Raw genomic sequence first — 72,089 nt, forward strand, 5'->3', positions numbered from 1 at the left:
ATATATATATATATATATATATATATATATATATACACGACAATGTGAATGAATCATATAAATATTATTTTGGATGAAATAAATAAGCACCAAGGATCACATGCCCTTTTTTAGTTTAAAACAAAGGCTAAAAAGATACAAAATTAGAGGAAATTAACACAAGTCAATATATTATATATTTTTATCTTAAAAGTAGTTCCTCAGATTACAAGATTTAGGCATTAAAAAATAATCCAATCATCAAATAATGAAGACACAAACTGTTCTTTGTGATGAGCTAACAAGAGATTAGTAGGATAGTTATCTATCATGTATCAATATACATACACAAATATATGACTCCTCTTATATTAAATTTACAAAAAGCAAGGTTACTTGGTGGGATTAGAAATCAAGATAGTGGCAAACTTTTAAAGATGAAGAACAAAATAAGGACTGGAAAGATCTGTGTGGCGCTAGCAATATTTTAGCCTTCCGTATTCCCACTATGGACACAGGAGTGTTTGTTTTCTGAGAATTTACTGAGCTCTACATGTGTGATTTACGTATGTTTCCATAAAAGTCTTGTTTTGATGAAATTGCTATAAAAGTGGCTTTCTTTGTGCTGCCTTCATCTCTTAATGCACTACGTTATTCTCTTAAACTTCACCGTCAAATGCCTGGGGAACATAATCTATGCTTCTTATTTCTCACTGTCTTTTTATTTATTTTTTATTTTTTCTCACTGTCTTTTTAAACTCTCTTATGCTCAACCCATTACTATTTGGCTTCTGCCCTATCAGTCTGAAAGTAGTTCCACCAAAGCCACCAGTGACCTCCTAATTGCCAATTGTCGTTTTCAGGCTTCACCCTACTTGGCCTCCCCAAGGCGATGACGCTGGTGACTTACCCTCCTTTGTGAGCCTCTCTTCCCTTGACCTCTCGCTTGTTCACTTTCTTTTTGGTCTGTTGCAATTTAGCCATCCTCTTTTCTATTATAGCCCTGAAAAACTTGTATTTTCTAGCTATACTATTTGGGTTGCTCCAAACCAAGAGTTTAAACCTTGGTAGAGACATGTTTTCTGTGCCTCAAAGGTATTTTTGTTAACAAATTGGTAATGATTTGCTATTGTATAGTATCAACAGATTTCACACACACACACACACACACACACCACAACATTATAGCCTACTTGGGTTCCCTACACATCTTGCCACCTTTACACATCTGTGATTTTGGAGCACAGTTTCTCAAACAGTGCAGATGTTCAGCTAGGAAAATAGTCAAATGCTTCTGTCAAACAGTAAGGCATCGATTGGTTAGGGTCTCAGAAAGAGCACTTAAAATAGCCAACATGATTCTGCTGCAAATTGTCTATGGAAAACAGTGTTTTAGGGGATTTCTTTAAATATTGTCCCAGTTTCTAGTGACTTTTGTATTACAGGTGATACACATAAAAATAATCATAATAATATATTCAGTCATCCCTTCCAGGAAGGCTGAGTTTTGCTATTCCAATCTGTGTAAAGTCCATAGTCTTAATCAGGTATGGACTATCAGGCTTCTGGATAGTGGTCCAATCCACTGTCTTGCCATGCAGAAAATAACATTCAATAGTTAAGCAGTAGAATTAGGCAGAGAGAAGTATGAAGACAAAGGGACAGAAGCTGAGGAAAGCCAGAAAACAGTAGGGATTTTTGGAAAAGGAATATGAAGAATAGGGTTGGTAGCAGCAATTTGAGGTTCATGAACAGTGCACATTTCAAAAGATGACTTATATTACAGATAGGTATTCCGTAACACTCCTGTATCTCTCTGGTTCATCTTGTGAAATATTGTATAAGGGACTAATATAGGGTAGTGCGACCATAAAATGAACTTCAGTCAACTTCATAGTTTGAAAATGGTCTTAATTCATTCCACAAATTGTTTAGATTAGGAATTATAATTTGTTGGTATCATCGATCTCTGTGCTATGATTCATCACTGGAATGTGCTCCATCCTACAGTAGAAAGAAAAGATAACAGGACTGAGAGCAAAAATGAGTGATTTTATAAATAGACCCTGGCTATTTATAAAATAAATATTCCTCAATAGTGAACCAACCAGAGGTCTATGGGCTAGGAATGAAAGGGTCAGAAAACTGGGGACTTTCGTGACACTTAAGAGCAAGTGGATAGGGATGAGAAACAAAGAAGACTAAAAAAGGAAATTTATGGCAAAACCATGGTATCTACACCCTTGAGTCATGGTCATTATCAATGTGATGAAAACACTCAGAATTGCCAAAAATTTATCTGTTAAAAATTCAATTAGTGCATGAAATAGTTCAGTCTAAATCAGCAACCATAGTAACAACCATGTACCCAGAGACACTGCATAATTTTGAAACATTTTACATACATCATAGTTTATCAAAACAACTCACAAGATAGAGTGGAAAGACACTATCACCTCCTTTTGATAGGTAAGAAGCAAGAGAATACTAGCCTAATCTGACAAATTAATAAGAGACAGAAACAGCATTAAAGCCCATGTATCTCCAAATTATTTTAAATATTTCCAATATTTTATAAAATTATGGAGTTACTGAGGAGGACTAGTCAATCTCACTAGTAAGTTACATTTGTTGTTTTCCAATTATAATTTCATTTAGCATGTATGTTTCCCATTAATGCTCACTAGAGAATGTCATTCAATATTATCAGTTTATTAAAAATGTTTCATCATTAGTTAAAAAAAGAACAGAAAAACTAGTACTTTTATCTCTGAATTTTGCATTCCTTATGTTTGTAGTATGAAATAAATTAAAAGTACTGATGAGAATTTTCATGTTTTATCTCTCTTTGTACTTTGGTAGGAATAGCAAAAGGTATGTATGATATATGCATGTGAATCTGCCTATGTGTGAATTCACATATGTGAATGGAACTCTAATTGTACCTATAAAACAATAATACTGAGAACTGATTTGCCATTTTTAAAATTTTTTTAACTTTTTTATGGAGTATTTTAAGGGCTCTTCATCAACTAGTTGCATAAAGGAGCTTTTATTCAGGGAGCAAGTCTCTAGGATAAACGCAGGAGCCAGACATTGTAGTGCATATCTCTATTTTCAACAACCCTGGAGCTTGAGGCAGAAATCCTGCTAGTTAGGGGCTAACCCCGGCAATTTAACAATTTAGTGATATTCTGTCTTGAAACATAGAATAGAATAGAATAGAACAGATCATTAAATGTGGGAGGTGAAGAAGTAGCTCAGTGAAGGCCCTAAGTTCACTCTCCAGTGCCAACGAAAAGGGGAAGAGGAATGAATGACAAAGTGAAATAAGTAAAAATGGCTTAGCACACTTTCACTTAATTTCTTATCTTTATTTTCCACAGAATATATTTCAGAGATATAAGGTTAAAAGAAGCAACAATTGTAATCTGAGATGAAATTTGTGTATGTGCCTGGGCCTGCCTACCTACGGAGCTGTATCCAAATGAGTAAAAAGTTCATAGCTGTTTACTCAGTTTTACCATCCACAAAGTGGGTAGAATAAGAAACTATCTATGCAAGTACTTAATAGATTACAGAAAACACTATGCAAATAATATGTTATATGTGAAATAAAGTATATAGAGTATAGAGTTGAGTCTATCATTTCCTTTTTGTTTTACTCAGGAAATTGTTTCATCTTTCTAAATATTAATTGTAAATTGTAGAAAACACAGGATATCAGACATTGGCTCAATAAACTTGATCTCAGATCATGTGTATAATCTATATTTTGACTTATAAATGATAAATTTTAACCTAGAAAGCAAGTAACAATTTATAATGCCTCATCTTTGTTACAAATTAAACAACATATTCATTCATATCAAATTCTTATAGATTACTATCTGTGATCATAACATATTTTAAATTGCAAAGCGATATGTAAATAAATGTGCAATATCTGCTTAAAATATATAAAGTCTGTGTCTCATTGCTGAGACAAAATACTTGACCCTCAGAATTAGAGAAGGAAAGGTTTATTTAGCTCAAGTTCAGGGAGATTTCAGTCCACAACCAGCTGGCTCCAAGACAGGGTGGCACACACAGGGGCAGCCATTATGGCAGCAACAGGTCCCAAAAGCAACAAGAGGAAAAAGGGAAAAAAGGAAAGAGCACGCCTCCTGCCCTCACACTGTGTGCCAGCTACTCACCCTTGGGCGAGTGCAACACTCACACTACTAACTGCAGCTCTAGACAAGAAACGAATCACAAATTCAGCTGCCTTTAAAAGCCTCCCCACCGTGACCGCATGTGGCTTTGGGGTAACACAAATACAAACCATAACAGTTTGTAATAACTTTTCCAACAGGTTTTTTTTTCTTTAAATTGACTATCTCTAATTATATGTCAGATGTTCTTTTCAAACAGTAACATGTATTTCTTCTTGGTATATAAATACCACTATAATTAGATACATAGAGGTTCAGAAACCAGAACGTATTCTGATTTTACATCAACTTGTGACATGAAGGACAGCTCTGACACAAAGTATAATCAACTAAACTAGAATTGATAACTCAGTCACCAAGACTGATTTGCCTTATTTTTAAAAAGACAAGAAAATCACCTTTTCTCTAGCTTTACAAATGACATCCAGGTTCAGTGGTGGTAACTGCTGGTGCTGCCTTCCGGCATAGTGTGAATTACTCCTTAATGTAAAAGGGTTTCTTTCAACATTCCATACTCTGTGTTGCTGTCAGATATATGCACCAAATACATTTGTCCTTTAAAGAGCGTCATTGGCTCACCATCGTTTTTAGTATAAAACTTGTATTTCATATCAGGGCTCTGTCTGCCCCTCTACTTTTATCTTCTTTTGATAATTCACTCATTATTTCTTCAGTAATAAACATGCCACCACTTTTTTTCCTTTACACATACTTTTTCATCTACCAAGTCTCTTTCCTTGGACTTCAAAACTCCTGAAAGTCCTTCCCTACTTTTAAATTTTGAGTTAGCTTTATTCTTCAACATTCTCATACAACCATGTGCCAATTCCAATCATGTAGTTTATATTTTGCACCATACTTATTAGTGGGTTTATCTGATAGAACATAAATATCTTATGAGCAGACATTTGTTGTAATATTACAGTTTGAAGGGAGGGGAAGACAATGGACAAAAAAGAAAGAATCAAGATATTAGGTACAGGTACAAATTCCTTGCAATGACTGTGTTCATTATGTATATTAAAAAGTACCAATAAAATTAATTTAAAAGTATTATAGGAGGCACAGTAGCTGCTAAGTGAATGATTGAAAGCAGAGGCTATTAACTGAACCCAAGATTGCAATAAAGGTTTGGAATACACAGATACTAACCAGATGGATTAGCTAACTTTAGTTAACTATTTGGAGGCTTGGAGAACAAATATACTATTCCCTCTTAAGAAAATTGTTGGGAGAAACAACAGTGGGACTTCTTATTGTACCCTAATTGTACCCTTAGAGAGAGGTCAGGAGAGTTAGTCAAAGTTGTGTGTTTGTGGGGGAATGAGATAACTTTGGAGTAAGTTCCTTGACAGTCTTCCCTTTCAACACATATGTCAAATTCTCCTATTACTCTTCTTCCCCAAAGACCTTGGCTAGCCCATCCTGGAACTATGCTGAACACCAGGTGATTATGGTGAAGCCATGAAGAGATAAGCCCAGTTCAGGGACAGATATTCATTTTCTAAAGCTTCATCCATTTACACTTAGGATAATAGCATAGCCTGCCTCATGGAGAGATTGAAGGATTAGGGAGCTCAGGAGATCATAAACATAAAAGAACTTTAGCTCTTTGAGGATTCAATCTGAGACAGGGAGGAAAGTGCTTTGTACCTGTTCCTTCCTATTTGCCCTTCCTGCATCTCCAGCCCATGCTCCATATATATATATATATTCTTGAAGGACAAATGGTCCCAGTTCAAATGCTGGGACTTTCTGCTAAGGACTAACCTACAAATATTATAGTATATTTGTGCAGTTTATCTATACCAGTGACATTTCCCAAGCACCAACTGTACTAACTTTATAGGTATACAAGCCAGATAAGAGGATTCAGATGTTCATCTTAAGAAACATCTATTGGAGCAAGGCAGCTATGATAACCCTTAAAACCAAGGACATGAAAGCTGTCCCACTTTTGATGATCTGAATTTGGATTACCCATTCTGTGGACTTCTAGGAACACATTTGAGAAATCAAATTGCCTTCACAAAAGTGGCACTGGAAATATTACTGCAGAATAAATGCAAATAAAATTGGTAGAAGTTAGTTTATCAACTATCTAGAAACTTTTAACTCTCTTTTTTTCACACCATGCTTGTAAGTTTATATTTGATATCTGATTGTTAATGCCCATATTGTCATATGGTAGTAACATGAGGACAAGCATAATGTGACTCCAACTAAATGCATTTTTTAAAAAAAGAAGAAAAGCTAAGGAAAATTTCACTGATTTGCGGAACATGGGGAAAGATCAATTGCAATTAATTAACGTTGGTTTTGATTTTTGTTTTTAAGCACAAGAGATCAAACCTAGGGCTGCAAATACAATAGGCAAGCATCTTCCTATTGAGCTATATCCCTAGCCCACAGTAAAGATGAAGCTTAACAGTCTGATAAGTGTTTCCAAAAGGGTTTGTGTTGGGCTGGGGATTTAGCTCAGCGGCATAAGCAAGCAGGCAGTTGTGAGTTTGATCCCCGGTACTGACAAAAAGAAAAAAAAGATGTATGCTCCAAAAGGGTTTGTGGATATGATAAATATGAAGTTTTTTAGACTTAGAATCTCAGGAAATTAGCAAAACTAATTTAGAAATTGGAAAATAATTCTAGTTTTGATACAGAATTCTGAAGATTTTTCTTTTAGTTATATTCATTCATTTCTCATGAATTTTCTGAAATTAAAAAAAGAAACTATCTGATGTAACAATGAAGTTTAATGAACTACATTTTTGCTGGAGAAGATTTAACTTTTTATGAATCTAAAATACTTTTCCCAACATTTATGGTAATATATTAGGGTGTCTATACTTTGTCCTTTAACCAGAAGCTTATAGAATTTTTATTTTAATTATTTCAATGCAAATTAAATGCAAATTGTAGTGTTTTCAGCTGTATTCTTGGGCCATTACATTCATATTATGGTTAAAGATTTTTCCAATAAATCCTTTTAATGCAATTTCTGGATTTGGAGTTAGCATGGCCCTTCATTTCTGAAATTAAAGGATATATGTTAAATATATTAATATCATTTCCAAGCCAAAAAACTAGCAGTTAAATTGGAGCCTTTGTTTTTCCTACAAAGGAAAGTTTTACTCAAGATTCCATAGTTTGGCCTGAAAGATATTTAATTGTATCGATTTCTCTGATTATCTTGTTCCTAGAAATTTGCTTTTTTAATTTTAAAAAAGCAAAACAAGAAAAAACAGGTAGAAATGATACAGAATTTCAAAAAAAAGTAGGAAATTAACACTAGTTAATATATTGCATGTTGTTATCTTAGAAGTAGTTCACGTTACAAGATCTACATTAGGCACAAAAATAATCAATCAAGCAATGACAGCACAAACTGTTCTTTTTGATGAGGTTGATAGTATAGTTATCTTGCATACAAATACATACATACCTTTATATATGTTTACATACATTAAAAACACAAAGACATTTAAGTAACTTTGTAAAATATGTTTTATACTTCTTTATTCTTTTGTCAGTAATATATCTCTTTATTTTTCAGTGTGTTTCCAATATAATTATTTTACTATTTCAAAGAACTTGTTTGAACTTGAATTATTCTGGACCCAATAGTTGGCCCATTTTCAACTCTTTTGATATCTTGATTTAAAAACAAAGTGTCCCATGCTCTCTTTATTTTCTAGCAGAAAATGTATACTTACTTTTTATAACTGTTATTCTACTCTTGGTTTAAGCTATTTTGTTTTTAGTAATTTTACTAGTGTCTTTCTGCAGTGGTACAATTTTGCAGCAACTTCTCAAACGTGTTTCTAATTGGTAAGATGCAACACCTTTCCATTAAGTAGATATTTGCAATTCTGCATTCTGTATTCAAAAGCTCATTATTTTGCATTTACCTGTGGTGAACTATATTTGCCATGTGTTAGCACAGGCACTTAAATTTCCATAGTATTGTGTATGCCTTGTAATATTGCTTTTCTGTTCACTTAAAAATAACCTGTAAACAAGCAGGTTAACAGTGACCCCTGTTTTTTCCCCTTTGTTTATTTATTTAGCCAATGGGGATAAATTCTCAAGCAATTTAACAGGAAAAATTTAATATGGGATAGATTTGGTATTTTGAATCTTGGATTTTACATGTGTGCTATTATTTAGTTATACAATATGGTAAGACTCTCAGTAGCACAGAAGGTCTGAAAGGAGCTAGTAGGAGTTGTTCACAGAACCCTATCCATTAAACATGTAATTATTTATTCACTGCCTTCAATGTACAGGGAAAATATCTAGACACATTTCTGTGTATGGACTCAAGGCCTTTCCCATGACTTTAAACTGTGTTGATAAGTGTAACATGAAGGAAATTACGGAATCAAATTTGTTAATGGAATAAAATAGAATGAATGAAATCATATGTATGTACATAATTTACAGTATATATACTGTAATGTAATATATAAATACAGTATATATATAAATTATAATTACACTGATTTACATGCCAATAATATTTCTTAGCATAATGAGTCCAACAATAAACACTGGTAGAATAAATGCCAAGTTAAGTTTCTCAATTTCTTATGCCTAAGTAACATTGCAAAAAGTTTCCATTACAACTGATTTGGAAAACATTTATTGTACCTAAAGATTTAAGTACGAACACCAGAGAAAGTATCCACCTACATTAGGTATGCTGAATTTTGCAGCCAATCTCTGGAAACATACAATGAATGAGGCAAAAAAGAAAGAAAAAAGAAAAAATTATTGTGTCTAACAACTCATTGAGTTATGCTCTAGGAGACGGCAGTCCCCAGGAGTTGAGCTGGTTACTTCTAGACTCTCATTATCTCCAGAAGTAGGGAAATAGGAATTTTTAGTAAATCAAGCACATCTTTGTGTATTTGTGCACACAAAATCCCATATGGACAACAAATGTTTTAGCAATTTTAGTAACAAAATTCAAAATATTCTTTCTCCTTTTATCCCAGGAGAAAGTTAAGAAGATGAAGAATTCAAAGCTCCTTGCTATGAATGAGGTTTGGTACAATAGTCCCTGGATGATCGCTTGCAGAAGCGTTCTGAGGACAGGTAAGATATTCAAAAGAGGTAGCAGCCGACTTTTCATGAAAGACTGAGATAATCAGATGACAAATTTGGAGAGGAAAGAAGCCAGAGTAAAGGGACATATGTAGAAATTATAATTTTTTAAAATTGTGGCACTATCCAGACTTTATGGTTGTCCAGAATGTATTTTCTTATACTCATTTTAGAGCACTTCATGATGAGAGAATTTATATGCCAGTCTCCATCAGCTTCTTGTTGGTGAGTCATTTACCGGAGATACTCAACTTACAAAGAGAGAAGGTTTTTTGGCTTACGGTATCAAAGCTTCTAGCTCATAATCAGTTGGTGCTATTACTCTTAGGCCAGTGACAAGGAAAATTATCAGGGAAGAAACATAGGGAGGAGAAACTATTCATCTCATAAAGAAATAAAGAAAGAAAAAAAGCAAGAGGAAGGGGCTGGGGTCACAATCCCCTTCCAGGGCTTGACTTAACAAACTGAAGACTGCCTGCTTGGCCCCACCTCCTAATGTTTCTAGCACCTTCCAGTAGCCCCAAGCTGGAGACAAAGCCTTCACACAGGAGCCTTTGCAGGACATTATAGATTCAAACTCTAGTGGTACTTCACTCAAGGTTCTATGAGTACTCTCCACAACTTCATGATGCTGTTTTCACAAGGCGCGCATTTCATCCTAGGTATCATTTTGGAAAAGTTATTGCAACCCTTGTGTCTTAGGTTAAATACATATAAATAAGGAGAATACAATACCTACTTCATGGAGTTGACATATGTGAGGTAGAAAAGTACTCTGTAGCCTGAAAATTCAAACGCAAAAGTTACTTATGATTATACTGATAAGAGCTGATGAGATTTCTGTCATGTTGGACATTTTGTACCAGATAACAAAGTGAAAAATACACTATTCGATAAATACAATTTTATCTCACTATATGCCACTACTTTTTCATATAGTTTAAGTAGATCAAAGTGATTATAATGCAAAGAATTATGATCTGATATGAGCATGTACTAACTCATCAAGATAGTTATAATCATGTCCTGAAATTACATGCTAATAAAAATTTTAAAAATTAAAAAAATGACTATATTTAAGAAAAATGTTAAAGCACAGATGCTATGTCTATGTCAATATGGTCTAATGATTCACTTGTGCTCCCAAAATAAACATAACTAATTGAGAAAACTTTTTCTGCTTTGTCTGATTGGAGTTTCAGGATTCTCAGAATTCCAAGCAATCAAGCCAATATATAAAGGTTGGAATGAAATCTTGACTCAATTATAGCTAGAAGAGAGCAGAGGATGTTTTTCTTCCCTGCCAGCTACCATAGTAAATTACTCTTTTATTTCAGAGCAAGAAAAACTTCCACTTTAAACATTTAGGTATGAGAATATGAGATGTTTGAATTATGAAGTGAGTTCTTTTTTTGTAAACAGTTGTACATGAGACATATACCAAGACAAGCAGGATTGATTTTTTTTTTTGTTTTAGATTATTGATTGCTTAATTTCTTGCAGAATCCAACATAGTTTCATAATAATTTTGTTAGTTTTAAAATGTTAACTATGAAATGACTAGTGTTAAATTTAATCTATATAACCTCAAATAAAAATATCCCTAAGATAAGAACAATTTTGTGAACAGAGTTTAAAATATAGGCAAATACATTAAAATGCTATAATCATGTATACACATAGTTACTAAGTCATTGTCAGATATTATTTTCATGCTTCAGTTTGATGCTGCTTAATGCAGGATATGTTGAAAAGATATTATTTGGTCTTTTCAAAAGTACCCAATAAATAACCTTCTGCCATATTATATTTTTCTTTAGGATAAAAATGTAAGACCCTAATGAGTTTCTTCTAAATGTGTAGCAAAATATAGAAAAATCATTCTTTCAAGCGGGTAAGTACTTGATAGCAGATAGACTGCTTAAGTGGTGAGCCAGGGGAAATGACACTGTGTAGAGGAGTCATTTTAGCTTCATGCAAAGATTCTCCTATAGGGAGTCTAAAGCTCAAAAATGATAACACAAAATGGCTATTTTTACTCATTCTGGGTTGGAACTAATTTTTTGTAAGGCTAGCACAAATGTGCTTAGTAAGTAATGGGAAACAACGGCCGTCGACTTCAGTCTTTCTGAAACCTAGTGTTCTGAGATAACTCTCTGCCTGGTGGAGGAGTTATCACACACTGAGCTTTGCTTCCTGAAAGGTGATTATACTCACTGATCCAGGTGACAGAATCATTATACTTAAATGTAAGGAAAGTGTATTTTTATAAGATTAACATAAAACATATATATGCATCACACACACACACACACACACACACACACACACACACACACTTATTGCTATCTTATGCCTGGATATAGTCTTGTCAAGAAGCTATATTTGCATGACTATATGAGTGAGAGGGGCTGTTATGTGATTAAATATAGGATACAATACTGGATTCAGATACATTCTGTAATGAAGAACACCTTTGAGATTTCTCTTCATGTGTGATTCAGTAAATGGAAACACTTGCTTCAATGACCTAGGTACTTCAGTTTTACTCATGTAATATATGCAGCACAGATAGCTGGTGACCCAACCCAGCAAAGATGCCAGCTTCTCTTAGACTACACAATAGGATATAGACAGAAGACCAATAACCCTGCACATTCTGATGTCCTGGGGGGAAGATGTCAGATCAGATCAGATCAAAAGGCAACCTCATAGAAAGAGAAAAATCTTATTCTAACTTCTGTCAAGTGTTCATTAGTTCTTTAAATTTGTAACATATATATCTATACATCTATATCTTACATATGACTATTTCTTTAAGTTATACAAATAAGTAGAGTTGGACAGATTTGAAACAAAATTTGCATAGTTATTTTATGATTTGAGATGTATTTTTAAGCCTAGTTTACTCATCTCCTTGTAGTAGCAAAAAGGTTATTTGTAGTAGAACACTGTGTGTTAAACTTCCCAGTGCCAGACTCGTTGAAACAGACTTGCTCAACCAACACTTCTTCCATTTAGTAGACTATGTCATATCATATTTGTAGTTTAGCAAAAAAATATATCAGAAACTACCTCACTGGCATGGTGAAACACAAACAGACAATGCTTGCAATTATTACCTTTCTATATGATGCATTTTTGGAAAATGTGGATATGCAGAGCACTAGGACTAGCACTCATTTATCTTTAAAGTATTTTGAGAACTATGAATGAAGACATAAAAATAGAAAAATAATTCTGGCATTGTTAGTCTTCTGGATTCAAATGTCTTCCATACCAAGACATTTACAATCAGGGGGTTTGCCTTCAATTGATAAAAGGTAATCTTTATAACACTGACCAAGTATTGATACTGATATGTACTCAACCTAGAGTTTCAACAAACACCCAGCAGAAAGTTTAGTGTTCAAGGAAAAAGTAAGTTTCTAGGTGTCAGATTCTCCAGGCTGTTACTCCAAAGGAGGTCACTGCCCAGAGTAATGAGAACAGTTGGGAATCCCTCCCATTCTCTGTCGCCTGAAGGTCAATAGCCATCTGGTCTAACCCATGCTGGCTTTCCAATTGAGAGCAAAAACAGATTTTTCTCTCGTGTCCAAGAACAAAGACCATGACTGAATGGTCAAAAATGTGCTCAATACACTTGTCTTCATCATACAGCGTGTGTATCTCAATCTCCTGCAAATACAGGAAATTGGTAAAAGTTGCTTGCAATCAAAAGTCCAAAAAATATGGGAGAAAAAGAGAAAAGAAAAGCCATACACTTACAGTCTTTTGGATGAGACAATTAAAAAATGAAGATATTGTCTTTGAGTAATAAATCCAAGTGATATTTTTCAAATATAGAGGATAAATCCACCACTCAGTGAGCTGTAAACTCTTTTCAAGTCATATAACAAGTTATATGCATTAGCACTCTGCACTCTGAGCACTTTTTTCTATTTCTACAATGAAATCTGATATTCTGGACAGAGAAGTGACCAACACTTTAAAATTTTTACTATGAGTGTTTTATTTTCTTGGCAGACTGCAAGCTGGTCTAGCAGTCACCCATTTTTTCCCCTTACCTAGATATTGATTAACAAATATTATCTAGTGATACAACTGTCTAGTTTTCTTATAATGAAAATTATAAACATAAAAGTGCTGAACTTTGAAAAGACATTTTATCTGTGTTAAATAATTCAAACACATTACAGAAGTTCTAGCACTTGGTGAGATGTTAAAAATAAATATCCTAGTACAAAATATCTTGTTCTTTCCAATTTACTTGAAGGATATTAAATATGTTACAATTAATTTCATATGCTGTATTAAGGCATTCCATTTATATGCTCAGAACTACAGGAGTCTCCTTAACAGCTCTAAGTAATTCCATTTTGCAGTACAAGGAACATTGTTAATGTTCAAAGATTAGAAAATACACCCTCTTTGATCTTTGCTCTTTATTGAAAGACAGAATTGAGATAACAGAAAAGTATTTTTCTTCAAATACTTGATTTGAAGGAAGATATGATTAAATAGAATACTCGACTTAGTAAAGCAACAAAAGAACTGGCAATTCTTTTAAAGCTCTCGTCATTCCTGCATCTCAAAGATATTTGCCTTGGGATTTAGAAATTGAGACACCAGGTTTCTGACAATAGAACTGAATGATCACATTAGTATATTTTTATTTGTTTTGTTTTGTTTTGTTTTGTTTTGGTGATGCAAGTATTGAAACATGTGCCAGTTGGAGGCATACTTTTCACAGTGGAATTTTATACATCTTATTTTAACTGCATATACATTAAGCAACTATACAAATGATTGAAAATGGAAGAAATTATTGGATGCATACAAGTAATAAAACTATAGATGTAGAAAGAAAAAATGGCTTTCTTTGATACTTTCAGTTGTTTCTGAGTCTTTCTGTTTGCAATCATTCTCTGTAATCCTTGATTTATTCAAGGGTTTATTTATTCAGTCATTCACTCAGCAAATATTTATTATAGTCTGCTATTTCTAGATTTAATGGTAAACAATAGACTTTTGCTTGTGTGCACTGCCTCTTTAAACACAGATTATAGATTATTGCTAAAGGTTCATTGCTAGGCATTTGGAGTCGCTAGAAAAAGTCTTGACAAATTTAGTCCGTTAATAACTTCAAAATAAGCATTTGAAATTTCAAAATATAATCCTTTGTAAGCTTGTGAAACACAAACAGCAGATAATCTTGGCCTGTCTCTCATGAACATTTACATTTCACTAGATGATTTTGGGCCTCACTCTATACTCTTCTGGAATAGACCATATGCAAGAAAATTATAAAGAGTTCAAAAAAGACCAAATCTGCCAAAACTTTGACCTTTGGTTTGTAATCTCCAGAACTGTAAGAAAATAAATATTAATGGAAGTAACTCAGTGTGTATTTTCTCATGGCAACCATAGCAAAGTAATACAGATATTCTTCCTTTAACAGCCTGTCTGTTTAACTTCTCTTTGGACTTATGAGAAAGGCACAGTGTTCAGAATTATAATCTACTGCCTGGAGTCATGACCCTTTTGGAGGTAGAGCTGTGTACATTTTGTTTATAGAGCCTCCACACATTTTTTTTTGTACAATATATGTTGCTTATAGAGTACTGTTATTGTTAGTGATGGTACTGTACAATACTGTAGTTTTATGATCTGTTATACAGTGTAGAACTGTAAGAGTTACATCAAAGTTAATAAAACCAAAGTCATCAAGTTGGAGTTTCCTCTGACCATTGATTTCTATTAATACTGCGATGTACATACTATGTAATTCCTCATTTAGAGAATAATTCATTTAATGATATAATCATCATAATGCTATAGCATAATGGTGCTATAATCATCAACAACCATCATAATGGTTGTTGAATGAGGAATGTCTGTATGAGGAAGAATTAAAAAAAAAAAAAGAAAGAAAGAAAGAAACAGATCAACCCAGAGAGACAGGGGGGACCTGCCGCACTGAGTGAAGTGAAGGCCAGCATAGTGAACTCTACCTATCTATGCAAGTTTGGCACTTTGCTTAGGACTTGGTAGGGCCCTGTCTAGTATCCCCATAAATCTGGGGAGCTTTGGTAGGTCACTTATATCTGGGTTTGGCCCTATCCAGTGACTCTGAGTGGCAGGGGAACCTTCTGCACTGAGTGGAACGAGTGGAAGACCTGTATAGCAAAGTCCACCTAGCTGTGCAACCTTAGCACCTCACTCAGAACCTGTCAGGGGTCCAGCCAGCTACTGAAAGTGGCTGGGGAGCTTTGCTGCACCACATGGCATGAGCTGAAGTTACTAGGCCTTGGTATGCCACTCTACCAGGTAGGGTCCTACCCATTAGCCTCAAGCAGCCAGGGAGCATTGGAGTGCCACATGGGATGTACAGAAGGTCATCCCAGTGTACTCCTCCCACTTGAGGAGACTTTGAGTGCCACTAGGGACCTGGTAAGGCCTGCTTATGACTCTCATTCAACTGGGGAAACTCTTTGCAGTACAAACAGACATCCTCAACCCAGGAAGCAACTGAGACCTTGCATTCAGCCTTACGAGCAGAATGAAAGAAATTAACAAAAGGAAAAAGGAAAATGCAATCTCAAACTTCCTTGCCATCCCAAACAAGCAAAGGAGTATGTACAAAGAAAAAATTGTAAGCTGTACACCTGAAATTTGTGAAATGATAGCAACTGAAGTAAAGAAACAACTTTATGAAGTTGTAAAGGAACTCAGATCAGATAAAATTTCCCAGGTAAAAGAAGAAATGATAAGTGTAATAAAAGAAATGCTGAACACATCTAAAAAAGACAGAATAAAAAATTGATTAACACTGCAAAAAGATGGAAATCTTTAATGAACAATATAAGAAAGAAACAGAATGCATGAAACAGATTCAAAGAGATATCCAGCAAATCAAAAATTCCATCAAAAGTTGGAAAAACTGCATCAAAGAAAGTGAAGATAGACTTTTATACCTTGACGACAAGTTTGCAGCTAGTGAACAAGAAGGTAAGACATTTTAAAATAACAACAAATCAGGAAATAACAACTCAACAGGTGCAAAAGGATACAAAGAAAAACAATTTAAAATTGATAGGTGTAAAAAAAAAAAAGAAGGTGACAACACAAATTATATCAAGAATATTAACAAAGGTAATAGCCAAAGATGTCCCCAGCATGGGAAAGGAAACTGACATCCAGATAAGTGAAGCATATAGAACTCTAATTGGCCATAACCAAAGTAAATCTATACCCATACATATAATAATCAACATCCCAGAAATTCAACAAAAGAACAGAATATTAAAAGCTGTTAGAGGAAAGAGACAGATTACCCATAAAAGGAAGCCTATCAGGATCACAGCAGACTTCTCATCACAATGAAGTCAACAAGAGCATGAAGTGAAGTATTTCAAATCCTAATGGAAAATGATTTTCAAGCCAGATAGATGTACCCTGCAAAACTGTCCTTCAAAACTGATGGAGAAAAAAGATACTTCCACAGTAAAGAACAGCTGAAGAACTTCATGACTACCAAACCAACCCTGCAAAAATACTGAAAGACATTTTAGATAGACATAAAAGTAACTATGACTCCAAGAACACCAGCAGAAAAAAGCCACTAAGCAAAGCAAACAAACAGAGGGTAAAGGTAAAGTCCAATAGTAGAAAGATAACATAAAAAAAAAATAAGTCAAGATATATCAGTTACAACCATTAATGTAAATGGCCTTAATTTACCAATTAAAAGAAACAAACTGGCAGAATGGATCAAGAAACAACATCCCGCCATATACTGTGTAGTATAAACCCATCTAACTCAAAAGTAAATTCATAGACTGAAAGTCAAAAGATGGAAAACAATACTTTATGTAACAGGAACATCCCAACCCCCCCCCCCCAAAAAAAAAGCAGGGTAGCTATTCTGTTTGAAGAAAATGTTTACTTCAAATCAAGAATGATCAGAAAATATAAAGAAGGTCACTACATACTAGTTAGGGGAAAACCTTAAGGGGAAATGATAAGAATCCTAAACATATATGCACCAAATATGGGAGCACTCAGCTATTTAAAACAAACTAATAGAAATGAAAAATAAAATAAGTAATAACACAATATTATAACATTATAACATTATAATGGGATACATTAACACCTCTTTGACACAAAGAGACATCAGCTAGACACAAAGTCAGCAAAGAAATGACAGAACTGAATCAAACTTGTGAACAAATGTACCTAGTACACATACAAAGTGTTCCATCCAACAACATCAGAACATACATTCTTCTCAGCTGCATGCAGGACATTCTATAAAATAGACCATAAACTAAAGCATAGATTATGTTTAAGTAACTGCAAAAGACTCAAAATTATCCCATCCATATTATCTCATGAGTGGCATAAAAATAGAAATTAATGACGAAACTACAAAAAATCCATAAATGCATGGGAATTAAATAATATACTCTTGGGAAATCAATGGGTTTGAGAAGAATTTAAACAGTATCTACAAGCAAACAAAAATACAAATACAAGTTACCACAACCTGTGGAATGCAATGAAAGCAGTCCTCAGAGGGAAATTTATTGATGTGAATTCCCACATCAGGAAAACAGAGCAAATAAACAACCTGATACTACAGCACAAACGTCTGGAAAGAGAAGAGCAAGTCAAGCCCAAAGTCAAAAGAAGGGTGAAATTTATAAAGATCAGAGCAGAATTCAATGCAATAAAGACCAAAGAAACAGTACAAAGAATTAACAAATCATAGAGTTGGTTCTTTGAAAGAATGAATAAAATTTATAAGCCTGTAGCCAACCTTATTTAAAAAAGGAAAGAAAAAACACAAATGAGGGGCTGGGGATTTAGCTCAGCGGCAAAGCGCCTGCCTTTCAAGCAGGCAGTCGTGAGTTCGATCCCTGGTACCGATAAAAAGGAAAAAGACAAAAAAAAAAAAAAATGTATGCAAAATAAATGGAAAGGGTGAAATCACTACAGATCCTGTGGAAATACAGATCATCAGTACCTACTTCAAAAACCTTTACTCTCATAGGTTTTATAACACAAAGAAATGGACAGGTTCCTAAATACATGTGAATTACCAAAGTGATCAAGAAGATGTAAACCTGCTGAATAATCCAATTATAATTGATGAAATTAAAAATCTAATTAGAACGTTACCAATGAATAAAAGCCCAGGTGCTGATGGATTCACTGCAGAATTCTACATGAAATTCAAGGAAGACTTAATTCCAACACTCCTCAAACTCTTCAATTAAATTGAAAGGAAAGCAATTCTCCCTAACTCATTGCTGGAAGCACATATAACCCTAATATCAAAAATAGAAAAAGACCAAACCAAAAAAGAGGACCACTGGCCAATATCCCTAACGAACATATATGCAACAATCCTCAATAAAATACAGGCAAAGAGAATGCAGCAAATCATCAAAAACATTGTACACCATGACCAAGTGAGATGTATCCCAAGAATGCAAGGATAGTTCAACATACACAAATCAATAAATGTAATCCATCATATCAATAGACCCAAAGATGATAATCACATGATCATGTCAATAAATGCATAAAAAGCTTTTGATAAAGTCCAGCACTCATTCACAATAAGAACTCTACAGAGAATCCAAATAGATGGTTTTTACCTCAATCTGATAAAAGCCATCTATAGCAAACCAACGGCTAGCATCATATTAAATGGCCAAAAACTGAAAGCTTTCACAGGAAAATCAGGAACAAGACAAGGATGTCCATTATCACTACTCCTATTCAATATAGCTCTGAAAATATTAGCCTGAGCAATTAGACAAGAGGGAGAAATGAAGAATTAGGAAAGCAAATGTTAAATTATCATTATTTGCAGATGACAAGATACTCTACATAGCAGACTCCTAAAACTCAATTGGAAGACTTCTAGGTATAATAACCAAATTCAGTAATGCAGCTGGATACAAAGCCATTATTCAAAAATCAATAGCTTTCTGGTACACAATGCACTCACTGAGAAGAAATAAGAGAAACCACATCCTTTACAATAGAATCCCCAAAAATGAAATACATGGAAATCAAGGTAATACAGGAAGTAAAAGACCTATTCACTGAAAATTACCATACTCTGAAAAAAGAAATAAAAGAGGATCTCTGAAAATGGAAAGACATTCCTTGTTCATGGACAGGAAGAAAAGACATTGTGAAAATGGCCATTCTCTCAAACTTGTTATACAGATTTGATGCAATTCTAATCAAAATATCATTAGTATAACTCACAGACCTATAGAAATCATTGTTAAAATTCATCTGGAACCAGAAGAGACCTAGAATAGTAAAGGCAATTCTGAGTAACAAAAATAAGGCAAGAAGCATCACAATCTCTGACTAAAAAGCTAATGTGGTAAAATGAGCATTATACAGGTATAAAAACAGACCTGAAGATCAATGGAATAGATTAGAAGATATGGCACAAGTACAAATATACTCAGCCATCTTATCTTTGGCAAAGGGACCAAACATATTACGGGAAGAAAGATAGCCTCTTTATAAATGATGCTGGAAAAACTAGCATCTTATCTTTGGCAAAGGGACCAAACATATTACGGGAAGAAAGATAGCCTCTTTATAAATGATGCTGGAAAAACTGGCTTTCCTTCTGCCATAAACTAAAACTAGCCCTGTACCTATCATCGTGCACTAAACTAAAGTAAAAATGAATCAAAGATCTAAATATTAAAACAGAAACATTACATATACCAGAAGACAAAGCAGGTAGAAATCTTGAAGGCATTGGGTAAGCAGAAAATTCATGAACAAAAATCAAGCTACACAGAAAATATTTCCCAAAATCACAACTGGGATTTCATCTTATAAAATTTTTTGCATGTCAAAAGACATCTCCAACAGAGTGAAAAGAAAACCCATGGATTGGAAAAAATCTTGGTCAACTCTCCCTTAGACAAAGGACTTCTATTTAGAACATATAAAGGAGTAAAAAAAAAATTAGACCCCCAAAATTCAAAGACCCAATCCAAAAATGAGAATCTTAGATGAATACACACTTCTCAGATGAAGAAATACAAATGGAAAATGAATACATGAACAAATATTCAGCATGATTAATAATTAGAGAAATGCAAATTAAGACCACAGTGAGATCCCATCTCCAGCAAAATAGCCAGGATCAAGAAAACTACCAACAACAAGTTCTGGAGAGGCTGTGGGGATAAAGGAACTCTTCTGCACTGTTTGTGGGACTGTACGCTGGTGCAGCCATTGTGGAAATCAGTCTGGAGTTTCCTCAAAAAGTTGGATTGGAAGTCCCATTTGACCCTGGTATTCCACTGGGCATATTTTCAGAAAAACTGAAAATATATCACAGTGATATATGTGCACCAGTGTTTATAGCAGCACAATTTGTAATAGCCAAATGTTGCAAACAACCCAAATGATCATCAACTGATGAATGGATAAAAAAGATTTGGTATTTTTATATAATGGAGTACTACTCAGCTTTAAGGAAGGATTGCATTGAGACTTTTATAGATAAAGAGATGTGACTTGAGACCATATTCATAAGTGCAATAAATCAAACTCACATGTGTAAATATTGTATCATCTCCCTAGCGTAAGAAACTGAAAGAGTAAAAAAGATATAAAATCTTCAGTAAATATTGTGAAAGGTTAAGAAACGACTCAAAGGAAAAAAAATAATTCAGATAGGGAAAAGGAGAAAAAAGGAAGAGAAAAGAAAAAGATGCAAATTTGTATATCTGTATACTTAAGATTACTAAGATGATTGTCCTAATAATTCTATCAGTTCTTAGAATTTAGGATTAGATCAGTTTTACGTGCTTATATTTTGTAGTCTGAGTAACTCTTTTGAAAGTAACTATGTAAATTAACAACCTTATTTATGTTCCTACCACCTTGTTTTGAAAGGCTATATTGTTATTGTTTAGGGCTCTTTGTTATTGTTATTTGTTTGTGTCTTTTGTTTCTTGTTTTTCTTGTATTTTGTTTTGTTTTGATTTCCCCTCCAACACTGAAGAAAATGAGACTTATGGTAGTCATTACTGAATCTCTATCATCTTGTTTTGAAGTCCAGTAATGCCTTTTTTCTTTGTTGTGGTTGGTTTTAGACTGTTTTCTATTATTTGACTTCAATATATGGGAAGATATGGACAACAATTTTGAAGAGAACAAGAGACAGAATGGTAACCATGGTTGATTTTTCTATTGTCTTGTTTTGAAGGACTCTAATGCTTTCATTCTTTTGATCAGTTGTATACTATTTTGTTTTGTTCGAATTTATTGTATGTGAAGATATGGGCAACTATTTCAAAGTTAAAAAAAGATATTATGGTAGTCACTGTTGATTTCCTCTTGTCTTGTTTTGAAGTCCTGTGATGCTTGCATCATTTTGGTCTGATCTACTTCGTTTTGTTTTATTCTCTTTAACATATTAATTTTAAAGATATGTATTTTAAAAAATCAGTCTCATCATATAAGACCCCTAGTCTTCTTGAACATAATTCCAGAGTAGAGAAATATGTGATATAAATAATAAAGCAGCAAATTGTGCAATAGATGGTATAATAACTTCTACAAAAAATTAAATACAGTTGGGGGCCCAGCAGGGCTTGGGCAGTTAGTTACAGATTCTAATATTTAAAAGGACAGGCAGGGAAAGTACCATAGAGAGGGATGTGGGAGTCAGTCCTGTGGATAACTGGGGAAAGGGTTCCAGGAAGAGGCAAAAAGGTGTTACATTTTGAATCTAGAATGTTCTCTAGAACTTGTGCTTAGAGATGGGGGCTTTTGGAAAGTGACTGGATACCACGTGCTCTGCTCATCACTGGATTCAATCACAGATGAGTTCAGTAGATGAGTCCCCCCTTAGAAGACGGGACTTGATTAGAAATGAGTCACTGGGAGCGTGACCTGAAGGATATAATTTTTGTCCCTGGGTCTTCCATTTATTCTTCTTGGGCTGCAATGATGTGAGCTGCTTTGTTACACTCAGATCCTTCACTAAGTCATTTCTGTCCTGGATCTAGCTGAGCTAGGACTATAACCATAAGTTAAAGTAAACCTGTCCTCTTTTAACTTTTGTCGGTCAGGTAGTTTGTCTCAGCAGTAAAAAAGGTGACACAGACAGAAGAATAAAAAGGTTTGAGGGAGGGTAGAGATACAGCACGATGCAAAGGAGGTGAGACTCAGCCAAGACAGTGGTCAGGCTTGTTGTAGAGTTTCTAAGGATTTCTTTTGCCCCTGACCATCTCTTCTTTTTCAGTGTCTATCTGTTCTATGATGTCCTAGCAAATTAAATGGGAAAATTAATATACCATAAGTTTCTTCATCAAATGCATTACCCAAATGCTAGCAAGTTGAACCAAGGATCATATTGAAAAAGGATTCAGAAGAAGGAATGGTGACTTGAAAAGAAGAGGAAAAATAATGGCTGTAGATAGGCACTCAGACACACGGCTAAGTCCTATGAGGGAAACCTGCACAGGAAGCTGAAGGGGGAAAGTGGTCCAAGGTGCTTTTCAGATGGAGAAGAGAGACTAGGTGACCCAAGGAGAGAAAAAATTCCATTAAAGGAGCTCAGAGAAAGACAAAAATGTAAATCTAGTGTTTGTTTTGTGACAACTAGGCAGAAACAAATTTTATTTCAATATAGGCATTATAACGCAACACTAAAAATTCCATCAGCTTGTAATTCTTCAAAAAGTTTTGATTGCTATAACTTTGAGTACTTACTTCTTAGGTTTTAGAGATATGAGAAATACAAACAAAAAATCACAACATTTTAAATCAACTAATTACTTTCATTTCTAATTAAATTCTCATCTTGACACTCCAGTTAGGTGTCACTGATCTCACCTTGCAGAAACAAGCCCACAAGGATTAAATTTACTTAAACATAGATAGATGCAGGAGCAGATTTACTTTGAAAATAGACCACGTAATGACATTTCATTCCACGATTGACTATGTTATATACAACTCTGATCTTCTAAGATTATCATAGGGCTTAAGTACGCTTTTCATTTAATGACATTGTAACAGGTAACGTTCTATAGTGGCATGATAAGCCGGAAAGTATACATTTTGTTAGTATTACACCATAACACATTGTTTACGTGTTTGTGACAATGTTAGCATAAACAAATCTAGAGCCATGCAGTATTGTGAATGTATACCATATTCATAAGATTACAGTACATAATACTTGGCAATAAATGATATGTCACTGATTTATGTATTCCTAGACTATATTTTTATCATTATTCCAAAGCATACTTCTACTGAATGAACAAGTTCACTATAAAACGGTATGCTGCTTTAAACTATCAGCAGCCTTGTCCATCTTATCCTCATTTACGTCATCTTTTGATTCCTTCAAGAGATCAAGTCTAGTGATTGCCATAAACCCTGAAGTGTAGTCTAAGCAGACTTTGCACAATCACAAAATGGACTATACAATTATTTCCCAGAAAGTAGCCACACTAAGTTCCACCCAGCAGTTTACACACATATACATTACCCAGTCATATGTATGTATACACCATGCACACGCATCATTTCTACATGAAAATGCAAACGTATGTTATCTTCAAGTGGACAATATCTTAGTCTTCTAACCATTACTATATTAACATGAAATGCAGAGGCAGAGAATGAAAGTGGTCTGTGCTTGGGAGTTCTCCATGTTAGCTGCTATGACTGTATCCCAAATTGATTTGAAGAGACTGTTTTCACAGCCAGAGATTCGTGTTCAGATCTTAACTCTACTTCTTTCTTGTTGTGACATTGCCCAGTACCATACCTCTCTATATGTTAGACTTTCCATGTGTGGTGCATGATATTTAATCAGTTGCCTAATGACCAAAAATTCTATTATCATATATATATATATATATATATATATATATACACACTTTTTCATTATAACTTAGCAGTTTTGTCATACAGAGACATACTGTCTTTGGATCTGCACCTGGCCTGTGACTCTTTACAAAAATTACATGTACTATCAATGATATTATGCGAATGGTCTTGTACATTCTGCTTTTACCTTAAAGGAACATGTTGTGAACAGTCCCAGGTTTGTACCAAGAGAAGTAAAGTGTCAGATATTTGAAAAAGATATCTTGGGCTTTCTGGTTCACCTAACACTATAGCTTCATGAAGTTGCATTTGTGATCGCAGGAAAAAATCAGAAAGAAATTGCTCAGTATTTCAATAACACAATAAATAATAAATGATTATTGCTTTGTCCTCTTTGTTTGAGGTTATAGATTGTTTTTATGCAGTTACTCTGTCATATGGTTGTTTGATAGTTAAATAAATTAATACATGTAGAATGCTTTGAACTGAGGACGAAGGATATAGCTCAGCTGCACAGCACCTGCTGGCAAGTGTGAGCCAGAATGTATGCATTTTGTTATTGGTGTGATGAGTCTGATTGTCAGTATCAAAAAAAAAAAAAAAACAACAACAACAAAAAGAAAGCTGAAAGTGCTTTGAATTGAGTGCCTGGAATGCAGTAGTTCCTCAGTAAACACAAGTCACATGTTTAATTGTATTTTTTGTATGCCCAGCAAGATAGATTATGCTAGTATTTGCTATGCTATGCTAGCAAGATAATTTGCTAGCATTCAGAGCTTGTGGCTTTTCACTATTGCTTATTCTATTGGAATGGGTTTAACTGATATAATATATATATATATATATAACTTGCTATATATTTGAGTGTTCTCCAGCTAAATTTTTGAGATATATGTGTAGGTTTGGATTGATATTGGACACACAACTATTTAAATATGAATTTTGATATAACTTTCAGTTAAATCATGTCTGCTTAGTAACGAATCCTGATTTATAAGTGTTTCCTATTAATTTTTCATATAGTTCTCATGTCTTTTGAAAACACATTAATAGGTTTTACTTAGGTAAGACTAACAAAGAAAACATATTTTTCTTGTTACTCACTTTAGTTTGAATCAAGTGGAAAACCCATGCAATGTCTTACAAAAGATTAAAGATATTGATGATTTTTAGGAAAAGTTGCCTAGAAAGGTTTTCCCCTTATAAACTGATGATTGCTAATTCATTAGTTTCGCTGAATACTCTTTGTTTGAATCAATAGTGTTCAGTATTGGCATAGCGAACTAAAAAGTATGTATTTTGCTAATATTCAGAAAATTAAACAGTTTATTTAAGCAATTCAAAAATTAAAGTTGATGTGGATTTTTATGCATTCATTAGGTATTTACTCAGCACCAAATTTTAGACATGGTGGTAAAAAACACAAAATTTCTGCTCCTGTGTTAGTTATGTTTTTATGGAAAGATAGATAATCAATATGTAAAGAGGAAAGTGAGACAACTGTAGGTAGAAAATGTAGTGAAGAACAGACTGTACAGCAATAGGATGCATTGATGAGGATGTGCTAATAAGACTGCTGAATGGAGCGTGGGTGGTGAAGGAATTAGAGGAATCCTGTCACTGATTTTGCATGTAGGTGGGATGATTATGCTCTGAGAATAAAAGGAATCTGTCTTATTAATGAAAACAGACTCCAGTAAAGAAGTAAATGAAAATCAAATTTAGGCCTGTTAATTTTAAGATACCTTTGCGATAACAACAGGAGACACACTGACCACTCTCTATTGTTCAGAGGAGAATTTAATCTGGATATCTACATTTTTTGTGTCACCATGGGCCACAAGAAGGAAGCACAGAGATGTTTTCTGGATGCAGTCAAGTTGCTATCTTGAATTCCATCTCCATATTGGAGAACCACAGCATTAAGACCCGGGGATTTGGAAAATTCTAACTTCCTTCAAGAACAGAATAAAATGTTCAAAAGCCTTCCAATCTCATAGTTATCCCTTCCAAGAGCATTGTCTGGCATCACATGACCCATCACTTGATTTTTGACAGCATTCTATATCTTTTTCAACCACTGAATGCCATTGTCCTCTCAGTAAAACACCTGCATAAATATATAGAATATATTTGTGCCCTCAACTTTACCCATTACTGTTGTGTGGTTTTCTAAAGGGATTGTAAACATCACAAAGAAGAGCTTGGTTTTCTTTGCTCTAAATCATCATCATCATCATCATCATCACTGTTCAAAACTGCCCATTTCCTTCACACAGTTATCTGAACTCCTCTCCGTGGCAAGTAGGAGCATAAGTTGAGATCCTGAAGTGAAGCATGGGTGTGAAGTGTGAGGAGTGATGTAGGTTAGGGATTACTTTAGTGTATTTGGGGTTAGACAATGAATGGAGAGCTGAGAGAAAGGTCTTGAAATGCCATGTTGATGCCACAGGTATTTCCTTGTCCTAGTTATATAAATAAATATTTATAAAACAATAGTTTCTCTATCCACAAACTCTATTTTATCTCTACATCTATTGCATCAAAATAGTTCCTCAAATTATTACATAGCACATTTAAGAAGCAAAGGGTGAACATCAAAAGAAGATAGTCTCTAGAAACTCACAGTATGAGGTTGGCGAAGGGAGTTAGATAGACCAAAGCACAGGGGAAAATTTTAGATTGGAAGTAGAATGTAGACCAGAGACAAGTATTCTGGGTTTGAGTATGCATAGTGCAATATGAACCTGAAAAAGACCATCTTAGCCTCTTGGTGAAGTCATAAGGTCTTTCTGAGTGGCATCCATGGCTTTGTGCAGGCATGGTCTGCGCTGAGCTCAGAGAGATTCAACATCACTCTGGTTTTCTTTCTTATCTTCTTCTTGCTCTTGTGTCCTAGTCCATTTGAGCTTCTGTGCTGGTGGAAGAGCACTATCACTGCAGAGAAAAGAGGCATTGAGGCAGGCTGATCTGAGGTTACCATTAGAAGAACGGCATTTCTTTATGAGTGAAGGCTTTGTCTCCAAGAACAGAAGATTTATCCGAAGCTGTCAAATATGATTGCCGTTTCCTGATCCTCCAGATTTATGTGAAAACACAATAGTTCCTTTTTTAAATAGAAAAACAATAGTTTTAGAAATGCTTTTTAAAGGACTTAGTATAGGTGATGTCATTAGTTTATTAATAATGAATGTGGTGACTTTGAAGCAGAACAAAGAGATGATGTAAACGGATAAAATTTGCCTCGTTGGACTATGAGCTGTGTGAATCTATAATTTGGGTTCTGGGTAAGGGATTGGTAGTGTTTTATAATGATCAGGAAGAATGCATCTGGCAGGGGATTGTCTTGCATTAGCAGAAGTCTCTTGGGGGTAAAATGGCAGATAAGATTATTAAAATCAATGCTGTGGAGGAAAATAAATGAAAGCTAGAAAAATGCTAGTAGGAAGAAATATCATTAAATGTAAAGAATATACAAGTGACAACATACTGAACATATTTTCTTTCTTTGTATGAAAGAATAAAGAGTAACATAATGTTCCTTAATTTTCAGAAGAGTTCATATAATAATTTCCCATTATAAGTTCAATGTAGAAATGTGTTGTGATAGCCTAGATAGCTAAACTTTCTTTACAGTGTATAATCATGCTATTCCAGTAGTACCCCAGAGATACTTTCTTTACCTGAATAAAATTTTAATGAAGCATTAGATTGAGTCACAAATCACATTCTGTCCAAACTTGTGATTGACCAAAAATCTAAGATTAACAGCAAATACTAAAATAACAGAACTAGGACTGAAAATGATATGAACAAACTAAAAGGAAGCCTTAAAACCAGTGAGATAAATTGTAGCAGTGATAAACATAATGATCTGCAGTTAACTTTAGAAAGTCAGCTGCCTAAGTGAAGACTGAGTCAGCCAGACTTTAAACAGTGGGAGTTAAGTAACTACAAATTTAGTGAGAGCCAGCAGACTCACCCATCTGTGAAAATAAGGCCATCTGATCTTAGGCTGCACAAACAAAAGCATAATATGCTAATAAATCAAAACAGTCTATTAAATTCTTAACTATGTAGCTGACAACCATACCTGGAGCATTATATCCTGTTCAGGTGCTATGTTGGTTTGAGTACAGGACAGTAGGATTGTAGAAGTTTTATTATGAAAGGCAAAAATAAAGATGATTGCTTAGTTCATGAGGGAGATAGAGACTTGAGATTACAAAAGAGAGTCATTCAATTATATTTGGATTCACAATATAATACCAGAAAAGTTGTTAACAGATAAATACAGATTATAGAGAAGCTCTTGTAATAATTTCAGCTGTCCCATGATGTTGTTGGTTGGCTCATATGTTTGTGAGATTTTCTTCTGTGGAATGTTTAAACCAACTTTAATGGTAAATCAGAAATGTCAGAAACATGACATGCTTAGCCCAGAAGGCTGTAGACAATGAGAAAAGCCATCCTGTGAGAGAGGAGCTGGCAGGGCCATAGGCGTGAGGCTATCCAAGAAATGTAAACATATAGCTAGAGGACTTGATGTTTGCCCTGCTGGGATTTGGTCTTGCTTTGGTTCTCTTGCTTTCAATCTCCGTACTCCTTGCTTTCAGAATGGGAATGCTTTTCTGCTGCTAATGTACCATGGAATTACATAATTTGCTTCTGATATTTTACAGAGAGTCACAGCTAAGAGTTTACAATGATGCCTTGGAAGGGATGTGAATTTGTACTTTGACAAATTCTGAATCCACTGAGACTTTGGGGAAGGTACTATTTTGTTTTCACTTGTATGCATGAATTTTGTATTATGGTAAGTAGAATTATTAACTTGTGTTTTTTATTTAGGCTAACAATAGTTTAAGGAGATAGATTTGGGTATCAAATTGACAAGGAAAAATATGACAGTTAAGCATAATTTTTAACTTGATTGTCTTGAGAATCTCCTGTGAAATTACTGAAGCACACTTGAGGGTGTGTCTGGATGGGTCAGGAAGGGTGACTCTGTGCTCTGTATCTGGTCTCTTACCCCTTTCTCTAGCACTGTCCCCTTCTATGCTTTCCTGTCAGCATGAACTGAGCAACTTGCTTCTGCCACACCATTCTACCATTCTGATTCTGCCTTAGAAACGACTGGCCATGAACTCAAACCTCGGAAACCATGAGTCAAACTAAATGTCTCTTCTTTTAAATTATGTATGATGCATATTGTGCCCCATTGATATAAGAGCGGACCAATACATTCAGGTTGAATTGTTTCTATACAACAGTGTGACAAAGAGATTCTACCACTGTGTAGAGCTAACTCACACTATATATGAAAGATAACTTGGAATTTTGAAACATTCCCTCCATCTCAGACAGTGTACGATTCTATTCTTTACCCTTGATTATACAGCTGCCATATTCAGTTAAATTATAGCTATGTACCTAAAGAGAAGAGTTATTGTGCATGCATGTGTGCATGCTTGTGTCTGTATGCAAGTGTAAATATAAGTGTAAATATGTATAGATGTTCGTACAAACACAAACACTTGATAAAGCTTGCTTTTTCTGAATTCTGTAACATTTCTCTACAGTTCTGTGAATAAAATCCTTGAGCACAGTTGGTGCCACTCTTCTCACTGGATATATGTGCAAAAGAAAACTGAGCTTAATGGCAAGGTGACACATAAACAAAACAGGAAAACAGGAAGTGAAGAACCAGAGCTAGAAATAATGAACTTAATATCAATTGAAACCTCACAACATGGAAATTATCCTATGTAACTTTTACCTATGCGACTTTCATAAGAATATATTCTTTCAAATACAACACTGCAGGAAATGAGCATATCCTGAGATGGAGACTCCTAGCCATTGTGTATTACATTTCAAGCCAAACAATTTCATTGTAACTTCTGGGGGGAAAAAACACATCTTTTTTCCCATAAAAATATAAAATATTTTCAAAGAAAGCACCTCAAAAAGAAGGAATAATCCTTCCTTCATTTCTGGAGAATTCCATGAGATTTTATATCTTTTGTGATTTTGGCAGAGGTAAGGCTTTTTTCCTATATAGCTGCAATTTCAACCTTCTGAACATTAAACAGATATAAATTATCTACAAGGCTAAAAAGTCTTTGATTAACAAGCTAGGGAATTGCAGGTATTAAAATTGCCCCCCAGAGGGAGCCCATATCGTTCCATGAATGCATTAGACATCTACTTTGAATTACAAAGAAAAATTAATTAAAAAGTATATGTTTATAAGTAATGTGTGTTCCCTTGAGTTCATTCTAAAAGCCACATATGTGCAGAATCTAATAAAAATTAAATTACATTAGCTGCATATTTTACTTAAGCAACATAAGGAAAAAGATAAAAACTGGTGATACCTAATGTCTCGTTCAAGAAAGCTTCTTCAGTGCCCCAACAGATCTGAATGAATTTTAATACTCAGCGTTCACTGGAGAATTCTGCGTGCAGCTGAAAATACGACTGTGGTTACCTTACAAAAGGGTGATCCAGAGTCGCTGTGAACAGCCCTGCTTCTAATCTATCTGCTGTCCTCTAAATTATTCTGTCCATGTCCACATGGGCTCTGCAGAGTTGGTGGTGATAGAAAGATTCAGCAGTCTCGATTTACAAGGTGTCATCTATGCTGGGAACGAGCAGGCAGCACTGCTGATTGCTGAACATTTTAACACACTCAACCTCAGGCACAGCCTTCCCATCCATCTGATCTTTCAGACGATGTGGCCTTAGCTTCTCTAGATCTGTGCAAGTCTAGAAGCAATAAAAATGTTATGACATCCAACACTTTCCCATATTTTGTTTATTCCATAGATATCTAATTTCATTCATTTTTGTGCCTTCTCCACCCCTCCCTGTGCTTTTTCCCCATTCAGTTACCATGGAAACAATTTCCCTGGTAGGGGAGGAGCCTAAAGGCATCCAGGAGTGTGAAGCAAAGTCAATTTATATTATGGTTTTGTGAAATATTGGGAGTTTGTAATGGTTGTTATCGCCACATATGGTAAATCAATGTTTCTCTAGAGCAAATTTCTAAATATTGATATGAGGATGGAAGTGAGAGAATTATATAGAACCAGACAGCTCAGCTACTTGCATGGCAACCTTTCAGGTTGACATTTCAATTTTCATTTGCATGCCCAAATAAAATACAAAAGAGAAAAAAGTACTATTTATTAGTTAAAATCTATTTTAAATTCTTTAAAGGCGTCAATTAAACACTAACAGAAGCATATAGTTGTTTCAGTGATACAAATTAAAAAGTGCTAGCTGAACACTTATAAAGCTGCCTGGGAGTATAAACCTGCAATTTTTTACATATATCTTATAGATAGCACTGTAGTTATGCCATCCTTATGCTCACTATCATTGTGCTAAGTCAACTGGTATTTGGACAACCATGTGAATGCAATAAGTACAAGTTTTAAAAGATTGTCAAAATATGTGCACCTCACCCAAACAAGTAAGGTGGTGACACTTTCAGATTTTGAAGTAACCTGGTTTGTCCTCCTTGTCAAAACCAAAATTTGTTTATTTGGTTTTTCTCATAGCTGATCTGCTCTCTGTTTTCTCTCAAAGAGCCGTGAATGATGAGACGACAAAATATTGGATTATTTGTGCTCTCGAAACAGATGCCACCTGAGTTGTGACAGGTATTTTAAGTATAATCTTCTGCATTCACTTAACACTCTCATTTGAAAATTTTCAAACCTTGGGCATATTCTCGTTCATTTACCACCAAAACGAAATGCTTCTTGGGCATGAAGAGACAGCTGGGAATAAAACAGGACCAGTGAATGCAGGTGTGTACCGGGAAGGGAAAACAGCCGAGTTAGAACTGTCTCAAAAAATTGACTCCATACCCACTCAGAACGACAGTGACTGAGAAGTCTCTGAGTTTTTTTTTTTTTTTCTTTGTTTTTGTTTGTTTGCCTCATGATAGAGCACCCTGTGCTAACTAAAAAGATTAGCAAAAATGCAGTTTAGCTGACATTTTTGATAGCAGTCTCTTAAAATTGTTCTGCTTAATTCTCCCCCACCCTCACATTTTTGTCTACTGATAGAGCATGGTCATAGGCTGACAGTACGTTTGAAATGTAATCTCATTTCTTCTTTAAGTTTGGGAAAATGCTTATTTTATAAGCTTTTATAAGCTTTTGAGATGAATACTTTTCAGCTTGAAAGGGATATCTTGAGAAGAAATTTTAAAGTAAATGTTCAGATAGATGATTTGTAGTTTTTAAAAACTATAACTGAAATATTCAGACTTGGAATTTTACACAAAGACAATAGGAGGAAACCTAGAGGGTGGGAATGGAACATTGCTGTTTGATTTATCTCAAAAAGTAACTGGGACTTCACAGAAATCTTACGAGTCAAGAGACTGACAGAGTTCTCTCTTTTTTTTTTTCAACCCCTTTGTTCTCTTTATTTCTGAAAAATGCTATTTAAAAGGCTACCATCATTTTGTCTGCCATTTGTTTGTACCAGATGAGTTGATTTCATAATTGCTTCTTACCAAAAAAGTAAATTCAAAATAAGTGTGCTGTAACATAGAGAATCGGCCAGAAGGCAGGTTCAGAGAAGTTACTGCAGTTTGAATAGTCTGGCAAAAATATTCTCACCCAGGAAAGGTCTGGGGCTAGTGTACAAAGCAACGCACCTCCTACCTAGGGTGAACACAGGGAACACCTCTGCAGAGTGAACATTCCTACTCAACTGGAGGATTTGTAAGCAAATTTCTTTTCCAGAAAAATTGTGTGTATTGTGTGTGTGTGTGTGTGTGTGTGTGTGTGTGTGTGTTTATGTGCATTTTGCCAGAAAAGGCAGGCAGTGTCCAGCTTTACTATTAATAGATGTTTACGATACATAAAATAAAAATACACAGTTACATCAGTTTTCTTTATTGATGCTTTTCACTATTAGGATAAGTCACGTATTTTTTTTCCAATATACCCTCTCTAGAGCTGGGGATTTGGCTCAGTGGTATAAGTGCCTATCTGGCAAGCAAGAGGGACTAAGTTTGATCCCCAGTATCATCATATGTATATATATATATATATATATATATATATATATATATATATGAGAGAGAGAGAGACAGAGAGATTTTTAATTTTTTATTTATCATTGTGTTGGATGTGATTGAAAAGTATGATGAATGCTTGAATTTTTTAAAAGTTTTATCACAGCATTATCATTAATTTCCCTTAAATTATTCCTCTGTATTTCAAATGCATTTATCCCATCATTCTTGCTGCTTTTTGAAATAGTTCTGGTGGTCATCTTTTGTTTGTTTAATTGTGCTGCTGTGGCTGCTGTGATATCCTGAGCTCCAAAACATTTATCTTTCATGGTCATTTTGACTTTGGGGAAGAGTCAGAAGTTGCATATCTGGTGAATAAAGCTGATGTGGGCGCACCACAGTGTTTTCACATGGTTTCCTTTTCATTGCATGGCACTCAGCCAAGTGTTTCCTGTATATGTGATTGCACCTCATAGAGACATTCATGAAAGATGATTCCAGAGCTGCTTCAGAAAGTGGCAAGACTGATAGAATAGGTATGTTACAGACAAGTGAAAATATTCTGATTGGGATTAATGGCAAAATAATACATTTTTACTTTAATTTTTTTTAAATTTAAACAATAGTCATATGTTTTAATTACATCTTACATTTAAGCACAGATGCATGACTAGGACAAGAGAGGACTACTGGTCTATTCTGGAGATAAATAAAGACAGGAAGTGATCTGCTCCCGTGGGTCTTTTCTTTGATCCAGGGAACTTCTGAATCCAATGACATTTTTCTGATCTCTCTAGTGAGAGATAACAGGCAAGTTCAGGGCACAGTTATGATTTTGATGTATAACTTTATTGCTTTAAATAAGGTCAACACTATCAGAATTCGCTTCCTTGTCTCTGCAGTATGGTGAATGCATGCATGTTAGACAGAGATAAGGTGTCAATTTAGGAACTATCTGGTTAACTGTCAATCATGATTAACGAAAGAGAAAACATTGGTTTTGGATTTTTTTAAGAATAAATTTTCATTTTTAACATTCTTGTATTTGTGACGTAAAACATTAAAAGATGCACAGTTTTTTCTAAATGCTTGTGGTTTGTTTGTTTAGCTTTGGGTTTTGGATAAACAGAAGTCATGGATCAATGAAGAAAAAGGAAATATTCAGCAATCCAAATCTATTTCATGGTGAAATCTATGGTTTCCTTCAATGACCCTTCTTCTGACCATGTCCTGAGTGGGAGTTATGCATAACATGCAGGGAGGCAGGGCAATATTTTCATATTTTTGGTTACTGAATCTTGGTGATCTAACCCTAACTCATGACAATTCCATTTTTATGTCACTTGAGTTTTTTCTTTAGTACTCTCAGCCCTGCAGGTCTGTTCCTCTTTGTATGGCAAATGGGTCATATGTAGGTAGTAAGAAAAAGAGTCTAGTACTGTCCAGGAAGTTGGTGAAAGGATAAAACAGGGAAGAGGCTCTAATAGCATGTTTAGAAAAGGAATTTAAATTGTAAGGAGGGATAAAATTTTTAAAACCAGAGGCAGACAAATCTGGTCCATATCATTTGAGGGTCATTGTGGTCAGGTGTGTGTACATGATGTCAGGAGAGTCACAAGCCTGGCCAGAGTTGCTGTTGATGGGTATTTGGTGTTTGACACAGTGACAGGCCTAGCACGTGATGGGAAGACTGAAAGGATCAATTAGTACATCAGTTCTCATGTGCTGTCATAATTTGGTTAGGTCTGAAGTTCTAATTGCACTGTTTTATATTAAGGCAATCTTAGATTCATGTTCAGTTATGAAAGTCTACAGAGAACATATATGTGTCTTTTATCGATTTTCTCCCAGTGGTGACATTTTGTAAAACTATAGTACAACATCTCAATTAAAATAGTAGAAACCATATAACCAAGCCACTATACAAATATTTCTATCACCACAAGATATTTTAGTTTGCCTTTTTATAACTTACATAATCACTAATTTGCTCTTTGTTTCTGTTCTGTTACCAGGTCAAGAGTGTTCTACATTGGAATCACATACTAATATGAACCTTTGAGTAATGGCTTTTGCCCCTTAGCATAATTCTCTGTGATGTGTATGAATTGCTATATGTGTTGATAGTTTGATTCTTTTTTTTCCTTTAAATTATATTTCATCATATGCATTTACCACAGATTTTTATCACTCAATCGTTTCCACTGAAGGATATTTTGGTTGTTTCCAGGTTTGGATTATTGTGACTTACTAGCTAAACTAATTAAGTTTTAAAGAAGCTTCTATTAACTTCATGCAGAGATACTTGTATGAATATGAGTCATTCTTTAGAATAATTGGTGGGAGTGAAATTGCTAGGTTGTATAGTGCATGCTGAGATTCTTAGGAAGTTATCAAACTGTTTTCCAAGAGGCCATTCTGTTTTATAGTCCCTCTGGTAAAGAAAGAGTGATCAAGTTTCTGTGTGTCCTCATCAGTGTTTTGTGTTTTCACTGCTTTTAGTTTTACGATTCTGATAGGTACATACCAATATCTTGTGGATTTAATTTGCATTCTCCTGCTGGATAATGATACTGATATCTTATCCGTGTGCTTGTTTTAGTTATATGACTCTTCAGGTCTTTTGTTCATTTTCAGTGAAATTACTACTTTTATTGAATGAACTTTGAAAGTCTTACATTTTCATGGTAGATGCTAGACCCTTGTCAGATGCAGTATTTCTGAATATTTTCTCACATTTTGCATCCAAGATGTTTTATGGAAGAGGAGTTTTCAGTTCTTTTACGCATCATCTCACCATTTATAAATCTGAGAATTTCATGCTTAGCTCTAGATTGTGAAGTTGTTCTTCTATATATGTTGTAAAAAATATTTACAACCTTTATTTTTAACTAAAATATGAAACACAGATTAAGGTTCCCTTTTGGCCTCTAGATGTCTATTTGCTCCAGTACCATTTGTTGAAAAGATTGTCTTTCTGCAATGGATTGCTATTGTACATTTATTAAAACTCAGGTGAGTATATTTGTGCAGTTTGATTTCTGGCTTCAGTTGATTTATGTATCTATTGCCACATAGTTTGAATATTGTAGCTATAAAATTAATCTTGAAGTCAGGTAGACTGATTGTTTCTTCTTTTATAAAATTGTTTTTGGCATTAGAGATTTAGCTGGCGATAGAGTGCTTACTTAGCAAATGGGAAGCCCTGGGTTTGGTTCTTTGTACCAACTTTTTTTAAAGACAAAAAGGTTTTCAAATTCAAATTTCTGTATCTTTTCATATATATTTTAGGAAAAATACATTGTTTTATCTATAAAGATGATTGCTGAATTTTCGTAGGAATTATGTTAAAGAAGTATATCAATTTAGGGATTATTGACATTTTAATATGTTATTATTCTAATCCATAAACATTGACGTATTTTTCAATGTATGTAAGTCTTTCAAAATTTTTTTTTTTATCAGTGTTGTATAGTTTTAGCACTCAAGTCCTATACATATTTTCTTAGATTTACACCTAAGTATTTAACTTATTTTATTTCTGGAACTTGTGAATGATATCATACTTCCAATTTTAGTATTCATATATTCATCACTAGTAAGCAGAAAGATAATTGTCTTTTATAATTTATCATGTATTCTTTGAACATGCTAAACTCATTTCTTGGCTTTGGGTGCTTTTTCAGATTCCTTTGGAGTTTCTGCTTAGACAATGATATGATGAAATAAAGAACATTTCTTTCATCCTTTTCATTCTATATGACTTTTATTTTTCTTTCTTGCCTTATTTCATTTCTAGGGCTAAGCATGAAATTCTCAGAACTACAAATGGTGAGATGATGCCTAAAAGAATTGAAAACTCCTGTTCCAGCATTTGTGTACTGCATGTCAGATACTGTCGATTTTGTTTCTTGAGGTCAGGCCTCTTTCATCCAGATTATCACATTTAGTTGTTTAGAATGTAAAGTTTTTTTTTTTTTTTTTTTCATATTCTTTTGTTCTCTTCAGGTCTTTAGCAATATCCCATATTTCATTTGTAATATTGGTAGGTTTTGTCTTCTCTCTTTTTTCTTTGTTAGTGTCACTAAAATATTGTCAATTTCATTGATATTTTCTAATAATTATCATTTTGTTTTATTTTTCTTCATTATTTTCTAGTTTCCAACTCAATGTCTGTTTTTCTATTTATCATGTCCTTTATTTCCTTGTTTTAGGTTCATTTCATTCTTATTTTCATGAATTCTTCAAGTACCTGCTCAAATTATTGATTTAATAGTTCTTTTCTAGTGCTTAAATTCAGTGAGATAAATTCTTTTTTGCTCAGCTTTAGTTGCATAGCACTGATTTTGATATCTTGTATATTTTGTTTTTTTCGAATGATCCTTTTTAAAATTTCTCATGAGATTAATTTCTCTTTGACCACTTACTAAGGCAAGTAGTGTTCAGTTTTAAAATGTGAAGGATTTCCTGCTATCTCTCTTTTGCTAGTTTCTAATTTGGTTCCACTGATCAGAGAACATATTTTCTAAGATTTCAATCATTTTACATTTTTGTTTTGTTACAGAAGATGTGTTCTATCTTGGTGAATTCTTGCATGTACATGAAAAAAGCATATATTCACATGTTGGTAGGTACAATGTTTTATAAATATAAATAAATTCCTACTGATTGATGGTATATTTGGGTTCTTTACCACTGCTGATTTTCTACCTATTTATCAGTTGTTGAGAGAGGAGTACTGAAATCTCCAACTATGATTGGCGATGGGCTTAATGTTTCTTTTAATTTATAAAATAGTTATTTATTTATTTGGTTTGTTTCCAGAAGTCCATAAATGCGCATTGAATTATTTTCATCTTGACTACTTTACAATTTTTTGGATTGTGCTATCTTTATCAACGTAGTGTTCGCACCTGTTGATTTTGTTTTCATTCCATGTGAGATCTTCCTAACTGTTGGTATGCTAAGTGATTTCCTACTGAAACCTGAATAATTTGGTATTACATGTCTCTGCAGTTTTTTTTTTTTTTTGTTTTTTTTTTTTTTTTTGTTGTTGTTTATTTATTTATTTATTTTTGTAGAAGGGATTGAACTTAGGACCACGGGCTTGCAAGGCAGGCACTTACCAGGCTGAGCTAAATCCCCAGCCCTCCTCATTGTATTTTAACTTTCTCTCTTAAGTCACTTGATACTACTGCAGCAGGAAGGTGGGAGGAGCTTTCCTGTTTCTCCCAGGTGAATCAAAATTTCAGGCTCCTCAGGAGCCTCCATTAACACCTAAAAGTGAGAAATATTCCTGATTGCTAGGCAGGGGTGGAAGCTTTGAATCCCTGGTTGGTCTCTACTGACACTGGGTTGTGGATGGTATGCTGATGGGTGGAAGCTCAGGGTCCTCCTCTTGTTTCTCTCCATTCCACTGGTGCTGTGAAGAGTTGGGTAGTCCTTTGCCAGACAATGAATATGGAAGTTTCAGCTCCCCAGCTGGCTTTTCATTTCTGGCAGGGCATTGGGCTACTGGTTGCAACTGGCAGAAGCTTGGACTCCCTGCTTGGTTTTTCCTAATTTGGATAGGGCTACAACCTCAACAGCATTAGCTTTTGCTTTTTTGCTGAGGTTAAAACACAAGGCCTTTCATATATGCTTGGTAAATGCTGTACCAATGAGCCCAAACCATCAACTCTCATTTTATTTTGTTTTATGTTTTTGTTTTTGTTTTGTGCTGTTTAGAGTACATCATTGATTATCTAGAAGCTTTCTATATATATTTTCTGAGATTTTGGGTAAACAGTGGAAGATGTTTCTAGGACATCCTTTGCCTGTGTCTTGATTTTCTGAGTTGTTCACTTTTCAGTTAGATGTCTAAAAAAATCCAAGGAACTTACCAGTTTGCTGCTTTTATGAGGTTTTGCAGGTCTTCTGTATGATTAGTATATAATATATAGATATTATTACACTAACAATACTATTAAATCTATAGAGCTTTAATTTTCATATATTGAGAGGAATCAAGAGGGAACATATACCAATCTCATACTACTGGGACAGAAAATCATATTGACTTTTTAAATTCAAGATATTTATTAAGATGAGGAGTCATCTCAAAGCAGCAAATGCTTGGAAGCCATGGAGCTGGAGGTCATGAGTCTCTGGATCTAGGAAACTGGTCCTCCTTCCTGACAAAGCTGTATGTACTGATAAGAGCTGGATTATGTTTTCACATTTGAATTCTGTACCATTTTTAGGTGGCTATATTTTGCAACATAGGAACCAAATTTTTCCCCATCTCCTTTTCACATACATACTTTCTTTCACTGAGATTACTAAAGTTCTCCAGTAGTCTAAAGAGTACTGAAACACCTGTAGGCTGGAGAATTGGAGAAGAATGCGTGTGGGTCAAGCTTTGTCCACCTTTATGGAGAGAAGGTAAATTGTTACAAATATAATTTCTTCTGCATTGGGAAAAACAAAAGGAATTCAGACAAATAAGCAATGCTAGAAAGTATTTAATAATCATCTTTTTTCTAATTTATGAGGAGTAAATATTTTCACCTTGACTGAAATCATTGGCTACCACTAGGGCAACACTCAACATGAAGTTGAAAACAGTGACTCATACATAAATCAATATGTGCCAGCTTCCTTACACTGTGGCAAGTGACAGTACCTGATAAAATTTTTTGAGGAGTCTTTACTGCCCATCTCATTTCATTATTTTGCTTTTAGAAGAAATTGCCAGTAAAACTCTAGCATTTTGTTATCTACTCTAGTCTCAGACACTCAAACTTCTGAAACTGCTGAGAACTCTGTCTTGCAAGCATAATGCCTGGGACAGGTAATAATAGCTGTGTGACTCCCATTATCAGAGAGGCCTGAGGATCTCTTGCTAATTCCTCTACAGGGCAGAGTAGATAAGCTACCCGCCAGAAACTGCTCACGGAAGGGCAATGCATTTGGTCCAATGTGAAAATGCAATTTCATTGTTGTGAGATGAAGCATGAGGCAGAATGCAACATAATTTTTTTTTTTTTTGTCTTTTTCATTTTTATCAGTACCAGGGATCGAACTCATGATTGCCTGCTTACAAGACAGGTGCTTATGCCGCTGAGCTAAATCCCCAGCCCCCATAAATTCTTTATGTCACAGTCAGATATGCTTCCAGTTATCTCAGTGTAATGCTCACATAGAGGTCAGATGGTAAGAAGAATAAGATACAACCTCTGAGTGTCTCACTGAAACTCAGCTGCGGCTCATTATGGTCAAGGAAGATATTCTAACTGTGCTCTTACTTCACAGCATCCAAAAAATTCAGATAATAATCGTACCTATATCTACCAGTGTGTGATGATGACTGAATAAGTAAATAATTCCTAAATTACAATAAGAATTTTAAAAATATATATCTTCATTGTTTTTAAAGGACTTGAATATATTTCATAGCTATCTTACTAGTAAGGAGTTTTTCGTCTATATATCCTTTTATCTCCTAATAGGATGAGGAAGGGTGCATTTATCACTTTTCACTCTGGACTGGAGTTAGAGCCAAAAACCTTGTTAGGATGAGGAGTCAGGGAGTGAGGCTGTGACTTGTAAAGAAGACAACTTCAAGAGTAACACACTTAATTGTCTGCATTTAAAGAGGATATAATGAAATGTTTCTTCATTTTTCATCCTTCTTTTCATAAATTTCACTATTGTTGGCAAGTTCATTATTCTGGTTGGGATTAAATGCTATTGTGATTAATTAACAATATGTAAGAGAAATAAAGATGAAATGTACACATCCGCATAAGTTAATGCATGTGTGTTCGTAAAACTGAACAAAAATGAATGGCATGGGGAGCATGCTGGAGAAACTGGGCTAAGAGAGTTTGGTTGTAAGGGAGTACAGCAGCTACTCCAACCCCAGTATTTGTGTTCGGTGAGGATTTAGCCCCAAATTATGTTTTTGTAGAAGGGGAGACAATGCTTGATTTCCTTAGCACTTTCACAGATGGGTTGGTCTGAAGGTAATTCTTCTGGCAATGGTTTGCATATTTTGGTAGTTATTTACAGGACACTGCTGTCTTCTAAGCCGATAATTTCTTTCAGTTGTAAGTGAATATTATTTATTCAAAGTAAGATGCACCATTACTTTAGGGCTACAAATGATGTGTACAAAATAAAAATTCAGCAGTTAAAATAAATTAACTCTAGTGGTTATAATTTTTCTTAAGAAATAGAGCAGAATGTTAAGCATGAGAGTGTGTCATAGGAAGCTTGTTATGTCTTTCCGATGGCTTCTAGCTTTTTAATTTTTTGATTCTTACAATAATTAGAATGTTCAAATGTAGTTTTCATATGATTTGAATATTTCCTATTAAGCATATCTATTTAATACAGCTAAAACCCTTTTCTATTTAACAGTACCTGTCTATATAATTAACTTGTCAATTTCATTTAAGTAATTAAAACCCATCAACAATGCAGTAAAAATATGGGACAGTAATCTACTAACTACCTATATAAACTAATAACTACTGCAAAAAAACCATCTCCATACAATAGTGATTATACTTTGTTTAAAATACATATATTTTATGATTTCATTTTAATTTAGTATTTATTTGCATTGTAGACATATTGCATTTTCTGTACCTATCAGTGGCTGACATATTTGTAGTTAGAGTTGAGTTCAATTAACACGTGGTAACTTGTGATGCTGGTTTCTTGGTTTAAGATCTTCAACTTGAGCATTATAGGCAGAGAGAACATTCTCAAAATTTGTTTTCCTTTTAAAATTTTGTATACATACTTATTTGTATGATTTCTGAATTTGATGTTTAGAGTACCAGTGCAGGATATAACTGACTTGAAAAATTAGAATAAAATTAAATTGAAGATTGCCTAGCATTATCATATTTGTAATCAGAAATAAATGGCTAGTTGATGTAGCAGTATACATACAAAAAAGCATTTTTAAAAATCTGTTTGAGGGGCTGAGGATTTAGCTCAGGGGCATAAAGCGCCTGCCTTGCAAACAGGCAGTCGTGAGTTCGATCCCTGGTACCGATAAAAAGGAAAAAGACAAAAAAAAAAAAAAAAAAGTCTGAGCAAATTTCCTGAGGTCTTGCCTGTAGACTCCTTTCCATGGTTCTGCAGAGCTTCAGTCTTGTCTGAGCCTCCACACTCCTCCATCATTACACTAAGCTTCTCAGTTTCACATAGCTTCTCAGCAGCCTGGAAGAGTTTGAAATGGCACCCAGAACCCTTTTCTTTTAAAAAAAATATTTGAATAATGATGTTTAAAATTGGAGTCAGGCAATCTGGACTATGGTCCTGGTTCTGATCTAGTGTGTTTTCTAACTTTCTCTATTTGGCTAGTAGGTCCTGGCCCTTTCTGCATTAGTTTTCTGCACTATAAGATGAAAGTAATAGTGCTATTTAAAATCACTTAGTTATGAGGTTGTTTTAATGTCATAATTATATGTACATTAATAAAACAAGATTAAAAATTTAAATATAAAACATTAGAAATTAATTTTTGTCCATCTCTTTATTTGAAAATGAAAATGATGATACAGAATTTAAAAATAAAATAATAGGAATAAACTATGGTCAATATATTACGCATTATTATCTTCAAAGTAGTTGTTCAGATTACAAGATATAAAATGATCAGTCAAAGTGAAAGCACAAACCATTCTTTTTAACAGAATATATATATAACAGAAATAACAGATTATATATAAAATTATATATAAAATCTCTATATCTTGTGTATATATATACAAGATGTATATATATATATGCAAGATAGATATATAGATACATATATATATGTATATATGTATATATATGTATATATATACGTGTATATATATATATATATATATATACGTATATATATATATATATACGTATATATATATATACAAGATACATCAACCAGCCAGTTATTTCTGATTGCAAATGTGATAATGCTAGGCAATCTTCAATTTAATTTTATTCTAATTTTTCAAGTCAGTTATATACTGCACTGGTACTCTAAACATCAAATTCAGAAACAATACAAGGTATATATATATATATATATATATATATATATTCAGAAACCATATATGGTATATATATATATATATATATATATATATATATATATATATACCATGCTTTCTTTATCCATTCATTTGTTGATAAACATATAGTTTCTTCCAAATGTAGCTATCAGGAATTGTGCTGCTATAAACATGGGTATGTGTGTATCAGTGTAACAAGATGTCTTTAACTCTTTTGGAAATGTAAGTAGAAAGGACATATAACGAGTAAGTGTAAGTTCTGTTTTAGCTATTCGGGGAATCTCTCTATCTCTATCGGTTTCCATAGTGGTTGTACTAGTTTACATTCCCACCAAAAGTGTGGAAGAGTTCTTTTCCCCTGCAGACTCCTCAGCATTTTTGTTATTTGAATTCTTGAGGATGATCATTCTTTCTGGGGTGAAGAGAGGATCTTGGAATCATTAGATTTGCATTTCTCTAATGATCAGTGATATCAAGCATGTCTTTAAGTACCTTATTGTCCATCTGTACTTCTGTGATATATCTATTCATTTGGCTGGCCATTATTTGACTGGGTCTTTTATTTGGGGAATATTTCTTTATGTTTTCTTTTTTGAGTTCTTTATATATTGTAGATATTAGTCCTCTGTGTGAGATATATCTGGCAATTCTTTTCCTATCCTGCATGTCTTCTTTTCACTCTTTCATTTGTTTCTTTTGCTGTGCAAAAGTATCGACCTGGATGAGGGAAACTGTGAAAGTTCCATTCTCCGCAGGCCTTGGTCACAGCTGGAAAGGAAATTATGCAGTCTTTTCCTTAGTTTTTTTGTTTTTTTTTTTTTGTTTTGTTTTGAGTCTTAGGTATCAAGTGGTTAAAGCAAAAGATCATTCTCCTAGGGCATTTATGGCTTACCAATCCTAAGCTCAGCTGGGTTGACACTGGGGATAGCAGTGGTTCTTGAACTTTGAAATAATCACCTGAGAAATTTCTCTGACATGTTTTTCCAATCCCTAATCGCAGGATTCAACAGGGACTTGAAGTAGCATTTATTTTTTGTTTTATGGGGAAAAGATAAAACAAAATTGATAAAGTGACAGGGGAATAGCAATAGTTAATACATTACATGTTGTTATCTTTAAAGTAGTGGCTCAAAGCACAAGATATAAGCATTAAAAATTTCTCCCATCATTATTAGCACAGATCTTCATTTCTAATGAACTTTGAGACACTAATTGGATACCTGACTTGCATTTTTTCTCGTTTTCATACTGTCTTTCCTATTTCAAGCATCCTAGATCCTTTTGTGTTTTGAACAATTTCTTCCCATTTCACAGTATCTGTTACAAATTTTAGACTTTATTTATCCTTTATTTTTCTCGTATTAGGGAGAATACAGTGTTTATACATGTAAATTTTCTTTATGTCATGAATGAATATGATCTCAAGTTACATCCATTTACCTATAAAAGTGTCAAGTTTATCCATTTTATGGTTGGGTAATATTGTATTATATAAAAATATGCATTTTTAAATCCATTCCTTGGTTGGAGGGCATTTGGGTTGTTTCTGAGATATAGTTATCACACACTGTGCTTCAATAAAATGGTTGCACATATGAAGCTGTGGAATACAGAAGAAGAATAGCTGGATCAAGTGGGTTCTTCAGTCATAGTTTTTGAGGAATCTTCACACTGATTTCCACAGTGGTTGTATCAATATACATTCCCACCAGGAGTGGAGAAGGGTTTCTTTCATCCTACAGACCCTCCAACATTTGTTATTGGTTGCTTTCCTGACCATAGTCATTTCTTGTAGGGTGAGATGGAATGTCAGTGTTGTTTCAGTTTGCATCTCTTGAATGACTAGTGATGAACATTTTTTCATATTTTTATTTAACATTTGTAGTTATTCATCTGAGAAGTGTGTATTCATTTCAAGTGTATATTCATCTCAAATGTCAATTTCTTGATAGGGTCTTTGGATATTGGGTTCTGATTTTTTTTTTTTTTTTTTGGATTCTTTATATGTTTAGATAGAAGTTCTTTTTTTTTGAAGGAAAATTGTCTAAAGTTATTTTCCACTCAGTGGGTCATCTTTGCAATCTGTTAGTAATTTCTTTGGATGTGCAAAACCTTTTAAGTAAAGATGAGATTGTAGTTGTTAATTACTCAAAGTGTTTCCCTTGCAGTGTGGGTTTTGTTCAGAAACTCTCCGCCTATACATATGTGTTCAAGATTTCTAACTACTTTCTTTTCTAATAGATTTAGTGTTTCTCTTTCACTATTTATATTTTGATCCATTTTAAGTTTAGTGCATATGATAATGTGGGTCTAGTTTTAGTGCTCAGCATGTACAGAGCCAGTTTTTCCAGCACCATTTGTTAAAGAGACTATCCTTCCAGTAAACATGTTTGGCCCATTTGTAGCTGTGTAGGCATATCAGTGCTCCACTGATCCTCGGATCTGTTTTTTCTTTTTTTCAGCACGATGCTGATTTTATCACAGTAGCTTTGTAGTATAATTTCAAGTTGGTGATTCTGATGCTTCTGCCTTGCCTTTGTTGCTCAGAATTGTCTTTGGTACTGTAGGTCTCTTTTATTTCTAAATGAATTTTAGGAATATTTTCTCTATATCTGTGAGGTATGATAATGATATTTTGAGTGAGACTGCATTAAATCTGTGTAACAGCTTTGGAAGTATGGCCATTTTCATAATATTTGTTATTCCATGTACATGAGCAAGGGATGTCTTTCCATTTTCTAATAACTTCTTCAGTATTCTTTCTCAGAGTACAGTCATTGTTAATAGATTGATATATGCTTTATTAGATTGATTCCTAAATACTTCATTTTTTGGATGCTATTGTGAAAAGTGTTATCTCCCTAATTTTTTTGAAATTTTATTTAAAGAAAGACAAATCAAAACAGAAAATGGGTAGAAATAATACATACTTTCAAAGAAAAAAATAAACAGTAATAAGTTACTAGTTGATATTTAAATATTGTCCCCTTAAAAATAATTGTTAAAGATAAAAAGTGGAACATATAAATTGGAATTCAAACAGCGAGACTACAAATAGTTCTGTTCAACTATCTAATAAAAACTTAGTAATATGGTTATCAATTCTATTCACTAAAATATACATGCATTTATCCATATCTTCATTTATGTTGAGATTAAACAAACCAGAGCAGACTAAAATCACTCTGAACAAAGAATAATAGTATTGCTGGGTTTCACATTATGACACTCCGGAATCAGCACTGGGTACTGTAGTTCCATTTTTTTTTTCCTTCAAAGTATTTGTTCATTTCATCATGTGTTATAAGATCAGTTCTCATGAACTGTTCATAGGTTTTATCTAAGCATGAGTTTTAACATGTATTTTTATCCTTTCTGGATTAGAGGGGAAAACAGAACAAAGCAGGACAGAACAAAACATATTCCTATAGACACATAAAATGAAAGACATATAAAACTGCTGTACAAGGAGTTCTATCATGGTTACTGTGTTGTTTCTTGTTATGATCAATAGAATTGGCTATATCATCAGATAGAGTATACATAATAGTATTGGTTCATAACAGAATTAAGAGCAATACAACAGAATTAAGAGCAATACAATACTACAAAAACAGGTAGTAATCAAACCAGAATGGGTATTGTAGTGAATCACTGTCATTTTCAGTACAGTTGTCTATGCTCTCAGACTTGATACTATCAACCTTAACAGTTTTGAATAAAATCTCTAAATAACAAACAGCAATCAAGCAAATCATATTTAACTAAGATCAGTCATGATATAACAGTATAACATGATATAACATGGATCCAGATTAGGTTAATAGTAAATTAAAGATGATTACTATGTGCTGATATTTTAGGGATAACTGTCTGTGCCCTCAGATCTAGTGTTTGTATACAAACTAGGATGGAATAAGTTCTATCTAAGCAGAGTGGTGCGAGAATATGGGTTTTAATTCCTGACACAGCAATATCTTCTGCTGTCTTTTTAAAGATTCTCCCTCCCCTTTCACTCCCCCAGGGTGCACTGTGCATTTTTGGGTCTCCTCAATACCCTCGGTTTTATATTGGGGGGCAACCTGCTATTTTCCTAAGTGGTTCCAAACCTTCTCACTCCTGGACTTGATCTCTAGTTGTATTTCTTTGCCTATTAAAGCCTGTCTTTCAAACCTATCCACAAATACTGGTTCAGTTGCCCCTATTGCTGTCTGGTTCCCTATCACATAGAGCACTGTTTTCTCATATTTGATTTTTGGTCCATATACCCTTCTTCAGGTTAATTATATTTCCTATAAAGAGGATCACGGTGGACCCTACCTCTTGATCCACTCTGCCTGTGATTCCCTCTTTTATCTTTTTTTAAATTTAGTGTATCAAGGCCATCTATATTAGAAATTATATGCAACCTTCTCTGTCTCATTTCTGTTGTGCTCTTTTCCCATCATTAGTTGTCTGTTTTTCTTCTTCATTTTGCTTTCTGCTCCTTTCATTGAGGTCTCTCTGCCACTGTTCCTGAAATCCTGGTACTTTTCTCTCTCTTTAGAATGTCCTGCAGTATTCTCTGTAGAGTTGGATTGGTGGTTGCAAATTCCCCCAGTCCCTCTTTATGTTGGAGGCATGTTCGTTCTCCATTAATTTCTAGATACAATTTTTCAGGGTACTTCAATTTTCTTTCAGGGCTTGGAATACTTTGCTCCATTCTCATCTTGATTTCATGGTTTGTGCCGAGAAATCTGCTGTAATTCTGATGGGCTTTCCCTTGTAAGTAAGATGTTTCTTGCTTCTGACAATATTCTGTTCCTATATTGGATTTCTGGGGTCTTGATTATTATATGCCTAGGTGTATCTCTGTTTTGGTTGTAGGTGGCTGGAGTTCTGTATGCCTCATATCGCTGAATATCATTTCCTTTTCCTATGTTTGGGAAGTTTTCCTTGATTATTTCTGTGAATAGCCTTTTTAGTTCCTTTGTTTGTACCCCTGCTTCTTCATTCACATTCTTTATTCTTAAGTTATGGAACCTCTTGTTGTCTTGTAGCCTTTGCATTGTTACTTCTTGTTTTCTTGTTATTTTTAAGAAATTTTTCCTTTCATGCTCCCACATTGCAAACCTGTCCTCTAGTTTGGATAATCTGTCCTTAGTTTCTTTCAAGCAGTTTTGCTAGCTTTCAATGGAGTTTTTAATTCCCTTTTAATCTTTTTGAACCTACAGCTATGTTTTCTTTATATTCTTCATCAAATGATTCTCCCTTTTTTTGTGGTCCTCCATTCTTCCATCTGTGTCTTCTTGAGAGGTGCTTAGCATTTCTTTTATTAATCTATTTATATCTTGCTTTACTCAGTTAAATATTTCACTTTTGAACTCGTCTATGAGGTCCTGAAGATATTGCTTTATGTCCATTGGTGTCGTGTCTGATATTGCATGTTTGCCCTCCTCAATATCCTTTGCATTTACCTTTCCTGGATCAGTGTTCTCAGGGTTGGGGGCTGGGGGTCCTTTCTTGTTGTTTCCTCTTCTCATATTTTTTGTTCCTTCCATGCAGGTATATAGGAGGCCCCAATTTCTTTCTTTGTTGGTTACAGTTCATCTGAAGCATGCTGACTAGGTGCTCCTGCCCATTGAAGGTACTATGTAGGTACAAACAGGGGCAGCGCATGCTGGGCCCTCCACTCTGGGTCAGTCAACTGCTGAGGGCTTCACTGCATTAGGGTGTGCTGCCAGGCACAGGGAATTGGTTTGGGCTAACCTATTCTGTCTCAGCTCAGGGTATGACCCAGGCCAAGCACAGTCCACCAATCCCCCTTGAGAAGGGAGCAGGTGACTGAAGTCCCTGCTGCTCCTTGCTCTTGCCAGTCTACCCAGCCCCAGAATGTCATCCATTGGAGTCCCTTTTTCTGTGGACTGGGTTTATTCCCATCACTCACTACAGGTCGATGCAGTTCCTGCCCAGCTCAGCTCTCTGTTTGGCTCGTTGACCCCCAACCTCAGTGTGAGTGCATCTCCAGTGAGTTGAACCAGAGGTCTTTTGGGTAGCTCAGTAAATCTTGGTTGCGCAAGTTCAAGTGTTGCAGAGGGAGCACCAAGCCTTTAGCTGTTCCAATAGGAGCACCTGGATTATAAGTTTAATTGGTTTCTTTCAGCTTAGTTTGTTCCTGGGTAGGAAGGGTCCATCTTCCTCTGTTTGGGATTCTCCATGATGTATTATTTTTGAAATCTAAGTTGACTATCTTAGGGAGCCTCTGTAGCCTGCTGTTATCTATCTGTCATCTTTACTGGAACCCTATCTCCCTAATTTCTCTCTTAGTGAGTTTGTTGTACAGGAATGCTATTGCTTTTTGAGTGCTGATTTTGTATTCAGCTATTAACTCTAGTAGTCTTAGGGTGGATTTTTTGGGGGCCTTACATGTATAGTCTGATGACATTTGCAATTAATGATAATTTAGCTTCTCCCCTTCCTATTGTTACTTCTTCATATCTCTCTCTTGATCAGTTCCTCAGGCTCATGTCTCCAGAACTGTATTGAATATGAAAGGTGATAGTGCCTTGTACCTGATTTTACATTTCAGCTTTTCTCAATGTAGTATGATGTTGACTGTTGGTTTCTCATAGATGGCTTTTATCATTTTGAGTTATAGGCCATCTATTCCAATTATCTCTAGGGGTTTCATCATGAATGAGTATTAGACTTTATCAAATCTTTTTCTGCATTTCTTGAGATGATCTTGTGATTTTTGTCATTGACGGTTGATATGGTGTATATATCATTTATATATTTGCATATATTGAACCATCCCTGAACTCCTGAGATGCAATCACACTTGTTTATACTGTGTAACATTGATGATTTGCTATATTTAGTCTGCTTGGTTTTATTGAGGAATTTTGAATGTATGTTCATTATGGAAATTGAACTGCAGTTCTCTTTTTTGGTTGGGTCTTTCTCTGGTCCTGTTATCAGGATAATACTTGCCTCTAGGAATGAGTCAGGGAAAATTGCTTTCCTTTCAATTTCATTAAAGATTTTGAGGAATATTGGTATTAAATTGTTTATCCTATAGAATTCAGTAGTGAATCTATTAGGTTTGGGGCTTTTCTCTGTTGGTGAGTTTTTCATTAGAGTTTTTTCATTCACTGATATTGGTTTCTTCAGAATTTTTACATCTTCATGATTCAGCTTTGGTAATTGGAACATATTTAGGAATCTGTACATTTGTTTTGTTTTCAATCTTATGAGAGTAAAGATTTTTGAAGTAGGTATAAAAATCCGAATTTCCATAGGATCTGGAGTGATTTCACCATTTTCATTCGTAATTGCATGAATTTGCACATTTTCAATCCATTTTTGATAAGATTGGCTAAGTGTTTATCAATTTTATTTGTTCTTTCAAAGAATAAATTCAATTCATTTATTCTTTTTATTTTTTGTTAGTCTCAAGTGCATTAATTTCAGCTCTAATCTTTATATTTTATTTCTTTCTCTGGGCTTTTTTTTTTTTACTTACTCTTCTTTTTCTAGAAATTTGAGGTAAAATATTAGGCTGTTTATTTGTGCTTATTCTGTTTTTCTTATGTGGAAATTCATCACTCTAAATTTCCATTTTTGACCTGCTTTCATTGTGTTCCACACATTCTGGTATGTTGTATCTACATTTTAGTTTAGTTGTAGATATTATTTAACATCTTATTTAATTTCATATGTGACCCATTGGTTATTCAGGAGGGTGTTGATTAATTTCCAAGTGTTTATGAAGTTTTGCAGTTTCTTTTGCCATTAATTACCAATTTCATTGTACTATGGTCAGATAATAATGTCAATTCTTTTGCATTGACTTAAGCATGTTCTATGGGCTAGTCTATGGTCTATTTTAGGGAATATTCCATGGGCAGCTGAGAAGGTTGTGTATTCTGATATTATTGGGTGGGATGCTCTTAACATTTACAAAAGACTATTTGGTCATAGTTTTAGTTCAGGTCTGATATTTCTTTGTTGATTTTTTTTTTCTGGTTGAAATTTCTATTTGTGACAGTGGGCCTAATAAAGTCTCTCATTATAATTGAATTGTTTCTCATTGACTTTTCATGTCTGTTAATATTTGTTTTATATTGTTAAGTGTCCCTGTATTTGATGCATACATATTTATGATTGTTATTTCCTCCTTTTGAAGTTTTCCCCTAACAAGTAGTAGTGAACTTTTAAAAAATCTCTTTTGATCATTCTTGCTTTGAAGTTCACATTGTCTGTAAACACAGTAGCTCCTGATTTTTTCTGAGTTTCTGCTGCATGCAATATTGTTCTCTATCATTTACCTTTTTGTTTATGAATATCTTTTTGAGTTAAGTGTTTTTCTTGTAGACAGCAGACTGTGGCATCACCTATCTTGATTCATTCTGTCAGTGTCTTTCTTTTACTGGTGAGTTAAGGTCATTTACATTGATGGTTATAACTGATATGTATTGACTTATGTTTGACATGTCATTTTCTTGCAATTGGTTACCTTTTTTCCCCCTCTATGTTTAATTGTTTGCCTTGCTTGGTGGTTTCTTTCTGTTGTTCTTGGAATTGTGATAATTTTTGTCTCTGTTTCCAGTATCTTTCATATCCTCTGTAATATTGGTTTGGTAGTCATGAGTTTCTTCAGTTGTTCTTTGTCAAGGAAGTATCTTAGTTCTCCAATAACTTTGAAAGATAGTTTTTCTGGGTACAACAATTTGGGTAGGAAGTTGTTTTCTTTCAGGGTTTGAAATGCTTCATTCTAACTGCTTCTTGCTTTCAGTGTCTGTAATTAGAAATCTGCTGTAATTCTGATAAACTTTCCTTCATAGGTGATCCACTTCTTTTTTCTAACAGTTTTTAATATCTGCTTTTATGCTGAATTTCTGGTTTCAGGATTATTGTGTCTATTTTTACATTCATTTTGGTTATGATTAATTGGATTTTTATTTGCCTCACTAATCTGCATGTCAGATTCTTTTTCCATTTTGGGAGAATTTTCTGCTTTTACTTCTGCAGATAGTTTTTATTTTTTTATGCTATGTGTTGACTCCTGCTTTTTCATTGACACAAGTTATTCTTTTCTTATTTTTCTTCACACTATCTTGCAGATGTTAAATTATTATTTCCTGATTTTTAGTTACTTTCAAGAGATCTTTCCTTTTATGATCACTCCTAAGATCATATCTTCAAGGTCTGAAATTGTATCTTCAGGTTCACTCAAGCAGTTTTGCTAACTTTCACTGGAATTTTTAATTCTTTGATATCTGTTTGAATATATTTCATGCTTTCTATTTCTTTCCTATGGTGATCACTAAAGGTTTATATAATTTCCTATTATCACTTTTTATCTATGTCTACTCCAGATTAGCTGAATAATTCCTCTCTGAATTCTGACATTTCTTTTTTTATGCCTGAGCAATTATTTCTGATCTAATTTCCTCTATACCCTCATAATTTTTTTTTCTTTACTTCTGCTACTATCATTTTAGAAATGTTAAAGTGTTTGTCTTCCATTTCCCTCTATCTTATTGTCTCCTAGATTTGTTCTGGGTGATCTGGAATTGTGAGGTTGCATTTTGCTTCTCTGTCTTGTCATTTTCCATTGGAAAGGTATTTGTTTGCTTTCTGTGTTGATCCTTATAAAGTTTTATGGTAGAAAACTTTATCATTAGTATCAAGGCCTCTCTAGGTAAGATTTATTCTTCAGGAGTATCTTGTGTGTGGCAGGTTCATGGTTTGTGTCTGTTTCAAAATCCTACTTTTCCAATTAACACAGGGTGACATGTTGGTATCTATTTGGCTCGGTCCGCAATTCCTTGGTGCTGAGGTGTACTGAGGTTATTACCCTAGAACTTCCTAGTATTGTTACAGAAGTGAGAAGAACTGATTAAAACAGAAGCACAGTTTAGAAACTGACATACTGCTTCACAAGCTCTGGGAAAACCATCTCCCGCCTCTGTATCCTCCTCAGGTGGGATGGTAGAGCATGACCGTCTGCTCTTGTCCAAGCCTGCACAGTTCTGAGGGGCAAGGATTTTTAATGCCCCACATCTCTTTAATCACAACGTATGGAGAAAGTGCTAGCTGGTCTATAATATGAACACACGTAGTTTTTAATCTTGTTCCAGGGGTTCCATTTAGTGCTATGGTGCCCAAAAGGAAAGGAAAGGAAAGGAAAGGAAAGGAAAGGAAAGGAAAGGAAAGGAAAGGAAAGAATAAAGAAAAGGGAAAAAAGGAAAGAAAAAAGTAAAACTGACTGATCATCAGGGAGTGAGCAGTTTGTGTCAGCAGAATTTACTGCTAATTTACTGCATCTTCTATTTGGAGGAAAGCAGAAAAGGTCTCACATTTATGCTGTATGGCTTGATTTAGACACATTATTTTAATATATTCTTTTTAGTTTTTCTTTTTCTTTGTCTCTTAAGATTCCAGGTATGGTGGACAGTTGTCCAAATCTGGTGATCTACTGGCAACCAGGTGGGCAAGCTGGTCATTTCATTATTTATATTTTACTGCTCTATGATCTCTTGTGGCAGATTAATTTTGATTTCTGGATGTATGCCCCCCCCCTTCTTCCAATTACCTTTTTTTGGTTGAAAAATCTGAGTAACTCTGAATGAGATTCACATGTTTCAGTTTAGAGATTCACATGTTTCAGGAAGGGTAACTGTGTGGTTTCATATGCCCAGACTGTCAGGAAATCATCCTTCTTACTTAGAGAAAAGCCTGCTCTTTGAAGGAAGGAAGAAAAGAATAAACAATATATACATATGTAGCAAATGCTTTTCCCATGTTTGTGTAGGAAACATCTTGGTACCTTTTTGCACCTTTTACCTTTGCAGCATCTTGAGAGACTATAAAAACTGTCCTCATTAATTCTGACTGCTGTGACAAAATACCATATAGTAAGTGGTGTATAAGCATTGGAAAGCCCTTTATTACTATCATAGGGACTGGAAGATCTAAGATCAAGGTATCAGTAGATTTTTGACTTGGTATGGGTCTTGGTTCAGACAATAACATGTCTCAATATTTCCTCAATTGCAGAATAGTAGACTCCCTGTGGCTCTGTTGTGAGGTAATCAGTGCCACCATCATATTTGTGACTTCATTAGCTATTGGATCTTCAAAGGCCCTACCTCCTCATACTATCAAATTATAATTTGGTTTCAACATAATAATGCTGAAGGAACATAAACTTCCCAACCACATAATGAAGCAGCATACCTGAGATTCAAATTGAAGTTTAGACTCATTTCCAGTGCTTTACAGCAAGGTGGGCTGACTTCATTTCCTATATGCCTTTTTTAGATTATTCATGTTAATTTTTTTTAAAAAATCATGCACCCACAGAACCATTATTCAGTGTGCCAGGAGTGAGTTACTGGAGTAACATGCTAAATGGGAGGAGTCAGCACTCATAAATAACCTTTGATGGAAACTGTTGATCCTGTACCACTATCAGTTGTCTCTTCTGTCCCCAGGGTCAGATCTTCTTTTCCAACATGTTCTTCCCTGATAATGACTTTGAGACATTCTAACCTTCAGGTGATAGTGGGGCTCTTCACAGTGTGGCCCAGAGACTAGCAGCTTAACATAAACAGAGGACAATCTGTCAGAATTCAGAGCCTCAGGCCCAATACAAGACCTACAATGGAACTAGAATCTTCATTTAAATAAAATCCTTAGATAATTTGTGTAGACCTCAAATTAAACAAAAACTGATATAAACAATGACAAAGAAAAAAAGATTTGAGAAAATAACCTGTCATACCCATAGTGATCTGCCCCATTTTTCTGGTCTAGTAATCATCTATATTGCATGTAAGTTCCTTCAGGGGATGAAACTCACCAGTGTGGCTAACTGAATTTTTAGCAACCAGCCTGACGATAGTAAATGACAATGGCTGTTTGTTAAACAAATGATTTCCAAATCAGTACAGCAAGCTGTGCTGCCAAATCACAACTTCTGAGGTCTTTCATGTATTTTTGTGTAAACTTAATTTTCTCTGCTCTATGCCAGTATGTCCCACATCCCAGATTTGACCTCTTCCATGGACTCTTTTTAGGTATTTTTTCATGTCTTTCTAATATCATACTTTGATACCTCCTTTGTTTTGAAATTATTAGAATTACCAGCTACTCAATTATATCTGATGATGAATATATGCTTAACTTCCTTACATCCTACATATTATCACATAAAATACAAGAGTGATGATCTTTTTCCTTGAATCCCACAGAGCAAATCTGGTGATTTCCATACATCCAGTGATGTTGTTATGGTAAACTGTTTTATTCATCAGAGAAGCTATTCATACTGACAACCTGTCCTAGCATGGTGTGCAAGATATGTCTTCATATAAGTATTGGCACTGTTCTCAAACATATTTTACAGTACCTCTTTATTTATGCTAAGGATGAAATAAATAACTATGGTGTAATATTAACATATTGATAAGTAAGTAATTGAATAAATACATAAGGGCAATAAGACAGTACTTCCTTACAGAATAATTCCAATTAATAAATATGGAAGTAATTAGAAAAATTGAAAATTCAACAATTGTCTTTTCATAATGTAAAAGTTCCTCCCTTACCCTAATGTTTATTAATTACAGGAAAAAAATGGCAACTTTAATATAGAGGATACTGCCAGACAGTACTCTTCAAAAGTATTAAGTCAGGAAATATAACAAAAGGTTTCCACAGACTGAACAAGGGAAAAGAAGAAATTACTGCAGGTTAAAGAAGATTAAAAATACTCAACAACTCAGAGGGAAAAGAAAAAGAAAAGATTCCAAGTGAAATACACTAGACAAAAATGACAAAATACCACAGTTTCTCTAATATGAGACACTCAAAATATAAATAATTCACAGGGAAAAATAAAAAAGAGATGATCAGAAGTACAGCAGACTCTGAGAATAAGGAAAAGGATACTAGCAAAGGAGGGATCAGGGAAGGCTGAGTAGGAAAAGGGGATCAAAGATCAAGATGAAATATATATGTGTATCAACACTGTAAGATGATTATAATTACTATGTATTGCAGACAGATACAAACAAAAATTTTCAAATCTTGTAAAACGTTTAATAGTCTATAGTTTAGTTTATGTTGTGGCTCTGATAATCAAATTTTGATTATGTGAGATCCTAGCATTGAAAAAAGTGACATAAAAGAAATTCTCTGTTTTACAGCTTTTCTGTAAGTCTATATTCATTTCAATATTATTTTCCCCCTTTCTGTAGGCTAACGGGATGAAAATAGATTAGAAGAGGGTGCTGCACAGAGTAAATGTTTAAGTTTCAACCTTGTCAATTCACACTGAGTAGATGAACTGTTTGGCTGCACACATTTTCACTGTGCTCAAATGTGGGACTATGTGGCAAGCACCACTCAACACTACGAAGTCTTTTTCAAATCAAGCATGGGAAAATTGGATTCTGTTCCTCCGTCTCCAAGCATGTATCACAATAAAACTGGAAATATTTGTTTCTTGCTTTGTCTGTCCAGCGTCTAAGAGTTTGATTGGTTTTCTGTGAACATAGATAGAGAATCCTAGCAAGATTGTTTGGAGATAGTACAAAAGGACTTGTGCATGAGAGACCATGTTTCTCTAATCTTCCAGAGCTCTTGGATAGCACCACTCTCTTGATAGATAAGAAAAGTGCTTTCAAAAAGCTTTTGACAGGGTTTGACATTGAAGATTTATATCTAAAGCAAACCCAGGGAATGGGAGGTAAAATAGCATATTGTAGCAGAAAACTAATTTAACAGTAGTAGACAAAAGACAGCTGTAGATGGCAAGCTCATCTTCAAAGTAAGTTAGAAATAGCAAGCTTTCCAGACCTCGGGGAATAAGATCTGTGTATTTAGGAACACATATGTGCAAAGAAGAAAAAAAAAATCACTGAATTTGCTGGTGTTACTAACATTGAAGTATTAGCAAATAATAAGGGGTAATATTATCAGACTGAAAAGGATTTGAATTGCAGGTGATTAAGGGAGAAAATACCAAAAGTAGTTCAGGCATAAAGATACAAACTAATAAATACAGGATCAAGAAGCCAATTATGCAGAACATATACCCAGAAAAGAATTTAGAAGATAAGGTGGGAAAATCTGAAAAACCATCAGCATAGAGCATAACCACATTAGAAAGAGCAACCTGGATTTACTGTTATCACATCAAAAGGAAAGAGATAAGAAAGCAAGGTGTACTACACCTCAGTAAGTCATTAATTTGATCCCTAATTTGAATATAGTGTCCATTGCTGGACTGAATAGAAAACGAAAGAAACTGAGCCTGAAAATGTGAGAAGCAGTTGAAAAACAGCATTTAATTGGGAAAATATTTCCATTTTAGTGTCACTGAGAAATAAGAGATTCAATAAAAGAGATTTTAAAACTTGGCTGTTCTAAGAAAAATTTTTGAAAGACAGAAAATACTGAGCAAATTACTCTTTAGATGCATACACTGTTCTAGTGATAGGCTTAAATATTCTTTAAAGAATTCAATTGAAGTTTGTTTTACCACTGAGAACTGATATGTGCACACAGAGGCAAAATTCAGCCCCAGGGTTAATACAGAGGAACCAGAGCACAACTATTTAATGCTACATGGAAAGAAAAAAAAAAAAAAACCTGCCAGGAAAAACTGAAGAAATAAAAGTGAGGAGACACTTAAATTTATTTTTGGTGGAGGTAATTAAAAATCATTGTTAAAAAAAGTCACAAGGAATGTAAATTGATAAATTTTAAATGACCAGGTTTGACAAATAAAATATTTTTAATTGCAACATCTTCATGAATAGACTAGAATGTGGTTATGTAAGTAAGCCTTGAAGATTTTCATTTATTTACATTTGTGTGCATTATGGTTCTTATTCTGCCACAGGGAACGTGGATCCACTGTTAGATAAGCACAGTACATGCCATTTTCATATAGTTCAATATAGTGTTCTAACACAGTCTACTAGATTCAGTATATATAAGGGAATTGTGGGGTTTTGGCTGGCACACAGAATGAAATTAAGAGCAGAGTCAATTTTACTGGTGAGTTAGGATTAATGAATAACTTTCATTTGAAACCTGTAAAGAAATAGTGCAAGATACTGAGCCTCGTTTATCCTTTGGTACTGCTTTATGGTTACCTCGGTTCTTCACTTTATTTTGCGTGATGAAAAAATCACACAAATTTCTTGTTGTTACGGACCTCAAGAATCATCTAGTAAATCCTCTTAAATTCAGATAAAGCAAATAAGATACAGGAGGGTTAAGAAATGTACCAAGTCTTTTTTGAGAAAGGGTCTCACTACGCAGCTCAGGCTGGCCTTGTGTTCACTTTGTGGGCCCTGCTGTTCTTGAACTTGCAATGATCTGTCTGCCTCAGCAGAGTGCTGGGATTACAGGAGTGTGCCACCACATCCAGCTCATAAAACTTGACTGTTCTTAATAAAACATTGTAAAATTCAAATACAAGAGTGCCTACATTGATAAAACTAGTTTAGCAATGTGCTGAGTTTCTGCCATTATGTTTTACTTATGTCTTATTTTTGTGTTTTTACTTTTAAACTCATGTTTTAATTTTTCAGACTGGCAAACATAGAATGCCTCCCCGAATTGCAGCATAGAAGCCTGTTGAGTACAAGTTTAACACTAAAGAAATGAACCCTTCTTTCTAGGACATCTAGAGGGGTCCCTGACTGTTAAACTGGGAAGGAATAGACCCAAAGTTGAGAAGGCAGTCCTTCTGTAGAGCTACAGACCACTGGAAATGCATGTGGACTTAGTTGAAACTATTTTGTGTCTAGTAGCATTTTTACATTAACTACTACTACTTGATTAAATCATGCCTCTTCCCTATGTTTTGTGTCTCCTTAATGAAAGAACATTATTAAATGATCTATTACGTGCCCAAACATTGATCATCATCAGATGGCTACTAAGTAGGGAATGAGGAGTTAGGTGTGAAGGTGACTTGGGGATATGATCACAGTCACATTTTAGAGTACTTTAGAAGAACCCTGAAAAATCAACATTCAATTTCTCAATAAACCCAGTACTACCAATCTTCCTTCTGTGTAAGCATCACAAGAAAGATGTGTTTTGTTTCGAGACAATGATATATGAAAACCCTTACTAAGGTAATAAACTACATTCATACTGACATAGAAAGATGCTCAGATTATGAGAAAAATCCATAATCCTGAGACCAAATGAAGACTTCACTCATTAAATGCAATCTGGGACTTAGGAGGTAAAATTATCCAGTATACATTATAGAGGGTGAATTATTCTTTTTCAAGAATGTTTTTCTTTTGACCTAATGGGTTTAGCCAAAAGCTTTACTCAACTATTAATTTATCTCCTGCAAAAAATCTCTGTCTTGTTAAACACTTGGAGATAAAATATTATTATCAACATAACATGATATCACATGTGGATTTATATTATTACTTGTATAACAGGAAAATATGGAGATATTTTCATGAATATTCTTTAAATGTTATGTATGCCAGGATAGCTTTAACTATTGAGTAGCTGTTCAATTATTCAAATAACACAAGGTTACATATTTTAAAAAGGGTAAAAGGCGTGGAATTGTGCAAATGGTATTTCCTTACTTGATAATTGAGTATGAGTAGCCACAACCTATGCCTGGCTTCAAACTTCACACTATTAGTGCAAAATCTCCCTAAAGGCTTGTGATGCCTGCACTCCTGCTTTCTGAGTGTGATCTTTTCTGAGTGTGTGTTTTGTGAGTGTGATCTTTCTGAGTGTGACAGTAATTGAATGCTAAATTATTGTGCATCAGCAATTCACAGATTTTTGGAATATGCCACCCATATTGCATATGAGTGTGGAAGTTATAATTTATTCTGCAATATTTTAAAAGGCTATTAAAAGACTTTTAAATAAAATTTTTAGTTTTCTATGCTTTGCAAAGAATGAATGCAAAAATTGTATGATGTAATAAAGCTCCAAAGAAACATGTTTGCTTTTTTAACCCTATTTCAAGAGTTTAGAATCCAAATGGTCAGAACTGGCTGCTGTTAGTGACAGTGTAACTGTGGACAGTCTTAATTTGCATGCTGTTTTTTTGTTCTAGTTTATTTGTAAGTGTTATTATTTTGATTTTGCTTATGGGAGATTGTTATTCATATGTGGCCGGATACATTTTATAAAGTTTATGCTATAAAATAATGTTTGTGGAATTGATTAAATAATACTTAATAATAATTAAGATCACAAAGTATTTTTATAATAGGATTATAAGGATGTCTTGTTTAAATAAAATATTTAATATATTGGCTATTTTTGTATAATAGAGATGTGTCCATGACACTTTATGCAAAAGTATTTATAAATATTAAATTTATGAATTTTAGTTATGAAGTTTAATCTATGAAGTATGATGAATGTACAGAACAGATATTCAAATAATACTTAGAACTTCTTAGTATATCATTATGTGGAATAATAAGATAAAAGAACAAGTTTGAGGAATTTCAATATTAAGCTATTTAATACAAACTAGAGACCTTTTTCCACTTTTAAAATTAGTAGTTTGTGAAGATTTATGAAATTATTATTATCATATTAAAGATATTGTACTTTATATAATTCTTATTACACATCGACTAATGATTTCCACTGCTGTTAGGTTTGGGATTCCAGTCACTATCTGATTATTGGGTCAATGATGAATTTAACCAGAATATAGATTTTAAATGAAGAGTAAAAATTAAAACTCAGAATTTATTTTAATCTGTGCATTGGGAGGTAAAAATAGACAATTAATGATAAATGATATTCAAACTGATGAGAAGGAAAAGATACAATAAAACTTCTGCCAGAAACTTTTCACTTAGCCAGGCCCCTTCCTCCATTTCACTCAATATTATTTTTAGTGGAAACGACCATACCAAATATAACCCACAAAAAATAAGAGTTTTGCTTCAGTTCCTTCGCCTACAGTGCCAGGGGGATGGATTTAATGATCTTATAGGTCTTTTCAATCTCTCTAATATTTGTGAAATGGCAACTGTCAATGTTGAACTAGAAATTGCTGAAATAGCACAACTTTTTGAAAAGGATAATCTCTCACAGGACAAGAGCCCAGAAATGGAAAGAACAACCATAAACCTCCCTGAAACTCATCTCAACAGGATGCCAACTTTACTCTTCAGCTAATAAAAACAACTAACTTTAAAAATGTACCCTGTCAGTGAGTGGAAATCAGCCATTGTGAAAATTCCAGCTCCTGCTCTTGTGTTTGTGGAAGACAGTAGCAGCTCTTTTCCTGTGTGCTTATTTTTCACGTAGGCTCTTGTTTTTGAATAGTCATTTAGTGCCATTTATGTCAGATTAAAAAGCTGAGCCCATCAGATATTGTCTCAGATTTAATTACTTTCAGGGTTGAGTGACATTAGACTCATCTATTTGTTAAATACAACTGTATTTTTTAAAATGTTAAAATAGATTTATGCAAAAATAAGAACTTTAAGCTAAAGCACTTTTAAATTCTTCTGGAAAATAAAGTAATTAAAAGCTGTCTTTATTTTCCAATACACAGTCATAATTTCCAAATATCATAAATATTTAGCAACATATTTTTGTCTCTGGGATACTACGGATTGAACCCAGGACTTCATGAATACTAGGTACATGTGCTACCACTGAATTATGTACATTCCCAGTCCAATGATTTTTAAATTTTGAATCTAAAGCACAAGGGAGTTTCTTGAGACCAGTACACAGATGTGAATCCAAGACTTTTTCATTTTTCCTGTAAGCATTTGACACATTTTATGTTGTGCAAGGTAATAAAAAATGAAATCAAGAAAAAGTCATGGAAAAGAAGTTGTTACTAGCAGTCTTGCAATGATGATGATATATTAACTTGAGTTCAGGACTTGCCAGTAATGAAAGATTCTTGAAGTCAGAAGAGTAAAATTTGAAAACAGAAAAGTAGAAGTAGAAAGAAACTTTTAAAACTGAAATTCAGTTTGTTAATTGCGTGGTTAGATTACAATGATCTGCTCCAGTTTAGGCTGCCGAGCAGAAGATAAAATAATCCAGAGCTTCCTCAAATTTTTGTATGATATCTGTCACTAAGGGTAAAACAAAAAAGTTGCAGACATACATAAAGGTCAAGACAGAGAAAAGTGGATACATAATTCACAGGTAACACCTTCACTGGAGTCATTAGACACAAATTTCAAAATAACTATAAGCATCATGTTCAAAATAATAGATAAGAAAATAAAATATTTTACTAGACAAGTGAAATAATTACAAAGAATCAAGTGGAAATTAGAGGATCATAAAATATCACAAAAGTTTTAAACTAGTAAATGCACTTGCCCACAGGATGGACACAGCAAAATAATGGTTTTATAATCTTGACAAAATGACAGGAGAAAATATCCAAGAGAAAAACATGAAGAACAAAGGTAAAAGACACATATTATGTTGCAAATGTGCAAAGATCTAACCTGTGTAAATGAAGTTTCAAAGAGGCAAGAGAGAAAAAAAAGGAAACAAAATTTGTAAAAAAAATTATAAAAAATATTTCTCAAACCAATAAAAGGTATCAACTCACAAATTCAGGAGAAAATGTGAATCTGAATAATATAATATAAACATATCATCTCTGGATACATCATAAACTAATAGGAAATAAAAAAAAAAACAAATAGAAGTCAGAAGGAGACAGAATGCATTATTTTCAATGAAGTATCTACAAGAAATCCAGCTAATTTCCTACAAGAAGCGTGCATATCAATTGACAACAGAATGATAATTTTAAAAGAATGAAAATTCTTTAAAAGGAGAAGGTGACAACCTAGAATATCATACTTTTAAAAACAATCTTCCACCAGTAATACAGGTACCTTCAGAAAACAGTAACATCATCCTTTGTCAGAAATTTAAAAGCTAAAGAAATTTTATTCCAGAAGGCATTGTTTCTTCAACACTGAACAAAAACCTTCAGGAATTAATTAAGAAATAAAGACAAAGTAAAAGAAAACATTTACTAAAAAAGTAACAATAATGCTTTATAAGACCTAAAATAAATGTACAATTAAAAATAGGAATAAAAATGTGATGGTAAGGAAAATGTAAATACATATAAAAGGATTGTAAACACTAAGCATATGCTGGATGTAAAATCAATCTGTGAAATTTTTAAAGAATAAAAGTCTTGAGAATATTTTCTGATCATAGTATCTTTAGCCTTTAAAGTTATATCAAAGAATTAACCTAAAAATCCCTAAATATTAGAGATCAGGAAAATAAAAAGTAGTAACTAGACAAAGTATAAGGAAGAAATGGATAATAGATAATACTTTCTTATATAAAAGTAAAATTATGCATACCAAAAATCCTATAAAATTTCAGTCTTGCAAATATGACTTCAAAAATATAAAGACAAATAGCAAACGAAACAAAAAGCAAAATGAAGGAAATGAAAACAATATGTAAATCAATACAAATGAGTGAAATTCAACAGCAACATGACTCGATTATTTGATAAAGTGGAACTGATGAATATCTGACAGGAATTTTCAAAGAAGAAGAGGAGAAAGAAGAAGAAGAAGAAGAAGAAGAAGAAGAAGAAGAAGAAGAAGAAGAAGAAGAAGAAGAAGAAGAAGAAGAAGAAGAAGAAGAAGAAGAAGAAGAATCTACAAATTCCCAAACTAAGAATTAAATACAAATTCTCAAACTAAGAGTTCAATATACATGTTACGTGGGCCCAGGGGTTTAGCTCAGCAACATAAGCACCTACTCCCACAAGTGCGAAGTAGCCAGTTAAATTGAAAAAAAAAATAATAATAATAAATAAATAAATAAAAGAAAAAGAAAAACAGAGACATTACCAAAGATTTTTCAGCAAGAAAATGTCATGAAAAACTTTATAGTAATGAATTTGAAAACTTAAATAAAAAATAGAAATTCCCAGGAAAATAATATTTACTGAAATTGCTAAAAGGAGAAAGAGAATACACTATTAAAAATTTACCTAATAAATGGTTCTCAAAAGAAAACGTTTACAGATACAACAAAATTTCAGGTGCTTTCACCAGCAAATTCTTTGAAATATTTATGAAAGAAATAAACCATTCTTGCTCAAATGCTTCCAGAGTGTAAAAATAGAGGAAACATTTCAAAAATTTAATGTTAAGGTAAATGTGATCATAATACTATAATTAGTAAAAGACTATTAAAAGACAGAAAATTACATTGCAGTCTTACTTATATAGACATAAAAGTCATAAACAACATATTCGCAAATTGAATACAACCCATGACAGATTAATATATCATATTATAATTAGTGTCAGAAATACAACATTGATTAAAGGTTGAAAATCAGTCATAATTCAATACATTAACACAATACTGAAGAAAATTATATGATAATCTCATTGAAATTAATAAGACAGTTTATAAAATATAACAATAATTTTAGCAAGTAAACTAGAAACAAATGTAGGAATTTCTTACTATGATACATGATAGCTTTAAGAACAAACAAAAAAGACTCTAGTGTGCATGTGCAAGGCTGACATGTGGAATGCTTTACCTTGTCTGCTATAACAATCAAACATGAATACTCACTCCAGCTTTCCTGCTTAAAATAAAAATTTTAGAGTAACATCTGCACATAAGGAAGTTTGTTAGAAATGCAGAATATTATTACATTGACTCCAAACTTAATCAGAAGTTGAACTTTAAGGTCTCCAGCTATGTCATGTGCATATTGCACTAGGTCACTGTTACTCATTACTGTACAGAGGATCTTAGTAATTTCAATAAGACAAGCCAAAGAAATAGCATTTAATAGAGCCAGACAAGAAAAAATAAGGTATCATAATTCAGGTTAGCATAATAGAGAAAGAAGAATCTCTAAGAACTACAAATAATCTATTAATGCTAATAAGTGAATTTAGGAACGCTTCTAGATATAAATTTAATTTATATAGATCAAATGTATTTCCATGGGTATGGAATTTTGATAGTGATGCTTCAAGTCTGGGGACGTAGCTCAGTGATAAAATACTTAACCTAGCATGCACAAGAACCTACTTTGATCCCCCGGGATATTATAAACAAAACAAGCAAGCAAGCAAACAAACAAATACAAACTTAAGGAAAAATAAAACACTAAGAAAAAGATTTTCTGCACTGAAATCAATAAAATACTATTGAAAGTAGTTAAGAAAACTTAACAAATGTAATGACACACTATGAATGTGAAATTGAACACGCACTCGCTTAAAAAACAAAGACATGAAGCTTTCTCTGAGTCATACACTGAAAAGCCCAGAATGTAGGACAATCATTCCTAACAAATCACTGTAGCGGCATGGCAAGTTTGTGCTGTCTGGAGCAGACTTCTGCCTCACTCCCCAATCTACACCATGGCATCACTGAGGATCCACGTCCCTTCTGTTTCTTTCTGTTGTTCACCTTCAACACTAAGTATAGTGGGCACATTCTTCTTCTAACTTATAATGAGACAGGGGCTGTTTAGCAAAAATATTTTCTTCTAAAAGAAAACAAAAATAAGCTGATAAATGAATTACACATCTGGACCTAATTGCAAAAAAGGTTGGAAAATGCAACTTCCATCTGAATTGCCCCAGGAAACTTTCATTTATTCTTCTTATGTGAATAAATAGAAGAAGGGAAAAGAGACTGTGATAGGTTATCAGAAGGCTCTACCACATATGCATGAATATTATAGCCAGGAGATATTCACCAAACTTTTATAGAATGTGGTGAAAAATGGTCAGAGCTTAAATGGTGAAGATTATAACCTCGTACTAACTTGATCATTAACAGAGCTTTTATTTTCTTTAATCATTTTTTAAAAAAACAACCCTCCAGAATTCAGTGGTGGTTTCTCTGATAGACCTCCTGCCTTTTTACCTTTCATCAATGTCTAACATGAGTGTAATGACAAATAAATTAGTATTGAAATACAGTATAATATATATTTTAATAGAATAATAAAGTAAGTACTTATGGTATATAAAAATCTTTTCATGTGTGACCAGCTACTCTAATGCAGCTACCAAAACTGTCAAAGTTGTATAGATTTATTTTCCTTAAATTAGCAGGCAAGTTATTGCAAAACAAAGTATCAACTATTAACTTTCAGTCCATTGGGGTCAGTTGGATGTTGGTAATGACTAGTTAGTGATTATTAAATGAGTTTGTTCACTAAATAGGATCAGTTTCTATTGATGTTAACAATGATCTCAAATAACTGAGCTTTTAACAAAACAGAAATCTCTACCATATTTAAAGGTTTTTTTCCTTAAAAATATGTTCACAAGAAGCCTCTCAAACTCCAGCTGCTGTCTCTTCCTTAAAGACAGGAGTAAAGAGAAGGAAGATAAATGCTTAGGTATCCAGTGTCCCAGCTGACCCAGCCACTCCTCAAGGAAGTTTACTTCAAGTCTTCCTTACTTGAAAATTTCTGGTTACACAATCATTGGAATCAGGACATGCTGCCCTAAAATATAATCTCAGAAAACAGTAAAAACAGATTACTATCACTTTCCTCTTATGTTTCTTTCTTGAATTTATAAAATTGAATGTGTATTTGCTGACCATTCACTGAATCAGATCATAATGGTATAATTGAATGGGCCAAAAATAGTCATTTCTGGTATATGACAAGGAAAGAATTGCCAGCTGTACACCTCATAGTATCTGGTAAGAAACTATATTTATTGAACATCATGGCACAGTAGCAGAAACAGGGAAAGGGGGGAAGGGAAAAAGAAGGCAAAGGGAAAAAATGATTCAAGCAAGGAAGGAGAAAGGGCTTTAAGTGCAAAAGGAAAAAAAAAGAACCTCAATAATTTAGTCTTCTGGTATTTATTTGGTCAGGCACCACTGATCCAAGCACTTCCCACTGTCTGTCTGTCTGTCTGTCTGTCTGTCTGTCTCTCTCTCTCTCTCTCTCTCTCTCTCTCTCTCTCTCTCTCTCTCTCTCTTTCTCTGTTAGCAATATGCATGACTGCTCCAAAGTTTAAGCCTGGAAACTCATTAGGGTGGTCCTGAGTTTAAACTCAGATAACCATCAGGGTGGTGTGGCATTTACAGCTGAGTGGAGGAAAGAGAGCAACTCAGTTCTTTTGTTTCTAACTCCACAAATAAGATGCTTATGAAGCTGTAGGGGCATTAGGACAAATTTTTGAAAGACACATTATGAGGATATATAATCCCCACATTTATTTCTTGGGATTATTTCTGTTAATGCATTATTAATTTTAATTTTATGAATTATATTACATTAAACAGTGTTTACACAATTGAGAATAAAATATCAATGAAACAGAATGTTAAATTTTTAGTATGTAATAAGTGTTTATTGTAGATATCAACATTTTGAACATCAACTATTTGCTACTTACAAAGTCTAAAAAATAACAGCAAAAATAAATTCCTATGAGAAGTACTATGAAAATACAAACATAAATCTAGCACAGAAATGATCTTTGCTTTCAGGTATCACACCTAAGATAGTCTTCACACATGACACGCCATGTTCTGTACCCAACTCTCACTCGCACTGACAGTACAGGTGTGTTGTCTCACTGTCTTCTTTGGTAGGACGTACTTGACATCCTGTCAGCCTTCCTGTTTTCTAAGGAGCTGCCTGTGATGTTTCACTGTCAGTTCACTGGTCTGCTCCAGAACTTTTTTGTGAACTTGTTGGGATAGATGTATATTTCTCCTCCTCTGTTGTAACTGGTCACTTATTAATTTCAGTCCAAACCCTCTGAAAAATTTCCCTGTGAAATTTTGCGTTTGTAGTTTTCTTGGTAAACTATGAAACTTTTCCTAACATATTTATAAACATATACTAAAGTAAAACAAACTATTGGCCAAAGCTTTGTGTTTTGAGTGATACCATAGATGCTAGATAACTCATCAACAATGCCTACTCTACCTTTCACTTTCTTGTAAAATGTGTCCATTTCTAGCTACATTTGTGTTGAGGATTCTCTATCAATCCTTTTTGCTTTTGTTAGTTTTGAGAAGAGGATTCCTTATCTAGTCCAGGTTAGCACTGAATTACATAGCAAAGGCTGACCTTGGAATCACAGGTGTCTCTTGATTCAGCCTTCAGAATGCTGGAATTACAGGTGTGCACCACCACATCTGGCTTCATTATCATTGTGTTGTAATGTTGACAGTATCAATACTATTTTGCTTTTTCTTTGACATATACAAGTTCAATGTATTGACTTCTGAAGTTAAAAGATTGTACTATGCATATCTCTACTATGAAATTTCAACATTCTTTTCAGGAACCTGAGTTTGTTCTGGTGAATAGTTTTTGTGCTGGAGGTAGTATCCTTTTAGCAAATGTAACATCAATGGGTAATTAGTTAACCAATTGTCAAATGTTAAGAGTTGAGTTACTTTTTGAAATAGGTGCACTAAATCTGTTCACAAAGTCATGTGGTTTATTTCTTCATGAAGAAAGACTTGGTAGCTGAGTCTCAGCATAAGTTTCTAAATTCAAGGTATAAAACATTTTCCCATCTACTGGGTCATATATTTTTATAACATATTTGGAATTTTTACTTGGCACAATTGCCAAAACTCCAACAACAAGGACTTGATGCAAGTCAGTCAATGTGATGTATTTAGGCAATATATAAATTGCTTGATGGTTCAAAACAGAGCTTTCAAAAAATGAGCAAATAGCAGTCAAATTGAAGATTTTTTTTTCTTTCTTAGAAGATCTTTTCTTCAAAACATGGGCAATTTTGTAGAAAACCAAGTCTCTTGACTGTCATTACTATTCTAAAAATCTCAACATCACATCTGGTCATTTCTTCAATATATTTTAGGTTCTAATGAGTAGAATGATAAAGTAGTGGTATGAAGGCTTTTAGTTTAGATAGTGAGGTGTCCTCACAAATATAATTTTAAGTATTACTACTGATTCATATGTAATTTTTACTTGGATTTCATTGTAAGTGTATTTCAAAATGTCTTGTAGCATATCATCCATTAGGAACTATTTGCAGAATTGTATTCCAGTGTTGGCATTTGTTTTAATAGGTTCATGCCTGTCAAGAACCTAATAACATTTTCTGACCTAGTTGTAACATTGAACTGCTTAGGTCTACGTGTTCATTTTGCAGAATTTTGATTTGTCAAATATTTATTTACATTACTGTTTTCTTTATTATCTGAATCAAGGTCTATGTTATGTACTTATCTGTCACATCTTGCTAACTAATTTGGCTTACATGACTCAGGTCATCATCAGTAGCCAAGTCACCTTATGACTTATTTTCAAACTCCTCTTCAAGTTGTAAAAGCAGATTGTCCTATGATATTGTGCTGAATCAGGTGAATTCTATAGGAAAAGTCAAAAGAAAGCATTTAATAAAAAAATCACAAATACACAAAAATGTAACACAGCACATAATGTGGGTAAAACTCACCTCGTTATTCTTGAATGTATCAAGTGGGTTAACACAAAATTAATTCCTGTATGCCCCCAGTTCAGCTACTGAGACACACAGCTACCATTATGCTGAAGTACATATTTCCATTAGAAAGTATAGTATGGGTGTCTGCTACCCTGGATGAAGTAACTAAACAGTGAATTCTCTATTCCTAGAAGAAAGAAATATTCATATCTCTAATTACCTAGAGATGTTAAGCAAATAGATTTCATAATTTCCCCCTAATTTATTATTGTTAGATCATTCTTCTTCACAATGACCCACTTGTTCATCAAATCTGGCATTAATGGCTTCCTGCAAGCAGCCTTCGCTAGCAGCCATCGCTGGCAGCCAGATGCACCTCTGCTTGCCAGGTGCCACCATCGGGAGGCTTGATTCTGTGGGCAGCCAGCGCAAGCAGGGAAATAGAACCAGATAAGCCCCATGCACCTAAGGCCACCAATGGAGACCCTTGCTTCCTTTAAGCAGCCAGTGCCTACCAGGAGAATCAGACAAACATAGCCCTCTGTGCCTGCCACCAGGCGTTTCCATGTAATCATGAAGGCTGAGAGCAGAAGCAGCCCCACCACCACCCGTCCTGGCCATCAGGGAAGCCGTAACCAAAGTAAATCTATACCCAGGCATTAATAGATCCCAGAAATTCAGCATAGGAATAGAATACTAAAAGCTGTTAGAGGAAAGAAAAAGATCACCCATATGGAAAACCAATCAGAATCATGACAGACTTCTCAACACAAACCATCAAGAGGGGCTTGGAGTGGAATGTTTCAAATCCTGAAAGTAAATAACTCCCAACCCTACAAAACTATCTTTCAAACCTGATGGAAAAATAAGATACTTCCACTATAAAAAACAACTGAAGGAATTCATGACCACCAAACCAACCTTACAAAGAGTGCTGAAGGATATTCTAGAAAGAGATAAAAATGACCATGATTCCAACAGCAGTGGAGGATCGCCAAACAAGACAGGAAATTGAGGGGGGAAAGGGGAAAAGTGGAGGGATCACAAAGGAGAATAGCATGGCAGAGATGAACCAATGTGTGCTGGTTGTAACCATTAATGTAGATGGCTCAATTCACCAATACAAAGAAACACAGGAACAGTGGATCAAGAAACCAAATTCATCAATACACTGTATCCAAGAAACACATTTAACTCAAAAGGAAATTCATAGACTGAAAATCAGAGGAGAGAAAATGATTGTCCCATGCAACAAAAGACTAGAAAAAAGCAAGGATAACTTGCCCGTCAACCACAGCACGGATAAGAAAGTTATGGTATTTTCATACAATGGAAAGCTACCCAGCTTAAGTAGGATAATCTTAAAGCTCTTGTAGGTAAATGGATGCAAATAGAGATTATGCTCATGGGTGAAATGATTTGGGCTCATACAGGTGAACAATGAGTTATCTCCTTAGAGATAACTGAAGGAGTTAGTGGGATCCAAATGAAAATGATAGGAGAGAAAACACTTAGGAATGCAAAATGGTAAGCACTGTCAATTTATTATTGTCTTGTCTTGAATTCTTGTATTATTTTCATAAATTTTTTAGGTTTGGTTTTGTTCTGTCCTGTTTTGTTAGATTTTACTGTCTTATGCTATGGCAGCTATTTTGAGGATAACAGGATGTGTTATGGTAACCACTATTGGTTTCCTATTATCTTGTCTTGAAGCCCTATAATGCTTTCATTCATTTATTTAATTGGTTTAATTGTTTTGTTTTGTTTGATTTTATGATGTGTGATGTTATGAAAAGCTATTTTGAAGAAAATGAGACATTATGGTGGCTACTGTTGCTTTCCTATCATCTTGTCTTGAAGCTCTGTAATGCTTTCTTTTGTTTTGATTATTTTTATTCTATTTTGTTTTGTTTGATTTTATTGTGTGTGAAGGTATGGACAGTTACTTTGAAGAAAACAGGAGACATTATGGTAGCCATTTAGCCAACTGATTTCCTGTTGTCTTGAAGTCCTGTGTTGCTTGCATTTATCTGATATGGCTTGCTTCGTTCTGTTTTATTCCCTTAAAATAAATCTGGCATTGAGAAATTATAGGTTGATCCATTTCTTCTGGTCTTTATTCTCTTATGTTCTCTTGTTCTGTAAATCTTACAATAAGTCAATTTGTGTGCTTTCTTCTTCTTAGTCTATCTTTTGTCAGAAGTTCCCAAGATGAATATAAGGTGACAGAAAGACTAGTTCCCTTCTTGATGACCACATTTGACTAATGTATCATATGCAAATCTGGTAATTTTGTGGAGATTTT

The 72,089-nt window shown here is 34.1% G+C and overlaps 1 long non-coding RNA gene across 1 annotated transcript; it reads right to left on the reverse strand.

The window, feature by feature from the left end:
- Window positions 1-22,941: 22,941 nt before the first annotated feature.
- On the reverse strand, window positions 22,942-31,024 carry LOC134477885 (uncharacterized). The gene is made up of 2 exons (XR_010050143.1): window positions 30,590-31,024; window positions 22,942-27,315 (listed from the first exon to the last, which is right to left on the reverse strand). It is a non-coding gene; the product is annotated as an uncharacterized LOC134477885 (long non-coding RNA).
- Window positions 31,025-72,089: the final 41,065 nt, after the last annotated feature.

Source organism: Cavia porcellus, unplaced genomic scaffold (assembly GCF_034190915.1).
Source record: "Cavia porcellus strain 051 isolate PalLab524CR breed Dunkin Hartley unplaced genomic scaffold, mCavPor4.1 scaffold_10, whole genome shotgun sequence".
Classification (NCBI taxonomy): Eukaryota; Metazoa; Chordata; class Mammalia; order Rodentia; family Caviidae; genus Cavia; species Cavia porcellus.